General features: G+C 36.6%; 2 protein-coding genes across 2 annotated transcripts; both read right to left on the bottom strand.

Moving 5' to 3' along the window:
- Positions 1 to 42545: 42545 nt before the first annotated feature.
- On the bottom strand, positions 42546 to 61411 carry LOC149779419 (uncharacterized). Its single transcript, XM_089938430.1, has 5 exons — positions 61298 to 61411; positions 52171 to 52228; positions 50474 to 50561; positions 47190 to 47293; positions 42546 to 42613 (listed from the first exon to the last, which is right to left on the bottom strand). Exons 1-5 carry the CDS (start codon positions 61409 to 61411, stop codon positions 42546 to 42548), a joined length of 432 nt encoding a protein of 143 aa, XP_089794556.1.
- A 3995-nt stretch (positions 61412 to 65406) lies between these two features.
- LOC149779418 (general transcription factor II-I repeat domain-containing protein 2A-like) lies at positions 65407 to 65796 on the bottom strand. Its single transcript, XM_089938429.1, has one exon. It carries the CDS (start codon positions 65794 to 65796, stop codon positions 65407 to 65409), a length of 390 nt encoding a protein of 129 aa, XP_089794555.1.
- Positions 65797 to 72089: the final 6293 nt, after the last annotated feature.

The raw sequence follows: 72089 nt of genomic DNA, 5'->3' as shown, positions 1-72089 counted from the left end.
TTAGTGTGTTTCCATGATGTCCTGGTTCACTAGTAGTGAATTCCGACCAAACCGAATGACTGTCCCTGTCGTAAAATAGTCCATATTAAAATCTAGTGGTATACATTGGTAGCTTGACTGCAAGGACAGTACTTGCGGTATTAAACCGGTAAATTACACAAGGGCATAAATAAAAAGGGACTTGGCAGACACCGTTTATGTCGCCATGTGGGCGAATATGGTGCAGTTATATCGGCGAAATGTGCCTGGAAAGCATACATTGACTGGCCTAAGGTGGCGGAGATAAAATAGTTCCCATTGTTAGGGAGTACTCATATATGTTCTAAGGCGTGAACGGTTGGTAGTACGGAAACATAATGAAGCCAAAACACGCAGATGTACGGTTGATAGATAGTAGACAGTTTGGTTTATCTGTGGTCTTGCATTAATTAGAGGAAAATTTAGGTATAGAATGGACACGTCGGGCTTTCTAATTTACAACTGAGGTTGTATGGAAGTCTTTGGAAAGTCGGGGTAAACTTATGACTTCTAGCGAGAATCGCGCCAGGGTTTGACAACCGCTCGGTCAAGTAAATACCCGTGTGCGTGTAACAATATTAGGACATTATGAAGTCTATAATGACAACTCTTCTCAAGACATGAAATCAAAACATACCCAAACCAAAAGGGTACGTAGTATGTATATTACCCTCTTTTCCCCAAGACTTACATCTCTAATTTTTCTATGCCGATGCAGTCTCGGCAAGTCTAGACTTACGCTCCTCTTTACAGTTTTTACTCGTTCAGAATATATTACTACCATAAGACTATTTGAACCCTGCATCAGCTAAACCTTATTCCATCGTCTTCGCGCATTAATACATAAGCACATTGACTAGATACGAATTTCGTTCTCTACTCACAAGTTAAAATTTATTCTTTTAAGGGAAATGCTATCTTGTTTATACAAAATATAATCTTATTTAGCCGAATTATTATCTTGTTTAAATGTAACAACCAAAGGGGTTTCTTGACCGAACGATGTAAAAATCTGGCGCGAATCCCGCTAGAAGTCATAAGTTTCCCCTGATTCCAAAGGCTTCTATACAACTTAAGTTATATACTGGAAATTTCAATCTATAAATAATTTTACTCTAATTAATACGAGACCACAAATCTCGCAAATTTCCAGTTGTCTGGAAAACACACAACTGCATGGTTTCTCTTCATTAACTTTTCGTAACGTTTCGCCAGTATTTCACGCTGTGAAACTACAAAACTCGATCACGTAATACAGGGAACTATTTCTACTACACCACATTTAGCCAGTGAAATCGTAATTTTCAGCCACATTTCGCCAGTAATTTATACACCATATTTACCACCATAGCAACAATAAACGGCACCTGCTGATGACAGGACAGTCTCTTCTCGTTTATTCCATTGTATAATTTTCCAGTTTCTAATCATAAATATTGCACCTGGAGTCACTCGATCAATTCACACAATTAGATTTTAATAGGGACTATTGAACTCAGGGACACCCATGAGGCTTTGACATGAATTGACCAAAAGTAAACCATAGCATCATGGAAACTCACTACCACTTCACTCCGTGACGTTTGCCCCTAGTACTTGGCTAATTATATCGGTCTGATGAATATTTCCTCAGCACCAACTTCCCATAATCAAACAAGTACTCACAAAAATCTAAGAAATCCTTACAATTGAGAGCTATAAACAAATGCGAATACTCCAAATTTATTACAATACATGTAGGGCTTTTATCGTTAGTGTTTGCTCTAGGGGTTTTGTGAAATGTGATGTAACACGTAATTACCTAAAATTAAAGAGAAAGTTCGTGTCCATATATTGCTCAGTGAAGTGTTTTAATATCTGAATTTCTTTGGCTGCCTATCATTGTTTTCCTTGAAACCTAAACTTTGACTGCATCAACTGCTTGACAATTAGCATATTTGGTATAATATTGTGTGTACTGACCATAAATTTGAAGTAAATTGCAGATATATTATAATATGTTTGTTAAGAATGTTCTATGCCTGTTTGAAGTCTGATATAATTTTGAATATCAGAAAAAAAGTTGTACATAAATGCCGTCAGTGACAATGTAGGCAGTTGCATAAAAGCAACATATGTTTCCATAAATCAGCTGCTTGCAAACACTAAGGAACTATAGTTTTCTTTACTAGCATGAGTAACTGGTAGATTTAGATGAGAATCAAAACCTTCCTAGAAACTATTGACGTACAGCTAAGTATCATAATTACGTATATTATCCATTTAGTAACACACACGCTCTCCAAAACCACCATGATTCGATGGGAAATATTAGCCGTATAAACTGAACAGGAGGCGATAACACTATCTGTTTAAAATTAACATGTAGGTATTACTAGAGCCAGCTTCCATATATTTATTTGATGTTCATCTTAAGCATTTGGTTAGAAACAACATATATGAAAGACAGACAACAGGACATGGATAAATACTATGTTCCCTTTCCCAAAAGCAATAGGTAATGCAAAACACAACGGTCGTGTCATTTTCCCGATAAGATTTCGTTTGATGTCAGATTGTCGCGCGATCTATGACCTACTTGCCTTCATGCACATAACACTAGATATTAGCCACGAAAAATATCCATGATTTTTGTATCTAACTCCCCATTCCTCCCCTGCTGCCATCCCCACCACTAAAAGCCTTGGCCGTATTCAGCATCCAGGACATATTTTATCATACACTGATCTTCGTGAAATGTTATGCAAAATGCGATCACTTTCAGTCAGTCATTGTAGATAGAGTTCGGGTTACAAGGAAGAGTCCAAACCAAACCTCTCAGGTGGAGGATTTCGTAATCACAAACTTTGTTATCATCTACCCATCCTCCTCAAAAGATGTATGACTTCTATTCACTCTCCTTCAATCGATGTAGAAGGAAATTAGATTAGATGAGAAACAGTGACAGACGGACGGTCATGACCTATCACAATATATCCACTAAAGTACGGATACATAAACACCCAATATTGTTTGGATGGCAATTATTTTTTCTTGAAATCAATAGAGATCACGAACGGTGAAGCCCCATTTACATGTGTGTGTGTGTATATATATATATATATATATATATATATATATATATATATATATATATATATATATATATATATATGGTAATGTTCTGAATTTCTGCAATTCAAGACTTGTCAGTCTGGAGGTAATATTAAATTAGCAAAAGCCAGTGAATATAATAACTAATGATATATTGATCTTTTCTTTCAGCTGCATTCGAGGCTCTGTCCAGGTTGTAAGCACCGACCACTAGTGAAACTTCTCTTTTTCAAGACAAAAAAAAAAAAAAAAGAGAACACAAAACTACCGTCTGAAAAAGGATATCCATCAGGAACAAAAAGGAATGTATTTCATTTACATTTTGCACCATGATTTCGCCATGGCTGTTGGGAGCGGAATGTTAGAGAATGAAATGTCCTAAACTTGTATATTGATATACTTAGGATTTCATTATAGCAGAGATTCCTTAAATCATTTAGAAATTTTTCGTTATATGATAGCACAAAACACACCAACACTTTAGCACTGTGTACGTGTACATTGGTGTTGACCATTTCAGAAAGAGGCTTACTAATGCTGCTCGCCTTTACTGTTTACTGTTTCTTAGAAAAGTTCTTATCAGTGTGGTAGGCACATTAGTGTAATGTCGTACTATATCATCTAGAGGGTTATATTTTGAATTGTTCTTGTAATAATACATTTGCAATTACTTACATGTTTCCATTATACGTTTATTGTCATATAGTTCATTATCACTGAACTGACAAACATGTCTTTAATCTCATTTGAAAGGACAAAAATAAGATGATGTTTTCACAATGGATTAAATGTACAATGTCAATCAAATAAATATGTACTTTATCAAATGATACAACCAATTTGAACTTAAAAAATCTTCAAGTCTGATGATGTAAGGGAATGAATAGTCCCAGTATCTCATCTTGATATCAATATAAAAAACCCTGATCCCTAAACATAGAACAAACATACAGAAGAAACAATAAATTGCAAGATTTCACGTCAAAAATTCACAAAATGCAAGGTAATAGACACTGTTTTGAATTAAATATGATTGGAATATTTTTATCATTTATGTCGTCTAGTTTGTCTGTTCGCAATAAAATGACTCATAATTTTAGAATTTTTTTCTCAAACAAAAGATATCTACCTGCATTTTGAATAAAAAATAATCAAGACTAACTCTCAATTATTTACTTCATTCATTTTTAAAAAAGAAAGAATTGGTTACAATCAGAAATATATTTCTTATGTAGTGGAAAGTATACTTTTATTAATTACAATTTATAATTAATTATCTAACATGTTCAGATGGGAGTAATTCTATCAACATATTCTTCTTATGAAAATTAAGTCATCATCATTTCAAGTATAAGTGCGCTATCGAAGAAGTACGGGGATATCGATACACAGCATGTCCATCCGTCTATACATCCAAAAGTACCTGTGTGGCCGAGTGGTCTAAAGCGCTTTCCGTTACGGATCACTGCCATCTCACCTCGGTCTGCGTGGGTTCGAGTCTCGGATTCGGCCAATGTGGATATGTGAGAAAGCTTGCCAGTAGCTTCTCGAGGGTCGGTGGTTCTTTCCGGGGATTTCCCGGGTTCTTCCTCCACCATTAATACTGGCCGCCATGTATAGCCTATCGTGTGCTAAAAAATGGCGTTAAACCCTACAACAACAACAACAAGTACTCCTGTGAGCAACGTCACTGAACGCGCCCTATACTATTAAAGCTAGACACATAATGCTTGAATTAGCGATAGTCCTATGGCTACATAATTTGCCAACACTTCTGGAAGTTTGATCACAGCCTTGGATAGGGGGTGGAGCTGGTGGAGGAATGGTTATGTCCCACATGTCTGAGAACTGGCATATGTTAATAAGCACCAATGTATCAGCACATATCAGAATTGGAAACATGGGGTGATGCCCGGAGGTTTATCCTTACGTTGGGTTGTAACTGGAAACTATTGAAATCCCTCCCTTGTTACCAGTTTTACATACGTACTGAGCATAAAAAGAAAACTTTACATGCAACAGACTTTGACAAAGGGGTCTATTACTTTCCCCAGGAACTTAGCCCATTGGTCATCGATTGGAACCTACTGAGATCCCCACCTTATAACTATGTGTGCACTTACCGGGCATGAAAAGACAAACGTATGCATGTAATTGAAATTGACCCCAACATACATCTTTACTCGAATTGATTTGGACTCTGGGCCACAGTTTTAAATCCATTAAATACTCACCAATTATCAACACGTAGTGCATACTTGATGGGCATTAATAGACAAATGAGTATGTCTGAACAACTGTAATTCTATTCACATGTGAAACATATCTGTAGGAAAGCTTCAAGGCAATATCTTGAAACATATTGGTCAGAAGCTAAGTAGACTCAACAAACTGACAATCTTATATATTTATCCTCTCCAACTTCAGTGTCTGTCCCTTAGTTCGGCATTTCTGCATTGCATGAACACTAATTAAATTGAAAATGATACAAGAGCTTGCTCTGAGATTTGTGTATGATGACTACATAAGCATCTCTCTTAAACTCTTACTGATGGCATGAATTCCAACCCTCAAGATGTGTATACTTCAGGCTATGGGTCTAGAGACTTTCAAAATTCTGGATAAGCATACTTCCAAATATTTTGATGATTTAACATGTTTTAAACACAATAAAGATAATTTTAGATATGAAAATATTTTAGATGTCTTAAGAATTAAAACCTCAACTTTTGATTTTAAAAAATAATCTTTAAGATATGCAGTTACATTTCTACTGAATGAGCTATGAAATCACTTTAGAGAGCAATCAAATTTTAATTCATTTAGATCTTTATTTCTATCCTGGAATGGTAACAGACTGTAAAAGTTTTATATGTAGACAATACCCACTCCCAAAAATGCTGACGAAAGCTAATGTTTGTGTTATGGTTTGTTGTTTATCTGCCCTTGTCTTATGTACTCTTAAGTGCCCTTTTGTTAGCTCCTTTCTTTTTAACTAAGGTATAAGCTGCATAGCAGCCTGCTTTTTAGTCCTAATTTGGTGCATCTGCATTTAATTTAAATTAAAATATTTACCAAAAATTATTGTTTGGGGGTTGGGGTTGGTTGAAATTATCCTAAATTGTCATTTAATCTATCAATATACTAAATTCACTTCTAATAACTGCCTTTTAAAATACTTTGCTTGCTCATGTTTCAAGCTATGCACTGTGTTTTGTCGAATTGAATATCTGTATTATTATGTCTTGCAAATCATTCTTCTTGCAATGACTATTTTGTTTTATGTAATGTCGGTTAAAAGTTCATTAGAGCCTATGTTGAATTGTTGCTTTAAAGCATGCCGACGTTAAATAAATCTTGTACTATCTTAATAATGTTTTTAGACACGTGAAACTTGGGTCCATGACAGTCCCAATGGTGCAGATTGTGCGAGCGTGCTTGGAATTTCATTGCATTCATGGGTGTTTGGGCGACTTGACATAAATTTCAAATAACTCCTGATTTGTTTCATGCTTTTGGGATAGGGGTAGGGCTATGTCTCACACGTCTTTGAATTTGTATTTGTAATCAGTGACCAGTCAGACTGGATCACCTGGGTGATACCGTATAGTCTTTGGCTGTCCTCAGGAACATAGACCCAGGGTCATAGCTGTACCTACATACACCAATTTCCTGAGCATGAAAAGACTAATTATTGCACGCAAGTAACAATGACGTAAATGTCCAATCCTGTCATTAGGGTCTTAGCCCTTTGATCATAACTGAAACCGTTGGTTAGATACCAAGACCGACCCATAATAGTTCTCGGATTCACGTTTTTGTTCTATAAATTACCTTGGTGTAATCTTACTCCTCTTACTTCTCTTAAAGCTTCATTATTGTCTTTGTGTGAAAACATTTATGCTTACTTTTTATATTTGTACTTTTCATTTTTGCAGAATATACATATGTCAGAAATTTAATTTCTGAGTGATTAGACATGATGACTATAATGATGATGATAATGGTAATGCTGATTATTATTTAATATTTTGTTTGATCAGACACAAATGATAATGAAATACTCAGGATACAATCATCAAAACGCAATCAAACAACTTCATTAGATTTATATCTGTGCTACAAGAGAAAATGAATATTCGAGCTGCTTCTGCTTCCTCAAACGTAACAAACACAAGAAAAAAAAATTAAGTACTGATGTAAAAATGTACCATGGAATATTAGTAATGAGTTATTGAATATGACTTGGAAAGCGCCTAAGAACGGTTTACATATTAATGAGTGAAACATTGCTCATAGTTGGTTACAAAAACATGCGTCTGTTGTTTTGTGACTAAGAGCAAGTATCATTATTTTCTGATATTTAAATTCACTAGAATCTGCTAAAAATTAATGACTAAAGAAAAAGCAATGTATAATAAGTCTTTATCTATTTTGAATAAATAAAGATGCTGATTGGTGAATGAATACAATCATATAGGATGCATCAAGAAAGAAACTTTTAGAATAGATAAAGATACATATTGGTGAATAAATATAAATAAATGACTATACATGTTGCAGCAAAAAGGTGGCATACTTGTATATTCTTTTAAAGAATAATTAACTTTTAATAATTACATATGTTTTTTATTTGAATGTCATCACTCTTTAACTTTTGATGTTCGCAATAAAGTACTTTTTCTGAATGTGTCTGAGTTTTGTTTAAGTATGTGCATTTATATGTACATATGGGACTTTGTGGAGATGCACATGTAATTATTTTTTATTAGTTTTATTTCAACTCCAGAATTTCAATTTCTCTTACATAAGCACATAATTTTAAAAAAAATTGTTCTGGTCAATATTATCTGTACTTCTATGACTAAAATAAATCTAGCAGTCATGTACCAAGAGTTACGAAAAAGACATACATAATACCTCCCCATACCAAGAGCAAGAATATTTATATACTAAAATCTTTCTTTTACTTGTTAATCAAGTGTACATATGATAATAATAATAACATTTATATAGGAAGATGTCATTATGAATACAGAACATTTATACATATGAAAATGCATCTGCGGTCAGGTCATCTTTTTCTCTTGATTTGCCTAATGTTGATGTTGTATTCTTTACAACAGCAAATTGCATCTCAACAATCTCTGATTTTGTTGTTCGTTTTGTTGATGACAGTAAGGGTTTGTGATCACTGAATAATATAACTGGAGAAGGACCAGAACTAATATACACATCAAAGTGTTTTAAAGCCAAAATTCCTTCTCGATAGTGAAATAATTGCTCTGGTATTTATTTTATTTTTTTTAGCGAATAGCAATCTGGATGATCCATACCATTTTTTGTTTCCTTGAATTAATATGCCACCAACCCCAACATGACTTGCATCAGCATCCATTTTAAATGATTGTTTGAAATCCGAAGCTGAATGCTTCGTGATATTTGTTAGGCTAATAAAACTTGGTTTTCTTACTCAACACATTTGTCAGCGGTTCAGCAATTATGGGAAAAAAGTTTAGCTAATGGTCCCTTAAGATCAGTCATACCCCACGATTGCATCAGTTGCTTTCTAACGTTAAGCACTGAGAACACTGGACAACAAATTTTTACAAAAGTCATGTTACTGAAATAAAATTAGTCAATTCTTATCAATTTTTATGTGCTGAACACGAATATGACAGTCAAATTGCAAAATTGGCTCTAGTTTTTTTGTAATCTGCAAGAAATTAATGTTTACATAACAAAATGCATTCCAATAGTAAAAGGTCAACTGTAATAGCCTACCTATAAAAAATCAAGTCATTGACTACATCTTAGATTTCTTCGCCTGTCTCTTGTACAGCTGTTCGGGAGCATCTCTGAGGAGTGTCCAGCAGTAGTCAGCCAGCATTGTAGTGGACCATTTTCCCTGGTATCTTTGTTCCATTGTTGCGATATCTTGATGAAAACGTTCGCCGTGTTCATCACTAACAATACCACAGTTGCTAGGAAAGAAATCCAAATGGGAATGAAGGAAGTGAATCTTTAGAGACATATTGCAGCCAAGTTTCTTATACTTCATCAACATGTCTTCTACTAGTTCCTTATAGTTTTCTGCCCTAACATTTCCGAGGAAGTTTGTAGAAACTAGGCGAAAAGCATTCCATGCTTGTTTCGCGTCACCTTCCAGCAAGTTGTTGAACCGGTCATCTTTGAAAAGCTCTCGAATCTGAGGACCCACAAAAACTCCCTCTTTAATCTTTGCTTCGCTGAGTCGAGGGAATTTTTCATGCAGGTATCGGAATGCTGGCAAAGTCCGGTCAATGGCTTTCACGAAGTTCTTCATCAAACCTAGTTTGATGTGAAGGGGTGGTAGCAAGATTTTCTGAGCCTCAACCAGAGCTGGGTGTTGGATATTCTTCTCTCCAATGGCTACATTCTGCCTGTGAGTCCATTCCTTCCTCATGTAGTGCATTTCCCTTGCTCGGCTATCCCACTCGCATAAGAAACACATGTATTTTGTATATCCTTGCTGCAGTCCCATTAAAAGGGCAACTACCTTCAAATCACCACAGAGGTGCCAGCTGTACTTGTTATACTCAATGGAATTCAGTAGCTGCCTTAAGTTATCGTATGTCTCTTTCATGTGGACAGCATACGCTACTGGAATAGATGGAAGAATGTTTCCATTGTGCAAAAGCACAGCCTTGAGACTCAGTTTCGAAGAGTCCACAAATAGTCTCCATTCTTGTGGGTCATGAGTGATTTTTAAAGCATTCATCAGGCCCTCAATATCGGAACAGAATATCAGATTACTTTCCTTTCTGAAGAAAGGCTCCAATTGCTGGTGGCGCTTTCGATATGCAGTAATTGTGACATCTTCTTCTAGAAGATTCCATTGTTGGAGTCTTGATCCTAGCAATTCTGCCTTGTTCTTTGATAAGTCCAAATCACGAATCAGGTCATTTAGTTCTTCCTGTGTTATTCTGTGTGGGGTTGATGATGCACCACAGTGAAAATCTGGATCACTGCATGCTGATGGACCAGGAGAAGAACAGGTCGACTCACCTTTGTCTTCGTCAGATGAATCAAGAGAATATTCTGCTGGAGGTTCTGGAATAGGAAGTCCCTCACCATGTGGAACTGGTCTCAATGCAGACGGAATGTTTGGGTAGACTATTCTCGACTTCTTTCGCTTCGTTATTCCGCCGGAAAGAGGAGGAACCAAGCAGAAGTAACAGTCATTTAGGTGGTTGCTTGGCTCTCTCCACACCATTGGGACTGCAAACGGCATTGATGACCTTTTGCAATTCAACCACTGTGAAAGCTGTGTTGTACATGTAGCACAGCATATATGCGGAGCCCAAGGCTTGTCTTGGTCACCAACCTTGCATCCGAAGTAAAGATGATATGCCTTCTTCACTTGAGAATTGATACTTTTCTTCTAGTTGGCAAATGTCACTTCCCCACAAATATAGCAAAAATTGTCCGCGGTATTAACACACTTTCGAGGCATTACTGTTCTTTATTGTACGTAAATGGATAAAATAATAAGTTTTATGTAACAGTAGCTTGAACTGTCTCGCACAACGTCTAAAATATTTTAAATGCTGAACCTATCTGATTGGGCTTTATATAGTACACTGCTTACGTCAGCTTCAGCAGCCGCCTGGCATTAGTATAATAGGCCTACACATGTATAGTACACTGCTGACGTCAACTTACTTCAGCAGCCGCATGGCATTAGTATTGCATTGCATCAGAAAATGATGCAATCAACTGTGGATGATGTGAGCATGATGGTATTATGCAATGTTACATCATTATTCCGGATGTTGCTGCAGTCCTACTGGAGAAATTTACACAGTGAAACATAGAAAATGAGGTACATGAATATCTTCAAAACGAGAGCCAATACAAATTTTTCACGGTTATATTCGTGTTCGGCACACCAAAATACTACAGATTAGGGCCTTTTCAAGTCAGTAATGATTTCACTGTTGACCAGTGGAATTCAGAGATATCTTTAACGTTAACTTCTACAGGTTTAATATGACCGTACCCTAGCAAGTAAAACAAACTCGGTAAAACCACTTTTACTTAAATTAATTGTTACATTTGCCCATTCATTTGAACACAGATTTTATTAGATAATTTCCGTGATTTTCCATGTGTCGCTGTATATAGTGACGCACTTGGTGAACCCATCACATCCATCTATACCAGATGCTACCATGTTTATTTAACGCTGGAATGGTGATAGAAAATTCATACCAAATCGCATCATGTTACATTGGTACAGTCCATCTGGAGTAGCAAAGGCCATGATTTTTGTTTTCTTTATCCATCAGTGGAATCTGCTAGCATTTTAACAGGTCGAACCTGGTGACATATTTTGTATTTCCAATTGTGTCAATACAGTCATCAATTCTTGATATTTGAAATAAATCGGTTTTGGTGGCACTGTTTACTTTTTTATTGTCCCTGCACATATGGAAAGTATTATCTGGTTTTGCCATAGGAATACATGGTGAATTGGAGTTACTTTCGCTTGGGTCAGTAAAATAATTCTCCAACAAAGATTCAATTTCCTTTATCAAACATTCCTACTTGAGAGGGTTCACCCTGTAAGAATGCTGATTTACAGGTGTAGAATCTATGATTTCAACGTCATGGTAGATTTTTCGTGTTGGAACAAGTGTTCATATTTACATTTTTGCTGCTTTTATTCATTCTTTTCTTGTGGCTGTAGATGTGAACGTTTCTGGACCAGATTCACTCATATTTCTTAATTTTGAAGTCTGGTTAAACCAAAGACACTACAAGCTGGTTGCACGGCGTCATTTAAATCTTCACTGTGTGGTACAGGAATAGCTAAATTGACTGAGTGATCAACAGGGCTACCTCTATCAACATACGCCTTTAACATATTTATATGGCAGAGCCGTTTCTCTTTCCGACTCGCAAGAGTGTTAATGATATAATGTGTCACTTTCTTTTTAACTGAATATGAATCATAATATATAACCTGAAGAGGACTCTGAGGTATGGGTAAGAGAGCCAGAACATTTTCACTAGGCTGATAAACTCTTTCCTTTCTTCCTTCTTAATTTGAGTTTCTTTCTTCTTTCTCCTTTTGTATTTTCATTTCCATTTCTTTTTCTTCTTTTTCAAGCTGAAATGTTCTTAATTCTTCTCCCTTTCGTTTATTAATTTTAATTGTTTTAATTGGATTTCAGAGCTAGATAGAGTTTTACTAAATAATCCTAAAGTAGTTACATCAAAGCCTTCCCTTTTCAGCAAATACTTGACCAAAATATACCAAATTTCTTGATTTACCAATGACGGGTTTACACCTGAAAGAAAATAGTGGCTGTATAGCTCCAGCAACTAGTCTTTCTTTATACATTCCAACCCTTCCTTGGTTGGATTGGTAACGAAACTCTCCACCCTAGATGACATTTTAAAAGTTTGTTTCCACTGCTTAAAACCAAAGACGAGGGACAAAGAAAATTCCAAAAACAGATTAATTTATATTTTCAAATATTGTCTGAATATTTCCTAGATATTTCTAAAATTAATAGCCCAGACGAACCCCCAATTTCTGTTACGACTCTGTGGTCCTAAGAAAGTAACAGAAAGAAGCAAAACCAACAAGTTTTGTAAAACTTAAGAAATAATTTAATGTGAAATGACAATGTAAGAGGAACTTACAGAATTACAAATTGGATCCAAAACAATCCCTACCCCAAATAAATTATATTAAAGTCCAAAAGAAGAATCGAATGTTCCGAATGAATTTCAGACTCTTAAATGCACTGGTCTTCCAAAAATCCTGATGTAATAAAATGGCATTGTCCATAACTCCTTTGAATAATTAACAATAGTCCCACAATAATATTTTAGTCGAATGAACACTTTGTTATTTCAATGCATAATCTAAACACACGTTTCCTCTCAAATAATATCTAAAAACAACATTAAATAGTCTGAAGAATGCTGTTACAAGACACACGGAATATGAATGAGAAAATGTTCCAGTCTTAGCCATTTACATACAGGTGTAAGAGGTAAAACATGCATTTTGCACCTAATCGTACGTCACAAATTGCAAATATCCAACATCGTAAAATAACCCACATGACCTAACCCATCCAATAGGAAATAAGCAAATTCTTTTAAGAACCCACCTGATCGACCTGTCCAATGGGAAACAACCCCAAATTGGTCATCGTGTTTACTACTAATATTATTATTAGTAACCGTAAACGAGTATGTAAGCATCTATTTATAGATTTCATGCAGTCTTGCACTCTGAACATTTTATAATAGAACCTAAGTACGTACATGAAATTTAGCTGTAGACAATCACTATACTTGACGATCATAAATAAAAGTTACCGAAATTATAGATATATGTAACAAAATTACAAAATGAAAATTCAAGAACTTACAGTATTGTGAATTAAATTCTAAATGTTCTATCACCAGCCCAAGCGTATAGTGTTCCGAATGAATTTCAATATTGAATGTACTAATGAACCAATAGTCTTGTATAGGTTGCTGTACCTACAGTCTTGAATGTATCACTAAGATATAATCCAGAATGTCCTTGAATGAATTCATAATAGTTCCAAAATATTGTTTCAGTCCAAAATGTCAATGACCACTTTGAGATGCCAATGAATACTTTAAGTAAAAGATTCAAAATAAATTATATCTGAAAGTAACTAAAAATTCTGATCATAGATTCCTAAAGACTTATACGAAGCAGGAATAAATAATTTGTTTACCTCACTGTTATATCAAAACTGTCATCTGACCTAAGACGAAATAGTATTTTCTGGAAAGCTTCACTAACTTGTAAACAAGGTCAGGCTTATAGAACATCCCAAGTTCGTAAATAAGGATAGATCTTGAATTCCAGTACTAATAAACAACGTATTTATAACTTACAAACATGACAAAAATCAGGTACACTCAACACTGTACTCAATCTTGGAAAAAAGTCAGACACGCAATATAAATTAAACATATATAACAGTAAGATATACCAAGTTTCTTGAGTTAATTGAACATGATAACGCATGGGTATAAACAGAAAAGACACAACAGAACCATGGATCAATTACAGAGGAATGCTGCATAGCTCAGTCAAAATAGAGACAATACTTTCGACTACCTTAAAGATGACGTCAGACGAAATTAAACACATACCTGATTTCTTCAGATCTTATGATTAACTCATTCGCGAGCTGTACCGTACTCCTCACAACATCAGTTACGACAGCTTAGTGTGCGGAAACGGCGTTGTGGACAGTTTCTCAGTTCATGTAAGCAATGCGCGCGTAAGTTTGACATATCCTGCCTGACGACATTGTGAAGAAGTGAGGAAGAGTTACCTAGTTCGTCGACCTCACTCTGTCGCCCAAAACCATCTGAGTTCAGCAGCATAACGTAGTCAAGACAACCGGGGAGGGAGCTGAGTGAAGTGGATGACCAGAACGTACTACGTGTCTCGTCGAGCTCTTAGCGCTCCTCTTCGCTTTGCTGGGAATCGCCTTTATGCCCGTTGACCAACTGGTGGTCCCTCCGAGAAGGCAGTCGAATTCAGTCTTCACATGCTAGGTAGACAAAGCCTAACCGAGGGTTTAAGACCCGTCGGTTACCCTCAGCCTGGTTTAGCCGGCCAGTCGAGGCCGTTTACCGGGATGTGGCCGCTGGGCATGCCACAGCATCTTAGAGCCACAGGTGAGAGCTGAGTGCCAAGTGGGAACCATAGATGGGCAAGCTACCATTGAAGGAGTACGACTGCATCCCTTAACCAGTGGTGCAAAGCCGACTAGTCATAACTTGAACCTCTTAATGCTGAGCACCATGTGAGGTAGCTGCTGGTACCATTGTTATAATTATTTGGTACGACTTGGTCGGGGTTCGAACCGTGACCTACCGCATCCAAGACAAACATTCTAACCACTTAGGCCACCAGAACAGTATGTGACTCAAATAAAAGTAGTTCTTGCACAATAACTTTGGTTCTAGAACATTGGTTCCTGAGTAAACATGGCTTCCACTTTGGGCAATAAAGAGACCCGTACATTTTGGGGTCTAAAAGTCACAGGCCACAAGGCAGCATGATAAATCTTTAGAACAAAAATATGGTTTCTGCACAGTAAATTTAATTAAAGACCACATACTTTAACCAAAGGGTCACTGAAACCTCTTAATCTAGAATCTCTTGAGCCAGCTATGCCAGCTAGTAGCTACCTAGAGGTCTATTAAACACAGGTCAGACGAACAGTGTGCTGATAGCTTACTCTTGTTGGATTATGTACCAGCAAAGCAGGCAAGAACTCACATTCCAAAATAGATAGAGTAAACTAGCGAAAACGCCCAATTTGACACTGCTATGTTTCATGCTTAAAAACGTTACAGGTAAAATACTGTTCCAATCAACCGTTTTCACTTTTGGAACTTAAGGAAGCTTTGAAAAGGGCCGATAAAACATAGAATGGGCCTGACGAAATGCATTATTAATTTTTAAAACACCTACTGGAATCATCATTAACCTCTATTCTGGACATTTTCAATGATTTATGGTCCACCAGTAATAAACCAAACATTTTGAAAAAAGTTACGGTAATGCCTTTTCCAAACCGGGTAAAGATAGCACAGATCCTACATCTACCCTCCCATTGCTTTGACGAGCTGTGTGTAAAACGATGGAACAAATGATCAATTCAAGACTTGTTTGGCACTTGGAGATTAATAATTTAATATTTCCTTTCCAAATTGGCTTCTGATATCGCCTTAGTACCAAAAATAATCTGGTTATACTTGAAACGTTTACTCACGATACTTTTATCAAGAAAGAACATTTAGTAGCGCTTTTCTTCGAGTTAGCAGAGGCCTATGATACAATACAGAAGTACGGAATAATGAATGACCTGCACAATATGGGTCTAAAAGGTCGTTTGTAAGCGTTATATCGAACTTTCTATCAAAAGAGAATTCAAGGTACGAGTAGGCTCTACGAAATACATTACACTACTCTTTCTGGTATATGTGCCCCAGGGCAGTATTTTACCTGTAACGTTTTTCAGCATGAAACATATCTGTGTTAAATTGGGCGTTTTGGCTAGTTTACTCTATGCCCAGTGACTTGGCAAGCAAGAAAAATACAAAGCCCAACTCTTGGACGCTTAATCCACGAAAAGTGTAGATTTCAGTCAGGCCTGTATTACTGATTGTAATTGTACTGCACAGAGGATATTTATTGATTTTCTCTACACAGTGTGGTATAGTCTATAGCATGGATTTTGTACTAGCTGATATTTTTCTTTCACGTGAAAATTTTGCAATGGCAAACAAACATATAGCAGAGAATATATTAAAGAATTACTGTTGGCGCTAATATTATTTTGAGGGAATTTATTGAATTAAATCAGGCTTATGAAAGAAAAATAATTTGTATAATTTTGTGCAAGACAGAGTCTTTGACTAAATCGCGCACTAATTTTGACGCGTCTGAAACTTTTGATGATTTTAGCAGTAATGATGAAGACATCATAGAGCAGGCCAATTAAACAAATGTTTCTTGGGTAGTATACAGTAATGGAAACTGAACATTCCTGCAAAATGATATACCACGATGCAGAAGACAAACAGCAAACGAGGAAATTAGTAATGGCTATTGTAGAACATTAATAACCTAAACGTATTGATGAGATTTACAATACATTTGACATTATTGGGTACGTACATCAGCCTGACAATATGTTGGTATTGTTTCAGTGATGGGTCATTTGAGGTTATTGACGGAGTTCCTTTAACAAGATAGAACGCCGGCAAATGGAAGAAACAATGACATACACTCACCCTTTGCGCGGATTTTATGACCCCCTTTTTAAGTCCAGAGAAGCAAAATCTATATCTGAGACATACAAACGCTCCAACACGTTTAGAATCATAGGCTTTGATGCCCCAAACGGTAGTATGCGAGTTCGTGCAATATTCATTGATTGATAATTGAGCTTATTAGGGCTGATATGAATTTAAGATACATACTCCGTGATTTATTTGTTAAGCATTATTCAGATAACACTGTAGTATTTCAGATCAAGATCAATGAAGAGAAAATATGTTTTGAATGGGCAGTTTTGTCGGCGTTATATTCGACTACTGACAATAAAGACCTATCTCGAAAACACCTGCAGCACGTGGGTGAACTTAACTTTGGCAATATCGAAATTCCTCTGCTGGTTACTAGGGCCACGCTGAACAATTTGAAATGCTAAACACACTGTTAACATGTTTACTTACCATAACGGATTTTATCCACTGGCACTATCCCCACATGGACAACATAGGCGAACTCAGATTCACTTGTTGTTGCTGAGTGAAATGAAGTAATCTGAGTCTGTATAGCAATATGTATGGATAAAGAATCTTGGTCGGTTGCTTAACTGACACAGCAATCATCACGGTAAGAAATATATATGCAGACGTTGCATGCATATATTTAATGCCCAACAATTACTCACCAGCCATGACTTTCACTGAGTGGATTAGTGAAAAACCGCAAAAGAACATTCTCAAAAGCAATACGATGCAACGAAAGATGAAACTTGTATCATTTGAATGCCTCAACGTTCCAGTGGGAAGCTCTGCATCCAGCGACCATAAAACAACACTAGTTTCTTACCAACAACCATACAGATGGTGAGAACTTGGTTGAGGTGTTTCTTAAATCACTCCAAGTCACAATGAAATTGGTTCTACAACAGACCTATTCACCCGCTGACTTGATTATGACTCACGATAACAATCATGAGTTTTCCGCAGTTTCTCATTGTTGAATCAGTGAAGAAGCTTTTACTTTCATTGATGCTGAAGTCCGTGATTACTGCGACATCACTGGTGTGTACCAAGGAGTCGCACAGTACGCATGGAACATACTATTGAGAATTTACCCAAACAAACCAAACATTTATATGCTGTTTCATAATTTGCGTGGGCATGATAGCTATTATAATAATGCAAGCAGTAGCCATGGTGTCAAACTCACCGATTAGCGTGATCCCCAACAGCAAGAAAAATACATGGCGTTTAGGCTTGGACAATTACAGTTTCTCGATTCATTGCAGTGTATGAATTTGTTCTTGGACAAGTTAGCGAACACTCTAGCGGTGCAAAACGTCGCAATCGCTCATCGATACTATCCAACGAACACAGACCTGCTAGCGAGCAAAGGTTTGTATCAAGCGAGTACATGAGTGACTGGATCAAATCTGCCGAAACTCAGTTGCCACCGATCGATGAAATTTATGAGTCATTGAATTGAGATGGTATCTCAGAAACAGATACGAGCACGCAAGCAAGGTTTGGTCTGTATTTGATTGCAGAATCATGCGTGAATATTACTGTCTGTATCTGCGCACCAATCTGTTGTTGCTCGAAGTATCTGACAAATTTCTTGACACTGCCGTGCACGTGTACAAGCTCGACTCCGCCATTACTTCTCCTCACTGGGAATGGCTTGGGATGCGTTGTTGAACAAAACATAAACCTATTTGGAGTATTCGCCGATATTGACCTGCATCTGTTTATTGAGCGCTCACTTCTTTGCTGATATGTATGGCGAGTCATAGATATGCTCACTTCAAGAAACTACATATGGAAACGTATGACCCTGCTGCCCCTAACATTCACATCATATATCTAATGCTAGTAACCTTTATGAATGGGTGGGTTTCACTGGACTGACCCCACGGAAGCCTCTCTTCTCACACAAAGAAGCGATTACAACATCAACAGTGATCGCGAATACTTTTACATGATAAGCACGACGACTATCCGCTGACCCCAGAAGCGTTGTCGGTATCTCGTAAATGTTTGTCTCCGTATCATTACTCGATCATTGATTTGCCCGGACGTAAATACACTTAAAGTGCCAGACTAGTACCAAGTTTTAGGACCAAACTCAACCATGTATACATGTGTCAAGCCTCCAGCTGTATCTGCAATCGGGTATGTGTGCAATCAAGATTCATTGAGTGCATGAATTTCGCCAGCACGCGTAGAATTCACCGTGTATCCAGATGAATACAAATCTGAAAACTAAGGCTCATGAACAAGTTCATGAACAAGTATGCTTTCATAAACACCATGGATAATCTTCGCAAACGAATTTGAGTCGACCTTGTCCGTGAGAGTGAACAATACAAACTTCAATGGCTCATCGCTGTTCCGGCCTTGAGTCTCAGAAGATCTTTGATGTTTGACTTGTTGCCGTTCACAGTAACAAAAATCAAACCTCAAGCTGACAAAACCGATCTATGTTCGTTGGTCCATGTTGGACTTGCTGAACCTGCTCATGTACGAGTTTACTAGATGAAACCGTTCTACCACGATCGGGTCAAGATGCTTTATACCGGTACTGACTCGCTGCTGGTGCATATCACAACCTGATGTACCATATCACCCTGATGTACCACGATCAACTCTAGGTCAGCTTGGAATCACCGCACAGGACACGCTCAAATGTTGGATACATCACCTGGTACCAAATCACTGCGGGGTTGTTCCTAACACGGCGTAGTAGTATTCTTTTCTCCATCCACTACGTCTACCAATGAATATTTTGCACCAGCATCAACTCAACTGAAACAGAATAAATCGCGACTGTTATTCAACAATGATGCACTTTTTTGGGGTAACTGTTATTGGGCAAAGCTGATCGCTGGATGCAAAAGGTACAGGAGTAATCGGTGTGTTGTTAAACGAAAAGGGTTCAATACCACCAGAACGCACAATCACCGAGGAGGATGGTTTCTATTATTATATGACAGTTGTACAAGTAATAAAGTTAATTGGCTAGAAGTACCTGTGCGTGTTGAACCTGGACGTGATGAGTCCGGACTAGGTCTGCCTGTCGTGCAATTGTACTATGCTATTGTATTATTAATATAAGAATTATGATAGACCCTGAATGTTACCGACGTGAAAAAAAATAATTGAAGCGGAGCAACAGCCACGATATGAAATCAACAAGAGAATGGCATTGATTGTGAAATACAAACTCTCGTATTTGCTGTTAGAAGCGATTTGTGGTTTTGTCGCAGCAGCAAATGTTGCTTTTTGGCGTGGCTGGAATCGCATCAGCGACAACCATGCGCCAATAGGAATTATTGTCGGGAATATTTCGATAGTAGAGGGCGTCACTGGTGATGCTAGCAATTTAATTTCGATACGATTGCATTCACGTGTACGTGTTTATTCAGATCTGCTTGCAGCGGCGAAAAGCAATCTCAACACGATTAGTAAACTGTATTTGGTGGCAATCGAGGATACAATAATTAGTGTGGCCAAGTTCGAGATTGTGCTTGCAGAAATGGAAAGTCACAGACAACTCCGAGCACAAATAGGGAACCATACAATTCCTGATTTACAGACAATTAAAATCGAGTACTGGTAAGCATAGGTACTAATTGTAGGCCGATCGGATATTTCTAGCTCTTTCACTCGAAATATTCTGTTATTTTTCGATAATAGCAAAAGATGTTCTAACCTGGTGCAGGTTTAATCAAAATAGCTTATCTCCATCCGAATTTAAACGCACGCATGATCGACCGTTTTGACATAATCTGCCTCAGTTCTGGATGATATAATCACACGGCAAGCTTTATATAACCTGGGAAGTATTGAGCAATTCTGCACTGTTCGTTGCATAGACGCCGTATACAGCCTAAAGAACGCGTAATGGTTTTAACTATTGTCATGGATTAATAATTCACGTTTTGTACGCTTCTTGTATACCGCCTGCTTTCCATATCATGAGGTGGAGAGGCTGTTGCTTTGGGTCAAGAATCATAGGGGAAATAATCCAATACAAGCATATCGATACTACAAACTTAACAGCATTAACATGTTATAGCCCCTGATGTGGATTTCTCTTTTTCCATATTTTATCGATCGAAACACATGCATACAATTGAGAGACAACTGCAAGAAAATATAAACAAGATTCAAAATTGGGTTAATGTCAACAGTTTCAAATTTTCTAAATCAAAAACAGTATGCAAGCGTTCTGTCAACTACGAAGACATCACGACGATCCTAAACTCACGCAAGACGGAACAACTATTCCACACATAAAGAACTTGGAAGCTAAATGCTTGAAAACTCTCGATTTACTGAAAGTAGTGGCGGACACTGACTAGGGTGCTGATATAAATGTCCATCTCAGCATATATATATATATATATATATATATATATATATATATATATATATATATATATATATATATATATATATATATATATATATATATATATATATATATATATATATATAAAACTTGTTTTCGTACCAAACAGGACTATGGTTGTGTTGTGTATGGTTCAGCCAGAAAGATGCCTGACACAATTCACCAGGTAATACAAATCGCTCTGGCCGAAACGAATAAGCAGCCTCTATCACATTGTAGAGAAATACGATCTATACAATATAACCTCACATTAAGATCCAACCATATTCTAACCCAAATATGAAACTTTATTCCTTTGACATTAGAATATCGTCCAGGGTTGACAATACAAAAAGTGACCTTTCCAAATCCAAACTACTTCTATTTCCGAAATATCTCTCTGGCTACGTAAATAACCAAAGTAATTTTCTAAGCATCACGACAGAAAAAGCTTGAGACTAACCCCTTCCTTTTTCATAACTCTTATAACGAACACCTCAGCAAAATCAGAGCAATGTACCTTGTCTTGAAATACATTGAAAAGCAAGCATATTTTAAATATCTTCTCTTATTGACTATCAGTATTCAGTTAGTAAGCAATAGGAAGCTGGAAAACCCATAATTGACCAATGTTCTCATCAAATATACCAAGCTAAAGACTTATCAAATGTGTGAAATTAAAATCTTTACCATAGATAATGAAACTTCTGAAACAATGTCAATTTAAATTTTTAAGTCAGTTGTTAATATCTCATAAATGTTGATAATGGACAAACATGGAATTTCTGTTACGACTCTGGGTCTTTAAATATGTATAAAAAACGGAAGCAAAAGGAACAATATAAGTAAAATTAAACAAATGTTTTTCTCTATAATACAAAGTGAAAGTTCAAAAGAAACTTACAGTAGAGTGAATTGAATTTGAAACAATGTAGTAAACTTTGTTTCGAGTCCCACTCAGGGTGGGTTAGAATACAGAACAGGGGAGTTGCTTGAACTCTACACTTCAGTATAGGTATAACAGTGCTAATCATGATGTGGTTACGGAATATATCTTGAAGGGTTATAAGTTCGTACCTGAGGCATGTCGACAAAGGTTTATAAACCATGCAAGAGAATTTGCTACGGAAAAGAACAACTAGTTGAGAGGCGGTGCTCATGTAAGAAAGTTGATCAAGATCATGATAACTTCATAAGTTCATATTAATTGAAGAGTTCAAGAGGAGCATTCATAGTGATCTCAAGACCTAAACATTGGAAGACGCTTTTCGCACAGCTGATGATTCTTCCATGATAATTTCATTTGTTAATAAGTCTTCTTCTCAGCTGTTTGTTTAAAAAGAACATCTCAGTCTTATGCGATTACTTCCACGTCTCAATCTGTAACAACTGGTAGAAATCAAACATCTAATAAGACTATTCAGAACGCCTTATCTATTCCTACGTGGACTTGTATATAGAATGGAACATCATTTCTGATTACGACAGACTGACAAATAAGCAACAAAACAAAGACAGCTATTCCAAATGCTCTTATTTATACGAGGTCAAGAACACGATCTTATATTTTTTGGTCAAAAGAAACCCCAGTCAGATTTTATTTAGGTGACGTATTAACCATCCATATGCAACGTTTCAATGTCACGATTCTAGCAAGATAATGCTATTAAAATATTAATAAGCAATATTAGGAACTTGTCTTTATCTGAGAAGTCTTATTCTAGTGAACGTGTTTTTATTCAGGAAGTATAGTGAAATTTGGTTAATGCTTCTCTCCATTGTGTCAAATTCATTTTTATTCTCCTTCTGCAGTTAATATATCTATGGAAGAATGAGATCCTAAACACATATATTGGTCAGTCTTTGATGAGGCCACATTTTCTCCTAGTATTGATCAACCAATAGATATTGATCACAGTGATGTTCTTTTTATTAGTAATTCACTTTATTCTAATTAGGGTGACACAATACAATCTCTCGTTGGCGAACGGGAACAAGATCATGAGATCTCTTGATCGTTTCAATAAGCTATTTGTGAAACGGAAGCCACACAAATCCCAGTTTGCTACTTAATGAACAATGGTGTCGTTATGTGAAAATGAAGACCACCTGAAATACCGATGGTGATGAGTGGCTACAGAGCAATCCAATTATCGTTCTGAAATCATATCGACATGAAATTACTAATCGAGCCCAGGAAACTCTCTTGGCTGATCATTTACGAATGAAAAAAACTTATCACTAGATCTTTAACCATTTTTATTAGCCTAAAATTAAAGGTGATATTTCTAAATACTGTAAATATTGTCACACCAGTCAAAAGATAGGGAAACCCAATGAGCAGATACCTAAGGCTTCGATCTATTCATACATTTAATGAGCCATTGAGCAGAATAATGTAGACTGTCGCTTATCTAAGACCAAGCGAGGCATCTATTACTTGTTGACAATACTGTGCGAATCCACAAGATTTCCGGATGAAATTCCGTTTAGAAATATTAAATCTGAAACTATTGTAAAAGCCTTGATCAACGATATTGCAGTTGTTAGCCTTCCCAACCTGTCCAATCTGATCAAGGATCTGATTTTGTTTCTGGAAATGTCCATCATGTTATCAATGAGTTAGGTGTCCAGCATTTTAAATCTTCTGCCCCAAAAATCATGGGACTTTGAAGAACAAGATTTTGTCGTATTGGTTTGATATAGGGAAGGATTGGGATGAGGGTGTTTATTTACTCTTGGTTGATATTGTGTAATCAGTTAACGAACCGTTCTAGTTTAGTACTTTTGAACTAGTTTTTGGACAAACTATACGTTGAAAATAAAAGAGGAATTTCTTCTAATGGCAATACAAAGATTGATTGTTCAGACCATGTCTCTGATTTCAAATATACGTTCTCAAGGCTTGTGAAGCAATCTTCATTCAAATATGAAATCATGGTGTCACAGAAATAAACAAGAAAGGAGTTTTCAGCCTGTGCTTTCTTGGTCATACCTCAAGACCCTGTTCAGGGTACATTTTATGGTCCTTATACAACTGAAAAGAAAGTAAATTACATCATTATTAACAATTCTGAGTTTCGGGGACTTAAATAACTTGTCAAAAAATACGTTTAAGGAGGTTTTGGGAGATATAGCCTTTTTAATCATTCAGTCAATATTGTTGTACCTATTTCTAACAGTGAGCATGAAACGATGAATGCAATCTAACTCTGGTGACTTTAGATTAGCGAGTCTTCGGAATTCAGAAATATCTGGATCATAATAATTTTCACCTCTACAACCATGGGAAAAGAGTGAACTAAAACGACTAAAGTTTGATTATGAATAACTTTTTCTTGTCGTTATAACAAGAGCAAATATAATCTATCATAACATTGAGATTGTAGATCATATACCCGTAAAACAGAGGCATCATTGCAGAATGAATCCTCTCAAGCAGGAATGCTTTTAATTAACAAATTGTGTATTTACTGAAGACTGATTTGACTGAACTAAGTTGTATTAACTCGAGTTCACCAAGTATTATTATGCCTACACATGATATTCTATTTCACATGTGTACTGAGTATAGAAAAGTCAACATTGTCACCGAAACTGATTTATTTCCAGTGCCTAGAACAGAAGATTGCATCGACGAAATTGGAAACGTAAAACATTTCACCAAGTGTTACCTTTGGAAATGATTCTATCAAATTCCACTCACAGAAAGAGAAAGGAAATTACGGCATTCGCAACTCCATATGGGCTTTATCAGTGTACAGTAATGCCATTCGGTATGTAAAAGTGGTCCGTTAACATTCCATTTAATGAACATCTTAATATCAGTTCTAAATAAATGTGACGCGTGCATGGATGACGTCATGATCTACAATGATACCATGACTGATCACATGGAAATTGATCGGAAATAGTTTGATCAGCTCACTGACATATTTATGTAAAAGTGAGTTTTACCGTGCTTGTGTTACATTTTTAGGGTATATTGTTGAACAAAGTCAATCTAAACCTACAGAAGGTAAGGTCAATGATATCTATAGATCTATGGATTGAATTGCCTGTTAGTAAAAAGCAATTAATGTTAATTTTGGGTATGGCTGGATATTATCGATAATTTTGTTAAAATGTTTCCTTAAATGCTAAACTTCGAAAAATTTGTTCAGTAATAGATCCAAGATTCATTGGTTTGCCAAGTGTCAGAAATCGTTTGACAAATTAACGGGCATAGTTAATTTTGCACCATTTGTTTCAGACAGTTATTTAAAGTGACTCCTGATGTAAGTGGGTAAGGGTTGGCGGAGTATTATTCAAGAAGATAAAAATGGTGTGGATCATAAAGTGTTATTTTTTAAAAAACAGAATCATAGCACGCACCAAAGAAACTATTCCACAATCGAAAATGAATGTTTGACTTTAATACTGGCTCTGAAGCATTTTAAAGCGCATATTAGTTCAGATATAATTATTATATTATATTATATTCAGTGATCAAAATCACCTTACTTTCATTAAAAAAGATGACAACCAAATATCAGAGATTGCTGCAAGAATAGAATATTAGCATTAGACACATCTTAGGAAAAATATAATGCGATTGCAGATGCACTCGAACGTTTATAGGGATGTTTTATTTTACGCATCTTTTGTGTCATTAAAAAGACATCTTCCCATATATTTTTAATTATTATAGTATCACATGTATATTTGTATTACACGTGACAGATAGCTTGTATGTATAAATCTTTCTTTCTATTTGTCAAAGATGATGTTTCGTATTTTTAGTTTAGAGTAATCCTTCATTTTTGTCCGTGATAGGCACATGCGAATATCCTTTGGTAAGATCTAACTTCGAAATGTATTCGTGCCCAGCTAATTTTGAAGAAAAAAACATCCATGTTAGGCATCGGTTTCGCATCGAACGCGGTGATCTTGGTCAGTTGCCGAAAGTCAATGCAAAAACGGATTCTTCCGTCCTTCTTTCCGACTAATACTACGGCGGACGAAAACGGAGAACTGGAGGATTGAAAATGGAGTATTTGGGCCCCTGACCTTTTGTCATGGTTGTAAGTAGTAAACGAAATGATTATTAGAATTTAAGTTCAAGGATTAATTTTCCATTAGTTTTCCAGAAACTTCCATTGCGTTATAGGTCAAGTGAAATATGTTTGATAAATAAATTATTCACATCCGTCTTTTTCGTAATTTATGACCAGAATTTGCTGTTGTGTTCAGATATAATTTGGAAGAATTATTTATTTCAAATATTTACTGGAATTACAAAGTGCTTATTGATTGAATGGATTAACAAATTACTCATTCAAAGACATTCTGGATTACATCATTGGAACATCCAAATGTTCAAAACTATTGAAATTCTTGCAAACGATTCTATACTTTTGGACATAAGATATGACATTTAGGACTATTTGGAACTTAATTCAAAATACCGAAGGTGTCCTTTAAATTTTCACTTTATATTCTAAGGAAATAAATTTTTTGTTCAATTTTACTTAAGTAGCTGGTTTTATATATATTCTATATTTATATTTTCTGTAATCTCTGGTATCTGATTTTGTTCAATTTTCGTAACTTCTATTCATGGTCCTAAACTGTATAAAATATCTTTTCTAATAAATTGTGTAAGTAATTTGGGTCTTTTAAAAACGCATAGTACGTAGGATCTATAAACAAGATCTATAAACAGATGTTTACGAACGTGTTGACAATTAGTATTAATAATACTAATAATAATAATACTTTAAATATTACGTATTTTCTAAACGACAAATGAGATATCGATGTTTCAAGAATAATTCTGTGGATTCCCATTGATTGCATGAGGTCATGTAAATATAGTTAATTTATCGAAAATCATTAGTGTGTGTTATCACATGGTGTCTATTACGAACTAATGTCGCAATATATGGTGTATATAAAGAGAAATTTAATCATTCAATTTCATTTCGATTTTTGGAGTCATTCACACTTTTGTATTCCTGTACGTCTGCATATGTGTGGTGGGGGGAAGAAGTCGTACTCCCTTGGGGGTAGCTAGTTCACCTTTAGTCCCCACTTGGCGCTCAACTCTCACCTGTGGCTTCAAAAAGCTGTAGCGTGCGCAGTGGCCACACCACAGCCGACGGCTTCGACTGGCCAGCTGAACTGAGTTGAGGGTAACCGACGCGTCTCAAACCCTCGGTGAGTTAGGGATAGTCACTCATTGCATGTGAAGAATGGACACGGCGGACTGCGCGGAGTAACCACCATCTGGTCAACGGGCTAGAAGGCGGACCCAGCAAAACGTTGTGGAGCGCTAAGAGCACGGCAAGAAACGTAGGGAAGCCTTGGTCATCCACTGCATAAAGTCTCCATTCCAGCCATCTTGACTACGTCTTGCCACTGGAGAAAGTGGGGCCTGGACGAGAGAGTGAGGCTGACGCAGATCAGCTCTCCCTCACTTTCATCTTATTAACGTGCAGTTCATTCATGTCATCATCCGTGCCCAAGTCCTGCGGCGATGGGCGAGCTGCGACGCGGCATGTGTGGATGCACTGACGGCCATAGTGGCGGACCTGCATGCAGGCGGCGCAGGCCATAGGGTAGTCTTCCATTGACCTGAAGCAGAAATGGATCTTGGCAGCCGTCTGAGCGACTAAGCAGATCTCTTCAGGATAGCGCTGATTACGTCCGTAGCATGAGGAAGGGTTTGAAAAGGTACCCTAAAAAAGCCGGCTTCAACTACCCCGACCAGCTTACCTCGGCTGGAGGGAATACCAATGGTGATGAGTGGGAATCTTGCGGTTGAAACACAAAGAAAACCCGAAAGGTTCCACTCACTCTTGGTGCGTGAAACATACGCACTCTATTGAATCGTGCAGAGGCTGACTGACCGGAAAGAAGAACCGCCCTGATTGCAAGAGAACTTGTTCGCTACAAGATAAAGATAGCAGCCCTGAGTGAAACTCGATTGGCCGACGAGGGCTAGTTGACTGATGTTGGAGCTGGATACACCTTCTTCTGGAGTGGACGTTGCACCGATGGACGTCGAGATTCTAAAGTTGGTTTCGCCGTCGAGTTTGGTGAATAAGTTCTCCATCTTACCAAAGGGATTAAATGACCGGCTAATAAAGCTGATGCTACAATTACTTCAAAAGCAATGGACATCTGTTCTTGAGGATGTGCGCAACATACGTTCTCCCGATCAGAAACACCGTCTTCCGTCTGTCTAATCATAATAAAACAACTTGGAAGCACCTACAGTCTAAGCTTTGGCATCTGATCAACTACATCTTAGTCCGTAGGAATTATATGCAGGATATCCGTGTGACCAAGGCCATGTGTTGTGCTGATATGCTGGACATACCACAGGCTACTGATTTCTAAGATGAATCTTATAATTCAACCTCCCATACGTCCACAGGGAATTAAAGTCCTAAAGCGACATAGCATCTCCAGGCGGAAAGTCTCCAGCACTGAGCAAGCTCTGTCTGAAGAATTTATATTGTGTTCTTTGTGATGTTTATGGCCCGGTTTATGTTTATGGCCCAGTAACAGCTGGCACAGCCCCACTCTTGAGCACCGATGGCAGCACTCTCATAACCGAGAAGGTGAATATACTGGATTGCTGGGAGGAATATTTTGACGGTGTCCTCAACAGATTCTCTTCCATCAACGATGAAGCTATCAACCGTATACCCAGATGGCCCTCTAACCGTGCTGGAAATTCACAAGGCTATTGAGCTCCTGTCTAGTGGGAAAGATCTAGGGGCAGACTCCATCACAGGTGAGATCTACAAGTCTGGTGGGACTAAACTAGTGGAAAGACTAACAGAGATGTTCTGTGGAATGTGGAAGGAGAAACGCATACTCCAGGAATTGAAAGATACATTCATCATCCACATTTATAAACGCAAAAGCTATCGCCAATCCTGGGATAACCACAGAGGAATCGCTCTACTCTGCATCGCAGGCAAGTTCCTCGCCAAGCTACTGATGAGCAGACTCAAAGAGCTCCTTGATCATGGACTACTGCCAGAAAGTCAGTGTGGCTTCAGAAAGGAGAGAGGCACCATCGACATGATCTTTGCTGCCAGGCAGATGCAAGAAAAGTGTCTTGAACAAAATGTCCAGCTATACACCAACTTCGTGGACCTGACTAGGGCATTCTACACTGTCAGCCGGGAAGGCCTTTGGAAGATCATGGCCAAATTTGGATGTCCAGAAGTCTCCATTGAAATGGTGAGGTATTTTCATGACGGCATGCTTGCCAGAGTCCAGGACTAGGGTAACTATTCTGATCCCTTTGCAGTTACGAATGGTGTGAAACAAGGATGCGTCTTAGCCCCCACTCTCTTCAGCCTCATGTTCTCCACAGTGTTGATGGATGCTTTCAAGGACAGTGATGTGGGAGTAGGTCTCCGATACCATGTGGATGGGAAGTTGTTCAACCTGAGGAGGCTTTAAACCAAATCCAATATCCAAGTTGAGAATATTTGCGATCTCCTGTTTGCAGCTGACTGTGCCCTCACCTTCAGCATGGAGGCAGGCATGCAACAGAGCATGGACCTTTTTTCCACAGCGTGAACCAACTTCGGACTCACCATCTTTACCAGTAAGACGGAAGTTCTGCATCAGCCAGCCCCTGGAGAAGATTACATGGAACCATTTATCACTGTCAATGGCCAAAAGCTTCAAAATGTAGATAGGTTCACTAACCTCTGCAGCACCGTCTCACAAGCAGTCCACATAGAGATCTACACCAGGATTGCCAAAGCCAGCGTAGCATTTGACAGACTCCGCTCGAATGTCTGGGATAGGAGAGGCATCAAGCTTGCCACCAAACTTAAAGTCCACGCAGCGGTTGTTCTCCCCACACTCTTCTATGCTTGCGATACCTGAACCACTTCCATATGAGCTCCGTTGAGAGTCTACAGAAAATCGGATGGCAAGACAAGGTGCCGAACACAGAGGTGCTCACTCAGGCTGGCATGACAAGAAGCATCCACATCATGCTGTGCAAAGCACAACTCCGATGGGCTGCCATGTTGTCCGCATGCCGGTAGAATGCCTACCAAAAGTCAAGGTCGCAAGTCCTATACTGAAAAATAGCCCCTTATATTTAAATTCTAAATGTTTGATTGCAAATTATATGTGTCATGTTGGATTTACAACGCTTTACCTGGATTAGTTTGGAACTAGAGTCCTTACATTCATCCTTCAATATTTCATGATTAAAATATATTCGTTTAGGAAAGGCATTATTTTCAAAAATACACCCAAAACAGTGACGAATTTTATATTACACTCCTCCCCAACTAGAGACCACGTTGCCAGCCTGGCCCGTGTGTATCATTTTCCCCCCTTCGATATTCTACCAATTTCTTAAGACAGTGACATAATTTCAAGGTCCTCTGGTCATATAAACTCCACTTTCTTGGAGATAATAAGATTATATTTTCATCTGCATTTATTTATTTTATCTTATCTTCGTTTTCATCTGGAACGGTGTTAGCAACTAGGATAGAAAATTTAATATGAACATTGCTGAAGACAGTAATTTTAGACAGCAAAGTAGATCAATGCATGACATTTAAAACAAGTTTGGTCTGTGGAACTTAGAACATTTGGTCCTGAGGCAGTGAATCAAGACAGCTCAGGGTGACGTCTAGGCAAAATACATTATTCCTGTTCAAATGTAAATAAATATGTGTTTATAAAGAAACAATTACAGGAGCTTAGTTACAGATGTATTGTCTTAGGGGTCAGGTCTCACCAAGCTATTATGATAATAGCACGCTTAAATTACATACATGGATACAATCAGTACTAATTTTGCAAGCAAACATGCAAAGCAGTTCAATGTCAGTCAACCATAAATGGTGGCATTATAAAACTAAATCTCATTGGAGGCTCTAACTAGATGAGCTGTTGTGATGATCTCTCTTATACAGATAATCTCTTTGAGGTACCATAGCATCGTCCTGTGGTATAAGTTTATTGTCGCTAAATGAGGCATTAACGCTACGACATGAGAGTCAGAGACCCTTCTACCTAACCAAAACCTTCTTCCTTGTTCAAAATAACAGGCCAGATCCAAACAAAATCCACATAAACGATTACCTAATCTTACGCTGTATGTAAATGAACTCAACGTCTGTTATAGAAAAGAACCATTCAGTTTGACTAAAAAATCTGAAATGTGAAAAAGTGAATATGTTTTAAAGCGACAAATCATCACCAAACTCAAAACAGATTCGAGAAGTCTTAGGATGTTCGGCCATTACCATGCAAAATAACGAGGAACATGAGGTGTGATAAAGTTTAAGGCCGGGGTGGCGATGGATGAGAGGTTAGTAATTTCCACAAGAACTAGTACATACGCTTATTCACGGATGTTTATTGTCAAAATGCTAAAATGAAATTCATTAACGTATATAAAGTATTTGGATGAAAATAATTTTGTGGATATTTTAGGTGCATATCCAACACAAACGTGTAAACAAGGTTGACAGTTTTTTATGTGAAACATGTAAACATATGCATATTAACATAACTTGTATAAAATTAATTCCAATGAACGTTGTGAAAATGTGTCAGTGAACAGTTATTAAATAGAATAATTCACTAAAATCGCACGCTGTCAATGGAAATTAATAATACAAATTAATGCATTTTACGTCAAAGTTACTTGAGTTTGCTGTTTTGTCTACATGTGAGTAAATAAGGCCAGACAAAGTATATTTTATCCTTTTTATATAAATTTCATTTCACATTTCTCATTCGCCGACGGTTTAATATGGCTTTAGTAGGCAAACTGTGCTATAGAGTCTTTATATCCATACTGTCACTATGTACTATGTAAAAGAAATTCTAAACAATCGATGTATGCTATATGAGTAGGTATGTATTGCTAACATATCACCAAATAATAAGCAAATACATTACTACTTTCGTTAATTATAAACAGCATAAATGACCTGAAGGCACTATATCAACTAGAGTGATGTCTTAACGTGTTTTCAAAAATGCTCCATTTGTGACTTTTAAGTTAGGTAACAATGAAAACGAGGCTGGGAAACATTAGTAGAAATACCAAATAGTTTCACCTTATTTGGTACTGATACAAATTAACTGATAGAAAGCTTTCTATAGTTTAAAGTTGAAAATATTTCATTTTTGAAATTAAATTTATAATATTCAAAATATATCACAATAAAAGTTTTGAAAATATAACATTTTAAAGTTTTGAGGATTTTTCAAGTTTGTGGCTTCAATGTCGTAAAAATAGAAAAGGACTAAAGGCAAGAATAACCACCAAACATGAGGTGACAAATACTCAGAAAGTAGAAAGGGGCTCTATTCATGGGTTCTAACAAGCAGGTAATAATTCTGATCTTGAGTACAATCCTCTAAGGTGGACAATCGTAAAGAATTAAAGAATAATGGACTTTGTCTTTAAGGATATTATATCGAATGAAAGTGTGTAATGTATATTTAAATTATATTGTGTGATTGACTACTGTCATGCTTTAATAGCATGTTTACTTGCGTTGGAGGTCTAGATACAGCCTTGATTTTGAACTTAGAAGATTCTAGAAGGGAACTGAGATGACTTTTTCCGGTAATTTTCCATTAAGATGAAGTTGCTTTAGAAGAGGTCATTGTGACATAAGTCAAGTGGTGATATGTATACAAGTCTATATACCAGAATTATTTATTCTTATTCCATTCTGGGGAATCGGGCTTTTAGTTCAATTCAGTTAAAGTTTGAGACGATTTATTTATTTAAATTATTCATTGGAATAACAAAAGTACTTACTGACTTTTCGAATAAAATGTTCTTTTGCGATAAGTGTGAATACGTCTAAGGAAATTTTGGATTATATCATTGTAATAGATCAAGACTGTTCAAATGTTATCACTTGAACACATTTAATGATACTGGCACATCACCACATTAAAGATTGGAATTTATTCGGAGCACCATTATAATTTATTCCGAACACTATACTTTTGGACTTTATATACTCTTTGGGATTTTCTTCACAACACTATATGTTTTCCTGATAAATTTTGACTTTGTGTTCTCAGGAAATAAGTACTTTATTTGAATTCGATTAAAGGTGCTGGTTTTCGCACTTTTCTTTTAGTAGAATCGTAACATAAAGAGACTGTAGCAAATGTCTACCGGAATTTGTTATATATATTAAATTTACATTGTTTGCTAGTTTTAAAAGACTTTTTCTTTCATTATATTCTATGGATAATTGTATTTAATACCCGACCGTGTCCAAAATCAAATTCATTTTCTACCTGACCTGAATAATTGATTTTGCTTTTGTAAATAACATTTTTATCTGAATCCGAGTCCTGAACATTGGAAATTCCCTATGAAATCCAGAGTCTACCTGTTGTTTATCATATTTTATGTTATAATTTTAGTAACACATTTCCTAATTATAATTAAGATCTTATATTGTGAACATTCAGTACCTTCCCGAATGAAATTTTTCATTATGTAATGGATTGTTTAGAAAATGCTAATTTTGACTCGAGGTCAGTTATAGCACTATATAATTTTGTTTATCTAAAAGGTATGTATTCGTGCTGTAAGACTGAAGTACAATCAATTGTATTATTTTTTGTGTATTGTATTTCATTGGGCTGGAATTTAATTATTCAAATTATTCTTCTCTGGAATTACGAAGTGCTCTTCGTCTAAAATTATGTTCTTGGAAACAGAGACTTGGATTTATAATGAAATTCAAACGAAGATATATTCTTGGTTCCACAAAATACTGTTGGCATATGACTACGACACATGCCATTTCAGGCACATCAATTCTTGCAACATTTGAAATCATTTGGAATATCACTGAACTTTATTCAGAACTTTATTCATTAGGACTTGTTTCAGGAATTCTATGATTATTTGGGATTAAATTCGCAATACCGTAAGTTCTTTTAACTTTTTTCACTTTGTATTCTAGGGAAATACTTTTTTGTTGAATTTTACAAAGCTTGATGCTTCTCATTCTTTTCTATTCTTATTGTAAGACCATAGAGTCGTAACAAATTAAGGAGGATTAATACCGGTATCAAAAGTGAAACATTGTCCATTAAAGTGTAAGTACTGTACCAAAAATACTTCGGTAAGAAAATGATTAAATTAAACATTTATTTTGTTCCTGACAGTGAAACAATATGAGAGAAACAATCTTTGATGGAGTTAAATGAAGACGACAAATCGCATCAATTCTTATTATTAAACAGTCTCGTCTCGAAGATCCTGAGATCGTTTCAGAATAGTGTGGCATAATATATTACTAATTTACAAATAACATATGCGAAAGGAAAATAATATAAATATGCATTATTATAGTTCTGTAAATGGTGAGCAATATTCATAGAAAATATGGAAAAGAATAGGCAGTGCCTCCTGATGACGAGGAACCAGAAAGCATCCATTAATTGAACAGCTACTCACGACAACACTTGACTACAGATCCAAATTTTCAGCAAAACTGATTACGCTAGTTTATTCCGATACCCCATTTTAGACATGTGGAGCACCCGGGCCAATACATTAATTTGATAAATATTAAAGACATCACTCCACTAATTAACCCAATAGGGTGCTTTTGCATTCTATTATAATCCCGAAGAAAATCAATAGTATTTTGTCTCTGAATTTTCTTCGAAAATTAACATCCAGGGAAGAATGTTACCTACAGTCAAGAAAAAGCAGCATTTGAACCGAAACAGAAAATAAAATGTTTATTGCGTTATGCCTGTTGGGTTTTAAATAGGATGAAATAGCAAACATATGTGGTTCAGCAGGTTCTGAAAATGTCATTTGTCATTTCTTAGAAATTTAAGTAATTCCAGAAAATGCAACAACATTACCCATACTAATTTCCTAATATGCAGTTTAAAAGTTGTGAACCATGTTTGGAGTTTATCGACTCATCTACTAGGAATGTTGTAGATTCGACATATACTGTAGTTGCATGTCCAAGCTAAATGACTGAAAGACTTAGACAAATATAATTCACAACTGATAAAGTTCGAAAACTATCACATAATTGCCAACCAATGCACAAACCTCTTCAACTATCAGTAGCACTTGTAAGGTTCCTTTTCGTCACTCAAGCTTACATTCCACAGTTTGTGGCAGAACAAAAATGGAGAGAGAGACTAGTTACATAAACAAAGAAAAGGTAAACTGACTTTAATAAGATAATGAAACTTAATAAAATAAATGATAATATTCAGTTATTTCACTTTATTCGAATTAAATGTATTAAGTACCTGGACCGATTCAGTGTGGCAATGTCAGTAACATGACTACATAAATTTCTTTGTGACAACGATTAAACCTTACGTCCTTTCATTTCTTATAATAATCTAATCACAATGACAACATTGACCTGTACGCCTTTTTTATTTTTTTTCTCTGTGCTTTAAGCTTATTTGTTTGTTTGATTTTCAAACTGGTATTTTGAGTGCCTAATATATTTCTGTATGTATATTTTAAAATCAGTTTATTTATAGCACCTTTCAATAATATATATATATATAAGAAACAATTCTACATATGGCATAGCACATTGTTGGGATCATATCTGGGACACCAATTCTTGGTTTGTGCATCGCCGCTACATCTCAGCGCACGTTCAAACAGTTGGATATCCTCTTTTCTAAATTTGAAATTCATGTCCAATTCACACATTTCGTCATTCCCAGCTGGTCTGCAAATAAACAGTAACAATTACAAGGGAGAACAAACTCAGTAAAAAGTAGCATTGAATCAGTAATTAAATAAGGTTAGAATGTCTGGATGCTCAAATAGCAATATTAAAGAATACAGTGCAAAATAAATTGAAACACTTTAAAAATGTTTTCATTTTGGAGTAAATGAAGTTGCAGGAGCCGGTTTCAAATTTAAGAAATGAAATAAATCGTTCGAAACAAGGTAAAATAGTAAAACATTCAGTTACCTGTTCAGCCATTGCTAAGTATCGCTTTTGTTAGAACTATTGTTAATGGTACTAATTTTCCATTACTTTGCATTTGTTGCAGTGAATATATTGCACAGCATGGTGTTAGTTCTTTACAGATTCAAGCATGCTGTATGTTTGTTTCTCTTTTGATCATGTTGATTTTGTGCACAAGCACGAAACATTTGGATGGAACCAATCTGCATAGAAATGCAAGACATGTTGAATTATGTCAATCGTGTAATACAGTTATAAACACTAACTTCATCTATGTTCGGGTTCGCTGATCTACATTGTTGGTTGCAATAAAACGAGATGTAAGATAATAGGACCTCCAAACATAAAAGATGAAGTATCACACGTGTGTATGGAAGTACACAATTATTCTTTAAACCAAGTCGTTGCAATAGGCTAAAATTTGTTTATTTCTTAACATCAACCCGTTTAAAATATCAGAATTACACCCACCCACTAAACCCACTTTGATATTATTTGATGCATGCATAAAAAAATAATGAACTTAATTATAAGGACGTTTCTAACGGATATTATTAAGTGCTTCATTTTTTCAGTGGCTGATTAAAACGTCTGGTCAAAAACAGCTCTTAAAGTTTATAAGCTGATTTAAATCCAGAGACCTCGCCTTGGGCTAAATATATTTCTTTGTAATCGTTAAATATATTTCCTGTAAAAGGGGAAAAATACTCCAACAACAACCAAACACCTGAATATCATAAACAATATGTACATTCAGCCCGTAACTCGCATATAACGTGGTCATATCATTTTAAAATCAGATATATATTCTGATGAATATTATGTTTTATGAACATTTTCTTTATTTTCATTCCTACTCACCCGAAGATGACTTTGTGGTGATCGCTGTTGTCATATGTACATCGTGCCGCCTTAAAAATGTAAGTTTTGCGTAAGAATGAAGCCATTTTGACAAACTGTATTTCCAACATTATACTGACGATTCTCATTTCATTTAATCCAGTATTGAGGTTCTAAGACTATGAAAAACGTTCTTACTTTCTTTCATTTAAGTTTGTATTTGTTTGGTTCCAACCAATGGTTACCCTCTGAGGCTGTGTACTCGGAAAGTATTCTGCCATTTTATTTTACTTGTATTAAGAAACCGAAAGACAGATATACTGCAAGATAAATTAATTAATGTTTATTTTATATACCTTATGCCTTCCTGAACTGCATTGGTGCGAATAAAAAAGAACCTTATATTAAATAACGTTCATAAATCAGATATATTGCATATGTTTAAAATAACAAACGAGATACTTTGTCTTGTCATAATAATGCAGTAAAGTTACTAAAAAAATTTAATTATGACAATTACTATTCCTTATACATTTGGAACAGCTAATATTGCATTTACCGACTTTAAAATTCAGGCAGGGAAATCATTATTACATTATCATAATATTTGTGTCAGCAACATGCCTGTTATTTAAGGAAGGAAGGTTTTAAGATATCAGTAGTCTTACCAAAATATCTCCCGGAAGTAGCATTAGTGGCCCACCAGCAGTCTTTGAAATTACCTGCATAATAATAATGGTGTCGTTTTAATTCCCAGCAATACATTATACTATGTTTCTCAATAATATCATCAGATATGACATAAACATTGCATACTTAGTTCAGAATGTATCTCTTTATCGTATTGCTTTATTACATTGCTGTAGAGTGAGAAAGTGTCAGCTCCTTGGTGGGTGCTTAATGTTACTGAATGAAGCTTGTTCAAAGCTATTAATTAAATGTTATCAGTTTACTGCAGTTGTTAATATGATGTGCGTTTTTTATTGTTGTTTTATTTTTGTGTCGTGCGCACAAATTTGGAGAGTAATACACATATGAACTATATATGTACTTTAGCATTCCTCCAACGTTCCCTTCACATTAAGCTTTCATTTAGAGCGATTGAACTTGCATTTTGGTATAATTGTAAATGTAACAATCTTTTTTTCATGAAAAAGTGATGATATCATATGTGTACTTACATGTCTCTTTTTCTGTGGGTCTGCATTCGCTATCACCGTGACTTTATTGTTTCTTATTATATATCCTTCAACCCAGATCCCTAAAATATGTTTCAGATGTTTAGCAAGTTTTGTTTACATTCGAAGGAAATCAAACAATATAGATTATGGTAACGCTTGAAATTATGTCGATATTTAGAATGGTTATGAAATTTATTTACAGAAGAGTTATTTTTTAACAGATTCAAGAAGCTTTAACTTCAACTTTTTATTGCATGTCATGAAAGCATTCACTGACACCAGTTTGTAATGCAAATTATAGGTAAATAATATTTACCTTGAAGAAATCAAATGCTGACATTTATAATAACTCTGGAAATAATTTCCACACATCCTATATCTACAGAACGATTACACCTTCTTCCATTTTTATTGCACAATGATAATCCCAAATTTTAATTGTTTTGCACAAAGATATATGTCCTTTGTCGATCCAGCTATCTGAGTCAGTTCTATAGAAGATGGAAACGTTGTCGCAACCATTTACACTATGGTAATTCAAGTACAAGTTTGAGCATTCCGTGGCATGAAAATAACCGCTAACAATACACATGTTACCATGGTGAGAAATATCGAAAAAGATCGATTGAATATTATAAAATATAAAATAAATATACCTTTAAAGTGGGTGTGAATAGAATACTCATACAGGTACGCAGGTGGCCTAGACCAAATGCATGCCACATCGGCCTTGAATCCTTCAAACAAGTAAAACAAGGGATTGCAATATTTTAGTCTAAACGATTTGCATTCAGCATAACAGAATAAAATTAGTTACTTGCCTTCAAATAAGCTGCGATCGCCGAGCGCAATAAGCCTTCAGGTTGTATTGCATATGTTTTTGAACACCTTGGGAAGGAAGGGTTGTTGTCCTTTTGTTTAATAACTACGAATACCAAGTTAATCATCATCATTCTGTTATTATTATTTTTATTATTATTATTATTATTATTATTATTATTACTATTATTATTATTATTGATGTAGTAGTAGTTGTAGTAGTAGTGTGACATTTTAAAATTAATCTTTCTTGTAAGTTCAGAGTAAGAAGGCAAAAGGTTGAAAGGAATCAACAAAAGTATTTGAAGCTGGCCGTAAATTCTGCATAAGAAAAAATCCGATTTGTGTTCAATTTTACATGATAATATTACTGTTTCTCTATTTTGCGAATGAAACATTAGAGAATTCAGATTTATGTTTTGTAAACTGCCTGAAAGAAAAAGAAATTGTTTTACAGATTCTATTGTATGGTATATGCCTATAAAAGATGTCTTTGAAAAGTGTGTTTTTGGTACTTGAAGACATCTTATTGCCCAGGAAAAACACCTTACTGCAGTTAGATTTTAATTTTTGAAGCAGATTCCACGCTAAAACGTAATTTCAAAAAATTAAAAAATAATGTCATGGTGTTTTTGTATCATTACCTTTGTCTTTCGGGGGAATGTACCCGGTAGAAAACAATGTTATGTCTTGAAACGAGTTTTTGCGTCTGAAATCACAAAGTAAAAATGGGTTAACAAGACACACACACACACACACAAGCACACACATAGAATACGGGTACTGAAAAGAATTGAATGCCCCAATCTAAATTGTAGGGACACGAATCTTTTACTTGGAAACACTTTCGGTCCATTATCAGCACAGACCTCTAGCGCAGAACCGATCTTAGTACTGAATTGTTCCTCTAAATATGCTTTTGCGGTAGAGCCAGCATTTCTTACCGTTGGTTTTTATCTAACTTCAAATTTATACTTCAGAGGAGATGGTGATTACAGTTTTAATATTACAAATGATATAGAACTTATATGTCTAAAAGGTACGAGAAAGAAATTTTATCAGGAAGTGTTCTATTCAAGACAGGTTTATGCATACGTAGCTCCGATTTGCACCAACGGCATCGTCACAGATCATGCAATATGTCAGCTATGAAAACTGATGGCATCAACCATGTGTCAAAAGCATTCACCGTGAGAAAAACGAAACAAATTACTTTTCGTAATACTTAACCTTAATGGTGTTTTACGTTGTAACTTTTATTGATGAAAGGTAACTTTTGATTAACGTCAAAATTATAAGTCTTAAAAACAATCGATATTTACACTGTAACATCAAACATAACCTTCTTATCGATGATGTTGACATGACTCGCCTAGAATGTCTTTTTCGATAAATAAAACATTATAATGAAAGATTTGTAAATGGCCGCCTAAAACAGGTCAGTATTATGTATAACTACCACAAAAACCAACAAATTTGCATACATTGCAATAGGAAAATAATCTAATACTTTATTCACGTGACAAATGGGATATGGTAAAGTACTGCTATAAAATCTATGTTCATATTTACAATTGGTTCATCAATCTATCTTTAGATGAAATAAACGATGGTGAGATTATATTACGTCTCTTTGTGTCTGGTTTAAACATTTCAAAATGTTTTCAAATTGTCCTTGTTCTCATCATCTAATTTTAAGTACTTTTTCAGGAAACAATAGGCCTATCCGATGCGATGTTATCACTATTTCTGGTAATATCTAGTTAATTAATCTACCTTTAAATAAAATATTTGGCAGGTGCATAAACGTTCAATATATTATAATTTTAAAAGGTTATAAGATGGCAAAGTGAAATCGATCATAATGCAACACATTTTTCTCAAAGGGATGGGAAATTGAAATCTGAATTTTTCAGTTTTCATCAGTTTGCATCTCTGTCATGTGAATACACTGAAGTCTCTTTAAAGTAACTATTTACTCAGTCTCGAAGTTAAGATTCATCCTGACTGTTAGATCCTAAATAAATACATATATATGTTAAACTCTTCTCCTGAAGGAAAAATACGAAGAAACCGAAATACACCTGCATGATTTATTTCTTATCGTTAAACGTTCAGATTGCCATTTATGTTTCCGTTTTGCATCTAATTTGATGCACTATTTTCAGGAAACAATAGGCCTATCTGATCGTAGAAAATTCATGGAATAATTGTATCCCTAGTTACAAAATGAAAAAATTGTTACCCTTCATATGTAGTATACAGCGTCAAATTGACCGGGTTAGATTGCATGGTACTGGGATCTTTAAAAGCAAAACAAAATACTCGTTTATTTCAATAAATCACAACTATCCCTAGTAGCTGAGAGGTACCAGAGCAATAATGTCTAATTGTTTGAAGTTCTAACAATTAAGCAATGCATAAATTTAAAGCAATAACTAAAATATACATTCTACTAATTAAGATATTTTACTAAAATAATTATCGTGTGTCGTAAATCACAGTGCTTTATTTCGATTTTGTTCAGTATTCATTCCGGAGTATTTTAATTGTAAGACGTAATACAGTATAGTGTGTTTTGCATTATATTCTCTCTGTTTTGGAAATGTATAAAGTATTTATATGTTCAAAATAGTAAAAATAATGTAATGGTTATTATTCACACTTATAACAATACTGGTAGTATCTACCTAGTATTTCATCTTTGAAATGTATCTGCACAATGAGAGAATTCAATTTGTTAGCTTTTCCAAGAGGCACGGAAACATCTGAAATTAAAACAAAATGTATTATTACAGTTATAGTCATGAACATACCTTATTCATTATAACTTCTCTATTTTCTTCAACTTCATACTTTAGATTATTTTATTTGGAAGAAACTATTTTGAGAACCTCAAAATATATTACCAAAGAGAATTTGCCACTTATTTACTGAATACAAAATATTGAGATATGGGAAGCTAATAAATAATTGTGCTAATGCCTGGTTTTACATGACACAGTTTATTTTGTCAGCTCTAACGGTCTTACAACATGTATGTTATAATGCTGGACTTTTTCAAACAATCTATCTGCATTTTTTTTAAACATATGTCATTGCAAATATAATCACAAACATGGATACAAGACAATCAGATTGTAAACGAATTGTTCAACTTTTAAGTTCCTCTCCATTACAAACATAGTCAATTAAGTAACTACCATGCAGGTACAAGTTTAGCAAAAAGTAAAGACAGGTGACGTAAAAGTATACAATGATATGAGAAAAACGAAAGAAGGATAAGAGCAGATGGCTTGTGTTTTGATGTGGTTCGGTTAGCAATATTTCAACTGAAGTGAAATAGAACAAAACTTAATCATTTGTTTGTTAATCTTTCTGTGTTAATAAATGCCTGCATTTCTTTTTGTAGCGGTATGTTTGCTCCTGATGATAATCTGCAATAATAGTCATTTCTTGCTTTATTAAATAAACTTCATTAAACCATGAAATTGATGGTCGCATTCTATTAGAAATTCACAACAGCTGGAGGGATTGGCGATACGTTTACATCTAAATCAATCATAATTCAGCGACCTGCAGTTGAGTTTTAACTGGCTTTAAGAGTACAGACACCTGACTATTACCAAATGCTAAATAACGTTCTTGGATCAGAAATTATGCGTTTGCTAAATTTGTTTTTAAGGGTAGTATAGATGAACAATTTTGTGTGGATTGTGGCACATCTTGTTGTTGGCATCCGTTAGTCTCGAGAGACGATGGAACTGCGCCCATGAGAGATGTCCCGGTTGGTGGTTGTGGCTAAGTAGTCTAATGCGGGAGTGACAGTCCCTGCTGCACTTGCTGCACTTGAAGGTTGTGTCGGGTGTTGGTTGGAGCTGCTTCTTCTTCCTCTGCGATCGTCTTTCATCAGCTAGCAAGCGTTGCTTGTCCTGTCTGGCTTTCAGACCAGTGATCAGAGCATGTCGCCAGCTTGATCTGTCTAGAGCGAGCTCTTCCCAGGTGTTGACATCGATATCAAGGGCTTTCATGTCATGTTTACAGACATCCTTGAAGCGGAGATGTGGCCGTCCAATCGACCTTTTGCCAGAGGCGAGTTCCGAATAAAGAATGTCTTTGGGGATCCGTCCGTCAACCATCCGACGTACATGGCCCAGCCATCTCATGCGACGTTGGCGGAGGAGTGTGATCATGCTGGGAAACTTGGCACACTCGAGCACCTCGTTGTTTGTTACTCGATCGCTCCAGGTGATCCCGAGTATGAGTCGGAGGCATCGCATGTGAAAGGCGCTCAGTCTTTTCTCTTGTGAGGCGTACGGAGTCCAGGTTTCACTGGCATACATGAGAGTGCTTAGCACGCATGCACGGTACACGGTGATCTTAGTGTTCATGGTCAACATGCTGTTGTTCCACACTCTCTGCGACAACCTGGAGAGAGTTGTTGATGCCTTTCCGATCAGCTTGTTGAGCTCAGCATCGTGCGAGAGGTTGTTGGTGATGGTAGAGCCGAGGTACAAGAAGTGACTCACCACCTCAAGTTCGTAGTTGTTGATGATGATGCTTGGGGGATCCGCGTACTGAACCATCACGTTTGTTTTCTTTAGGCTTATGGTTAACCCAAGCTCATCGTATGTTTTAGCAAAGCGGGCCATCAGGCGCTAAAGCTCAGCTTCTGTGTGGATGGCTAGAGCAGCATCGTCTTCGAAGAGCATGTCCCTGATGGTTACTACACGCACTTTGCTCTTTGCCTTCAGTCGTGCCAGGTTGAACAGTCTGCCGTCTGATCGTGTGTGCAGGTAAATCCCTTCTGTGGACGTCCCAAAGACGTGCTTGGGCAGGACTGCGAAGAAGATGCCGAAGAGCGTGGGGGCAAGGACACAGCCCTGTTTAACTCCACTGCGGATGTCAAAGGGGTCGGATGTTGAGTCATCGTACTGTACCGTGCCTTTCATGTCATCGTGGAAGGACTGGATCATGCTTAGCAGCTTTGGAGGGCAACCAATTTTCGCCAGGATTGTGAAGAGTCTGTCTCTGCTGACCAGATCGAATGCCTTGGTGAGGTCTATAAAGGTCAGGAAGAGGGGTATGTGTTGTTCTCTGCATTTTTCCTGCAGTTGCCTGACAGAGAAGATCATGCCGATTGTGGACCTCTCTGCGCGGAACTCGCACTGCGACTCTGGGTAAACTCTGTCAGCAAGCGTCTGCAGTCTGTTCAGGATGACGCGTGCGAACACTTTCCCCACGATGCTAAGAAGTGATATGCCCCTGTAATTGTTGCAGTCGCTTCTGTCGCCCTTGTTCTTGTACAGGGTTATGATGTTAGCATCTCTCATGTCCTGAGGCACTGCACCCTCGTCCCGGCACTGGCAGAGGAGGTCGTGCAGGTGTGTGAGCAGCACGCTACATCCACACTTGATGAGTTCTGCTGTGATGCCATCCTTCCCTGGGGCTTTACCTAGGGACAGTTTCTCTAAGGCCTTCTTTAGTTCGTCTAAAGTAGGTTTCTCATCCAGTTCGGCCATGAGAGGGAGGTTTTCAATGGCGTTGAGGGCATCATTGGTCACGTGGTTCTCTTTGGAGTACAGTTCGGAGTAGTATTCCATCCAACGCTCCATCTGCTTGCCCTTGAGTTAGCCTCAAACCAGTCATTGTTCTTTGATTGCTTCTTACCAAAGATCCGTGTGGCTGTGTTGTATACAGTCTCTCTGATGTGATCCCATCTTTCTTTGGCACAGCCGTTGAGGGGTTCTGAGTCAAACGTCTAGGAAAGAGCATAGGTGAATTCCTCAGCCTTGTCTGGTTATGATGTCTTGCTCACATCAATGTGTGGTTGACCCTCTTGCCTAGAAAGGTGGATCTTCTTTGGCTGAAGCTTCATTTTGCAGCACACCAGCGAGTGGTCTGTGTCGCAGTCAGCACTGTGGAAGGTACGGGTAAGAAGCACACCCTTCATGGCTGACCGTCTTGTAATGATCAAGTCCAGCTGGTGCCAGTTTTTAGACCGGGGATGCCTCCAAGACACTTTGTGCTGTGGCTTTGTCTGAAAGAATGAATTGGTGATGCTGAGTTCATGGTACAAGCACATCTCTAGAAGGTGCTGCCCATTCTCATTCATCTTCCCAACGCCAAACTTGCTAAGACAGGAGGGCCAAGAGTCATGATTGGCACCCACCCTAGCATTGAAGTCGCCCATTAAAATCAAGTTCTCCTCCTTGGGAATTTTGTTGATGAGCGAGTTTAACTCATCATAAAACTCATTGTTGGTATCTGTGGAGGATCTTAGTGTGGGAGCGTAAACGCTGATCAGGTTGACAGGCCCGTTTGAGGTGTGGAGGCGGAGGGATAGCAGTCTTCCATTTCCTTGTTGGCAGGGTTCTATCATCCCCAGCAGAGTGTTCCTGACAGCGAATCCAACACCAAACTCTCTGGCTTCATCTGCACTCTTTCCTTGCCAGAAGAATGTGTAGTTCTTTTCTCTGAGGGACCCAGAATCTGGTAGTCGTGTCTCCTGCAGTGAGGCGATGTCGACCTGGAGCCTTGCAAGTTCGTCATTGATGACTGAAGTCTTACGAACATCACTGAGTGTCTGGAGATCATCTGAAAGCCCAGTCAGCATGGTCCGGACATTCCAGGTACCTAGCCTGAGGATTGAAGTCTTCTTTTTAATTTTTATTTTGTTATTTCTTGGTGCTGTACTTGGAGTCCGCTTGTCAGGAACTCGCGTACCTTAAGCCTTACGCACCCAGCAAGGCAGGTGAACTGTGGCGGACCGGCACCTTATTGGCTGGGGGCTGCCCAGTTTGAGGCGGGCGGTAGCTGTCCAGTGAAACGTGTTGGTCTCTACCACCGTCACAAGCATCCCCTGGCGTCTGGCGCTACGCCAATCGAGCGGTGATTTATAACCGGTAAACTGCTGCTTCCCGTGTTGTGTCGATGCTATGGAGCGAAGTTGGAGTGTCCTCTCCAGGGCGCAAGCGTGGGCAGGGTGATATGGAGAATCAGCTGTTGCCCATGCAGTTGATCCCCCCTCTCCACGCAGCTGATGGATCCAAAGGAAAGAACAAGCCGATACGTCATAGCACCAGCTGCGCCGCAGGAGTTGCCGAGATGACACTGAAATCAATGCCAAGTCGCCTTAGGGACTCCGTCTCCGGATTTTCTGTTGGGTTTTACTCCCTTAGCCTTTCCCACCAGAGGGTATAGTCGCAAGGCAGCGAAGGTTTGAAATCGGAGTTTACCTTCTCCTAGATGGGCGACCACACAAGGTTAACGAGCCCCATCTGCCCGAAGCATCTGGTTTTGAGGCGCCAGAAGCTCGCCTGTCATCCCTTCTCCAGTCAGTTTAAACAGGTTCCGCCACTCGTGAAGGCCTGGAGCTGGATTTGGTTTTCAGAGGCTCTATCAGACGCAAGCCATTGGGAGATTTCCAAGGGAAGTGGGTGCTTATCTCCCACATCCGCCCCCGGCGATGACAACCCTTGAGAGGTGTATGTGTACTGAAAAGCACTTGCTATAAAGAAATCACTTCATGGACATCCTCCACAACGTTGAATTCCTTGTATGGTATAAAAATAAAGTGAAAAAGAGCTACAGTTACTAAGGCAGACTTTTATACACAGCTTTGTATGGGATGTTAAACAGCGCCTGTTTGGATCCACCTAAATTCTGTTGTATACATGGCATTATATGGGACAATATACATTGCCTATGTGGTCTACGTAATATTTATTTTACGTATGGCTTGATAGGGTACTTTTTTACAGTATGGCACACCGTTCCGTGAGTAAATAGGTGTTGGTTTATACGTCTTTTTTAACAACGAGGTTCTACATTGACAATGAATGTTCGAGTTTTTCAAATTAACAGGCATTGTGTCTAGTGTTCAATGAATGAATACATAATCGCATGACTAAATAAATGGAATTCCCTCTTATCAGGGTTTAATTCAGATCTAAAATGATGAAATGAGATATGTTCAGACTATATTTTTCAAAGACATACGCGTGTACATACCTTCAGGGAAATTTATTCTTCCATGATGTTGAGACCATCTATCAAAATCTCCAAATGGGATACTCTTTCCGTGACAAAGATGCCCTTGTTCCTTCTTGCAATCCCTTTTGTGAAAATTAATAATGTTAATAATTGTTATCAGAAACGTATCACATCATCTTAAGAAGTAACGATTTTTTCATGTAAACATTCAATCGTTATTATTTCTTAACATTTTTACTTACAAAATGAAACCATAATATTTGACAGTTAAAATATTAAAAGCATGTATGTTAGGTATTTTAGGTTAGAACGTATATAGAATAGCATACTCTCACAAATAATTTATGCACAAACCACACGCAAAACAGTCCTCACATGCAGCATTTTACTAACGGATCCAAGTCTGGCCATACTTCAAATCCATTTATCTTTACTTGTTTTCTGCTGCAGTGCAAGAAAGACGTAGACGTCTTGACCTAATTTCCTAAATGCAATGAAGTTTTGATCCGATACTAAAGTTGACTTTTTTTCTCTGGAATTTGCAAAATATATTTTTCTATGAGATGCTGAAACCAAATATGCATATGGTTTAGATTACGATATAACTTGCAAAATACTCTTTAGGATTTAATGGTATATCAGTAATGCGTTGAATTAATATCATATTAAAACATTCAGATAAAATAGTATGTATCACTCTTGAGTGTAATAAAGTGTCATATGGTTCTTATGCGTTTCAATATAAAAGCATTTATAGTCATGACCATGACGATACTGAAATGACCTTCAAGTCGTATACATTCTAATTTGAAGTGGGATTGGCTTATAAAATATTTCCCAGTTTGCTGCAGTTATATTTCAAATATAATTAAAGAAATATGGCCGTTTTTCCTTGTAACTTCTAAAACTTTTTTGCTATTTTATCAAGAAGGTGAGAATAACAGTTTTTAAACTTTTATACATGCCTATAATAGAAGCTGAACGTTTACATTTCACAGCTTCTAAGGCTATATAATTTTCCAGGATGGCACCTTTCCAAAGGCATTGTAATAATGTTATTATTCTATAGAATTCGTGCAATGACCAAAGTGTGAACATTAGCTTCAATTGATTTAGCACCGACATATTTCGTATTCATCGTACTTGTTAAGGGTTTACAACATAGTAACAACAATCGCAAATTCTAGACTAAGTACGACTCGGAGCTTTCTGAGCTTACGCTTAGAACATATATTATTGGACGAAGCTATTTACCAACCTTGAGAAAAGAGACGCAGAGGTAGTATGATTTAATGATCTTTAAATGATAATTTGTTATCATAAGGCGGTTGATGAAATTATTTTCCTGCAAAAAGGACTATTGGTCTCGGATGGTATTTATAAAATCAATGTGTATGAAATAACAAAGTTTGTTTCCAGTAAATGTAGCATGTTTCATACTTGAAATGGCTTCAAGCAAAATAAAAGAACATTCTTCTATTAATTTTGATATTTTCTCACCTACTACCTTGGGAACTTCGGGAAACAACGCTTTGAGTCTGAAATCTTCGCAAATTTGTGCCAATCATCGTCACCAGATCCCAATGAACCATCCTCACAAACCGCACAAAGTCCGATTGAGTTTTGTCGAGTTAATTAAAGAAGCTGCCTCGAAAATCACATATCCAAACATTTTTGTTTTGAAATTTACAATGCATCAGCCGTAAATACAGTGATTTTGATCTCTGTCTTCTATACTTCTTCCCTTATGCAGACCCTCCCCTTCCCGCTCCTGATGATGAATCTCCATCATTTGTTGTGGTCTAATGATGGCACACTTTGTTTATTAAGAGTTGCTAAATAGTCAATGAAGATCTCCAGTCTTGTTTCAATATTTTTGACCGGTTTTTCTACTTCATGTATATTGGATTCGAGTGAGTCAATTTCTGAAATGAAGCTTTTAAGCAGTTTCTCGAAACGATTGGCGATATCTGCAAACCTTTCACATCATACATGATAATTGCTTTTCCGATGCATTCATGTATTTATATGCCCTCTTGTCTTAAAAATATCAGGTACGAAAATTGTAAGATAAGAATTTTTTTCATTTAAACTTATTCTCAGCCGGCACATATTCATTTATATTTACAATTTTTGTATCGTAAAGGCAGAAGAACATTATGCGTCATTGGCTTAACTTCCAATCCTTTACCTTCAATATTGTACCTCTTGTACAAACTTACAGTTACAAACTTATGAAATAAATATTTAAAACTAAATTAAATATCCTGTACGAACGCAATGTATGCCATAAATATTGAGTGAAAAACATTCACCCATGCGAAATTATCACTTAATTCCACTGGCTCGAAAATTAGCACTCTTGCATTCAAAATCCCTATTACATCCTCATGCATATTCGACCGGTTGTGCTTTCTAAAAAATGTCATCCGAAACCTAGGGCGAATACGTTTAGTAAAGAGTAAAGCCAATGCAACACTTATTATTCTATGTTTAATCATTGCAAAATAGGAGTAAAATAAAAATGCATGTACAATTGTGACTGACAGTTACGTACACACGCAGACACACGCATGGGTTGATCAAAACGTTCCAATAAAATATATATGGAAATAAACCAAGCTGACTGTTTTCTAAACATTTGTGTCATTTTCAAAACATTGTGTCTAGTTAGTGAATCTTGGGCCTGTGAGAATATCTGGAGCAGCTTATATAAGTAGTGCCACATAACGTCTTGCAATGAAACTCTACAACTTTCCTTATTTATTGTTGTAGATGTTATAATTTGTATTTACTCCTTGAAGGGTGACGTTACTTCACCACATCTAAGATCCAAATCTTCATAAATTTATACGTGTAGTATCCCAAGGCTCATCGTGCAATTTGACGCCACTAACACAAAGTTTATGTTTAACTGTGCTTTCACTTGAATATCTACTCATTCATAAATAAGTGACAATTTCTTTTGCGAAAATCGCCTATGCCGTTTGCATTTTGAGTTAACATAACACTTGTTTATTTAGGCTACGAGTGTTACTGTAAAATATATTTGTTGATTTCTTCAAAATGAGTAACTATTATTTTATAGGTGTTTTTCATTCACCACAAGTATAGATCAACATCATCTGCTTTAACGGCAACTATAGTTCAAGGAGTCGTGCAACCAGTATTTGATATCATTTAAAGGTACATAAATAATGGAAAAAAGCATGGTCTGAACCGCAATGGGCAAGACCTTCCTGATTTTAAGCTATTTAATATAGAAATTCTCATCATGAAAATTATATCCTGCCATTACTAACCAGACTCTCTGTGTGGGAACGTCATCTTCACACGCCGCAAAGGTGACGTGGTGTGCCACATCTTGAAATACATCAACATCAAATCCAACTAGCAATATGAAAGAAGAAATGAAATACAATAATGCGAGTAAGGTGAAACAATATTACAAAGTACACACTGAAGCTATAAAATGAAACGTTATGTCTCTGGTAATAGGTTGCAAAGAAAGTAATACCTATCACTGACCAACATACTATATAACTTTGTGAAGGAGTAAGATAATTATCGATGGCTCTCGTCACTGTGTAGAACTTAGAAGATATGCATCAACGATTTATTCAGTTCAAATTTCATGTCTATCTAAAATCGCGCGTCAACAAAATATGCCTGTGTTTTTTCCCGATGTGGTACCGATATATATATTGATTTAGTAGGAATTCGAAGCACTCTATATTCACACCACCTCGAGTCCTTAAAATCGTTACAGGCAAATTATTATATATAAATAACATGTTGCCGTGTAGGGTTCTATTGAATAAGATCAATCATGCGTTAAAAGGTATGTTTTCCCTGTAAAAATATTTCATATATATCGTTTTATTACAAGTACAGTAACATTAACAATTCTATAATATAATCCCTTTCTTCAATAAAGACGTCTTGGATAGCTACTAAATTCAATTTTATTTTTTTCCATATATTTTCACATATGGCATTTTTTATTTGTTCAATGTTGATTTCATTACTTTCTCAGCTTGTATGTGTATGTTTCACATTATTATTTTATGCTCTGAATTGGTTCGTCAAAGCTCCCGAATGCGAATTGATACAAGGATAGAATTTAGTCTACAAAATGAATTAAAAGTGATAGTTAAAATGACAGTGGTAAGGAAAAGATACACTATATTAATACTTCAATCATCATTCCATGTTTTTAGAACACGTTAGTAAACAAGCGCATGCCTATGACGTCATATCTAATCGTTTTTAAAAACCAATTGCAATTTTCAGTTTATCAAATGTTAATACATTTTTGCAATGATATTATCAGATCAACAACGTTTTTGAAAAATGTCTGAATTTTGGGGTCAAAAAGAGGCATTATAGTACATACCACATTTCATTTAATTCACCATTACTGATCTGAACCATATGTATGTGATTAGAAGTGGTAATGAAAGTATATTGCTCGCAAAACGTCAGATGCACAGCTTAGCATGTTTTACTTTTTGATATCAGCTGTGTAAGGTGTCTGACCTAGTATCCTTCTTTGTCTTCAGAGTGCGAAATCACCAAACATTTTCCCATAACGCACCGCGCCTATTAGTCTAGTTTCCAGCTTCGTATGATACTGCTACGTACTCCATACGCACCTTACTAATCTAGAGATATATATTTCTAGTTACCGGCCTATGATATTGGCTTGGTAATTTTGGACTGACAACAGCAAATACTATGCTATGAAACTGGCTTACGAATTAAAACCTGTTTCCAGCGAAGCTATATCAGCCCTGCCCGTCTCTACTGTAGAAGTGTAGAAGAGTGAATATTTTGTACAGGATGAAATTCTGCGGAGGGCGGAGCCTGGGGACTCGTCAATTACCCCAATTGAAATAAAGTGACGCAACAGTACAAGAGCTGATTTCATTTTAGGCAACAAAATATAGAAAAAGCACATGCATAAATACTAGATAGTAAGCAGATAGTAAGTAGCTACCTAAGTATGTATCTGAAATGTTCTGCAGAGAGGCCGCCATGCAAATGTACGAATCTTTCTGAAAATAAATAAAAGAATACAAAATAAAAAGGAATTACTAGATGACATATGACCTCACACGCATTATTGGGCTATACTGCCCTTTCCAGTCATTTGATTTAGATCATGCAATCAACATAATCGATCTGTATCTTCCATTCAGTGTTGCTCAGATGCAGAAAATATCTCAGCGGCGTGATGTTCATAGAAGTTCTTTTCCTTTTTTTACCTTGTTTTTTTTTAGGGAATGAAATTGTTTGTTAAATTTTACAAAGCTTGTTTTCACGTTTTCCTTGTTACTGTTTAAACGAGCCTAAACGTAACAATTGTCATGTATACATATGCAACAGTTGTTTCTGTATGTATAACGTAGATCGAATAATAGTTTATGCTGAAATTAAAGTAACATATCATTTTGAAAGTAGTTATGGGATATAGTTAGATTGCATTCTACTATTAATGCTGTATAATATTTAGGAAAGAATACAATAAACAAGTGATAGATAGGTAAAGCAAACCTCTTCCACTTTAATTCGAGGAATCTGGAACACTGTGGGTTTCTCGTGTACATAATCTGGTGACTTGTATGCAGAAAGACCCTTCACAACGGCAATTAGGACCAGTAATAGAATATACATGATACTTTCTAAAGTATCCACGACTACAATTGATATCTTATGAATGTCTGCATGGCTTTTATCCAGGTGATTACAGGGAGGCCTTGTTGATTACGCAGTCGGTAGGACCTTTGACCTCATCCATCTGGACAAAACCTAGAATTTCTCATGTTATACAGCGTTCATCTTGAACATAAAAAGGCAGGTACTATAGGCCTCCTTTTGGCACAAAAATTAATAAATTTTCAAAACAGTGGTTGATCTGATAATGCCATATAAAAACATTTATCAATAACAAGTTTGACATATGTCACTCTAAAATATATACATATGGTATAGTGAAACACAGATGGTGTGGAGGTAAAGTCCATGACAGCTTCCAAACACCACTAAATAGTAATCAACAGTTAGAGCCTTATAAGAAGCGTAATTTGTTTTATTTTATTTATATGTATAAATTAATTTTCATTTTCATTATTGTTTTCTTCAGTGATTTAAGTTTCTTCATCGTTTCACTATTTCTTTATTTCTGTCCTCGTGTGATCTTATCTATCCAAAGATTTGAATTAGCTATAAAAAAAAACTGCAGCAATTTTTAAAAATACTTTTGTTTCAACTGGTTACTTACATTTGTCATTATGTAGTTCCATTGTTGCTTATAGTTACACTGATTTCTGAAGCGAGTTAGTGCAGAGAGAGAGAGAATATATACGTATGTTCCAGTGACTTCATCTTGCGTCCGAAACATTCGTTGTAGTGATCCCCTTCTACCCCTAATCTCTCTGACTACCTACCTAGATCTCGACGCAGATGAATATTTCAGGCTGAAAGGAGAACCGACCGAGGGACCAACAGATGGACGCACAGGCAAACGGAGAACCGCTAGCCAGCTGCATCATTTATAACGAAAATAATTACTAAAGCAAACCAAGCATGGTCACCATGACACTTTCTTTTTGAATCTGATTGTTGTTCTGCGAAACGAAATGCAGTTAACTCACTTGCAAGTATTTCATGACCTTCTTCACCAGGTGAGAGAGAGAGAGAGAGAGAGAGAGAGAGAGAGATGTGGCCCAGGGGCTATCATGCCGGTCTCGCGACCGAAATAATGCTGCTTCGAATCCTACCATCGGATCAGCCTGGGTGGGCTACCGTGGTGTCCTTGAGCAAAGTACGTTGCACCAAATATCTTGACACTACAAAACCTATATGTGTTGCGTGCCGTAAGATACCAAACCATCCTAGTCGTCACCAGGACAGCCTACTGTAAAAGACCGGGTGCAATTATAACCAGGGATGGGAAGAAACAAAATCAAGGTTCTCGTGTTTATTGTGTTTTTCTGTTATTTGTTTTTGTCTGTCACAATGATTGATTTCAAATAAATTGCATAGAAAATGCAGGTCATAAACGAACAGTTTCTGGTAAATGTTCTGAATCAGAGTTAAAAGAATGTAAGATTGACATAGATCTTCGTGTTGCTGTTCTCTCGGTTTTGCATTGAAACACATTTCTTAGTTGTGTCATTGGCTTCAGAAAGGCGGACACTTTAATTTAAAGATATAATTTCCCAAGCACTTTTGCCACATTAGAAGCGATAAAGTGTTCAAATCGGTATAATAATTTTCATGCAATCACCTTTCGTGCTATCGCAAACAACTCTATTCAGGTTTGCATTTTTGTTGACCCTCACAAAAATATATGAACAGATATAACATATAACACCTTTGCATGAACGAAACGATTTTGTAGTTTGATGAATATCGTCATGAACTAGTTAAACTGCCCCATTGAAATAAATCTTTATGTACAACTAGAAATAATTTTGAGTGGTAAAATAACATAGCTCATCATCGTCTACTCTTTAAAATAAAAATATGTATGATATGCATTCCGATTTAAGATGACATGATATATAGAACCCATCTACTTGCTAAATGAATAGATAAATAAATAAATTAATGAAGTTTTTGATGGTTTTAATCGTTGACAATATCATAGCGAGGAAATGGGAGCTAAATTCCTTTCCAATGGAAACACCGAGGTAACTGATCCGATAAAGTGAGGTACATTCTAGAATCATTCGCATCCAAATTGAGTATAGGTAACTATTTCGTTTCTGAAGGAAGAAAGGTTGAAAATTAGTCCCGGAGTGATAAAATATGAAATACGTTTAAGAGAGATACGAAAAGACCGGCATCCAATAGTCGCTGTTCTCAATTCTTGACCAGGATGACACACGACTTAATTCTCAAGGAAGATTGGTTGCAAATTAGCTGCAGACAGATAAGACATAAGATAGTTTCGGTCAGGATAACAGACGACTTTATTCTCAAGGAAACAAAGCCAAAATTTAAATCACGTCACATTAGCCCTTTACTATATAAGCTATGTTTAAAAACCGCAACAAACAACCACAAAGATCCTGAATATCAAAAGTCACCGACAAGACGTACAGTAACTTGAGGTAAGTTGACTCACTTTGATGAAAGAACAATGGTTAACATTCGAAGAAATATCAGGCGAGTGAGAGAAATGAAGGAAATGATCGCAATTAATACAAATGTCAAACTATTAAACATGAGACAGGTACGCAACTTTATTATCTTTACCTGTTTAACACACCTCAGTAAGAAAACAGGTTTCATACTGTATGATCCAGATGTGATAATTTCTATACATGTAGAAATTTGAGAACCTGCAATATCTTTTTAAACCAGTTTTCTATGAAGATATTCTGTCGGTACAGTAAGAGAGAAAGAAAATTAATAATAACAATAATAGTAATATTGTGAACTTAGTACAGAGCCTAATCATTTGAAGTTTTAAGCGTTTTACAATATTAGATTAACACATAAAAACACAAAACGACAAGATTACAAACACAAACACCATGAAATTACAAAGCAAAAACGAAATGTTAGGTTTGCTTGGATGTCATGCATTATTTGGGTACTTTTTATCGTACGGAGGTTTCTTTTACTAGCAGATATGGAGAGTTTGGGGTCTGATACGTTGAAATAATATATGATGTCGAGGGGATCTGATACAAGTTTGTGGAGCACTAATGAAGACTGAAAAAGTTCCATAATGCAACATTATTGTCAGTTTCGTGGCCATACATGAAACGATACATTTGAAGAATAGAACAATTAGTCAACAGTAGTTAAAGTAAAACTTTTATACATGACTTTCGTAACAACTATTTTATAATGTATGCTTAAAATTGACTCGCGTGTCTGATGCAATAGACCATATATTTAGAGAGTGAATCACAGTAAAATGGAGTAGCAGGTTATTGATTTACACACTTTGAACCACTGTGGCGATACTAATTCACAAATTGAGAACTATGACAACTGAGTGTTACAAAAAGTTATTTTGTCGCTCTGAACGACACACGGGTACTTCAGTATCTAAACTTTATCTTAATAATATATCTGGCCCCGACGTTGGCCAACTGCTGGTAGAATAACTCGCTTTAAAGGTATTTAGTCATATGATTGTCCAGCTTATAAAGTGTAACTAATGTGGGGACTTTTCTACGCTGCTTTTACAGGAAGCCAGCAGCAAAATCTAAGTAAAAAAAATTCATTGTTAACACTTCTGGCAAGTCCTCTTAAATTCTTGCTGCTTCTTTTTGTATATTTTCCAGTCGATTAGAAACGGTTTCCCTAAACACATTCCATGGTAGGTGATTCGTTGAAGCACTTTGTTAATAATGTGGCATATGGCTTTCACGGATTTATAGACAAGCCATTGTTTTCTCCATCTATTTCTGGTCATTGGTGCTCTAAAGTATTGATATTTGCTGAAGAGTAAGACAAATGGTCTTGTTATATTAGATAAACCAGCTACAAATCATTTATATAAATTTTTAAAAAGCAGGGGATCAAGGATGCATCCTTGTGGGACGCCTGCTCTAATGTATTTCATGAAAGAAAGCATCTGCATTTAAAAGAATCATTTGCAGTCTGAATGATTAATTGGCATAGAACAAGACTAGCATATTTCCTCTTACACCATTTTCACAACTTTAGAGTAGCAATCCATTGTGACAAACACGATAAAATGCTTCGGATATGTAGTAACTAATATAACAAATATAAGTTTGTGTTTCTTGTGTGAATGACAGCTATTTATGGCATGTATAATGATGATAACAACATATATTTTAGTTGCGTTGCGAAGCCCAGCTAGCGTAGGCTTAGTCGAACGTAGAAACACTTTTCCTTATATACAATTAACTTTTCAAGCGCAATTTGATTTAGGAGTGAATATTATATGATAGTATAAATTGCCATGGCAGTGTCCTATAAAATAAATACCAAATTTTAGATTTTAGTTTTGTTTTATAATTTTCATAATAGCTGGTTTTATAAATTAGTAGATGACTATGATGGCCTAGAAAGTTTTTTAGTTTGTTAGAACTTAACCCCCGCCACCTCCAAGCACTTACACTAAGTAATACCATAACACAAGAAAAACCTAAAAGCAAAAGATGACCCAGAGATAGAATTGGTTGTCCGTGATTCATGCTGAGATGCAGAATAATTGTATACTTTTGGAAGTCTTACAAGCTTTTGTGGTGACGTTGAAAACACAACTTACGTACTACTGTCTTGTTTGGAATCTGGGTTCGGTGATTTTGCTTCACGTGCCCTAAATACTTCAACTCCCTGCAAAGCATAGATTATCGACAACTCACCGCCATCGTATACAGTTTTGAGAATCATGCTCCATTTATTTGCAGGCATATCCAATAAAGTTTACTTCAGCGTCTACTCTAGGTTTTAGTGGACCTTCCACTTTCGTTTTGCTTTGATGGTTCCAATTCATGTCCTGCATTGTGATAGATAGATAGATAGATAGATAGATAGATAGATAGATAGATAGATGGATAGATAGATAGATAGATAATCAAGTCTAATCCAATATAGTATTTTTGGTATTATATTTTATTCATCCATTTTTGTCCATTTTATTTTAGTCTGCTCTTTATAACACTTCTTTACTAATGGTTTGACACCACCGTGTTCTCAAAATTATTTTGAGACACTCTTTGACTTAACTTGGATTTTCTCATTTATTATATTTGCTGTTCTCAATATTTCAGTTCCATGTAAAGGCATAGATTTCACTTTTGCATCAAAAGTTTGAGATTTTTCGCTATGATTTTATGACTGTTTTAGTTCTCGGAATGCTGGGTTTTCTCTCATAATCTTAGTTTGTAAATCTCCCAATCCTCCCTCTCTCTATATGTACGTCGTTGCCTATGATATTCCTAAGGTAGCTAAACATGACAATTGATGCCGATAACTTACGGTGTACTCTTGTTGATATTAAAATCTACCTAAACTGAAGCCTTATATTCCCAGTAACATTCATTTGCTCTTTATGGCTTTGTAAGTTTCCAACATAAAGACCGGCCGATGGTCAGGTCTAAGAGTTTATTGACAGGGTCGATCTCTTGTGTCAGTTCGGTCTGTTTAATAGTTCTTTGAAATTGTCAGCCGAAGAGATAATCTTCGTGCTTTTATTCCCAGTTTTGTCTTTCACAGACGTTTCTACAGCCTTCTACATTCACGAACGTTTCTTGTAATCTCATGCTTTCTTTTATAGTGTATCTATCCTTCATCGTTTCTATTCGTTTGGCAAGTTTTTCTGTGTACATGATATTGTCTCTCCTGATACTTACTAGTTTGTGTGCCTAAGAATAAAGTTTTCGTGCATCTGCTTTGTTGGTTAGAACATATACCTTTTCATTTCTTGGTAGTGAGTCCTGTGTGATCCACATTATATGTTGTGTTTTTCTTACTTTCGATAGTTTCTCCACAAGTTTCTGTTTAAACACATTTTCTATCTTTCCAATTAATTTTATTCATATCTTTACCTATCAGTAGCTGATCGTTACAAGCGGCCATTGTACTTCTTTCCACCCTAATATCAAGTAAGGATATTTAAATTTTCTGATAGATATGGTCAGTTTGAATTTAGATCATTAGATCTAGTCATACTCATGTAACTTTATGCATACCTTTGTGCGGGAGGATACTTCCTCCAACGGCCAGGTTATTGAAATCACATATTTCGCTAAGATTCTCTTGATTATCGTTTCTGTCACATAGCTGTATAGCGCTTTTACTCTTTCAAAACACTTGCTATCCTGTCTAACTTTTCAATTAAAATCTAGTAATCAAAGAATGAAGTCCTCTTACCTATCGTGTGCTACAAATGTGTTATAAAATGAGCGTTTTACTCTTGTTTAGCCTCAGTTGCTGGCGCATCTCATTGCACTGAAGTTATATTTTATATCCTGATGTAAAACATGGCAGTAACATTTGTAGGGCCGACAACCTCCAAATTTTTGTTGCATCTTTGGAAAACATGACTCCTACTTCTTCTTTATTTGGAGCATGTTCTTTCATCGTGTGATCTGATTATGTTACAATTCCAGTCTTGAAAGAGTTGTCTGGCCACTTTGTTTCATCTTAAATCGTTTAACCGTGGGCGTGTGAAATTATATTTCGCCTTTTGTAATAGGTCCTCGGCAGCTTTACCATCTTACTACATTGCGTTGATATTCCGTGTTCGAATAATGTACTATCATTGGGTTGATGTAAATGTTTATATAATCTCTGTTAACGGCTGAATGGGAATAGCCCATTTCGTTTTTCCAGAGCCCCCTTAGCCATAGAGCTCACTGTGGAGACACAAACGCCCTTCATGACACCTGTAGCGCCTGGGAAAGAATAATTACCAGCCTTACTTCAGTATACTTGACAATCTAACAAGATTCCACATTGCGACCTTTTGTGACAGGGGTTCGTTGAATAATAAGCATGAAATCTCTTATATTTCAGCCTTGAGACTTAGAACATTTATGCTGGGAAACGTACGGCTACTGTCATCTAATAATTTATACTATACCATACCTGAAAGGAAAACATAAAAACATGGTGCCACGGTGCTATCAGTAGTTGTAATCGTATATAATGTCCTGGCATTGAAGAAATATCGATAGTCGAGCATAAAGCACAAAATACGAATTCAGACAGAAATATTATCTCTGTTAAAGATGGAAATCAGTAAAAATAATAGAATATGCAAACATTGGAGAATTATAACTAAACAGAGAGACAGAGTGAGAATGCGATGGTAATGCAAGTGGATCCTCGATTTCTTTACTATTTGTTATACTTGTGCAAACATATATGACCGTTCCTGTGGCCTAGAGGTTAGAGCGTCCGCCTCGGACGCGGGAGGTCGCGGGTTTAAACCCCGGCCGAGTCATACCAAAGATGAACTAACAGTACATCATTAGGACTGGTCGGCATAGTGTCAGGATAATGCGAGTGAGTGGGACATGATGCTACATGTATGTGCTAGGCATCAATATAAATTGCCACACTGCAGACATCGAGGTGATATGACTGAAAAATTGTTACGTTAAATATCCAAATTACACACACACACACATATTCTCGTTTGCAGGGAAGTCAATCTCAGCGTTTTAAATGGATGATAATGGAATGAAAAATAATATGGCTCTATTATATATATATATATATATATATATATATATATATATATATATATATATATATATATATATATATATATATATATAAGGCATCCTATTTTCAAAGATGTTGCAGTTGAAACCAATTCTCACAGTGGCTTTTGTAACCTGAGCAAATAAAGCCATTTGGGAAAGTTAGGATTCTAGAATGAGAAAGGGATATGAATGATAGTGTTTTCAAACCAAAGCATTTTGTATCTCATTGAGAGAATGTTTCATAAGAACATAATCATAACATCTAGATTTTACCTATTGGAACTGGCTCTTTAAATATATCGTCATTCTTTTATTTATACATTTAAAGCATGTTTTTGAATTACTTATAATTTATACTTAACACGATGATTCTTTACAAGAGAATTCTCCATTACCATTTTTAAATGTTATTTATTATTCTTTTATTTCCTTGATATTGTTCTCTTTCGTGGTTTGGGGGATGAGGTTACGTCATAGATATAATGAAAGATTAGATTTCTCTAATATATAAATAATTTTAAGTCTGTATTTAAAACTCCACGGATAAGGTTTGAAAATGAACATAATTCATATTGAATACAAGAAGAGAAATTTTAAAATAAAATATTACGCTATACTATTTAAATTATAAAAGGATTTAATGATATAGAAGATAGTTCGAAAATAGTATACATGAATACATTTTATTGACGTAAGGCTATAATTGTGGGTACGGTACATATTCCTCTAATAGTAAAGTAACACCATACACTAACCTGTTTATGAAAATAAGTTATCTATGTTTATTTGAATTTGAAAGTAGACAACGTACGTTCTACCCTTCCCAAGAATATGGTATCTTCAAAATGTGTCCCTATTTTTGAGCTCTACTGCAATATAGAGAAATGTTGATATATGAGTAACATATTCAAGTACCTGATGATAGTTCATTTCTTTTTGTTTCTTTTTGCAGATTACCATCAGAATGCAGATCACATTCTTTATACTACATTTTGCATTTATCCTCACAACTGCATACGATGCAGCCATGTATATGCCGGTCATTAAAGAAATGACACAGTCTGACTCACTCACCGGTCTTCAGGATGAGAAAAGAGGAGCTGATGGAGGTGTCATCAAACTGCTGACACAGGCGGACTCACTCACTGGTCTTAATGATGAGAAAAGAGGAGCTGATGGAGGTGTCATCAAACTGCTGACACAGGCTGATGGAAGTGTCATCAAACTGCTGACTCAGGCAGACTCACTCACCGGTCTTAATAATGAGAAAAGAGAAGCTGATGGAAGTGTCATCAAACTGCTGACTCAGGCAGACTCACTCACCGGTCTTAATGATGAGAAAAGAGGAGTTGATGGAAGTGTCATCAAACTGCTGACTCAGGCAGACTCACTCACCGGTCTTAATAATGAGAAAAGAGAAGCTGATGGAGGTGTCATCAAACTGCTGACACAGGCGGACTCACTCACTGGTCTTAATGATGAGAAAAGAGGAGCTGATGGAGGTATCATCAAACTGCTGACACAGGCGGACTCACTCACCGGTCTTAATAATGAGAAAAGAGAAGCTGATGGAAGTGTCATCAAACTGCTGACTCAGGCAGACTCACTCACCGGTCTTAATAATGAGAAAAGAGAAGCTGATGGAAGTGTCATCAAACTGCTGACTCAGGCAGACTCACTCACCGGTCTTAATGATGAGAAAAGAGGAGTTGATGGAGGTGTCATCAAACTGCTGACACAGGCGGACTCACTCACCGGTCTTAATGATGAGAAAAGAGGAGCTGATGAAGGTGTCATCAAACTGCTGACACAGGCGGACTCACTCACTGGTCTTAATGATGAGAAAAGAGGAGCTGATGGAGGTATCATCAAACAGCTGACACAGGCGGACTCACTCACTGGTCTTAATGATGAGAAAAGAGGAGCTGATGGAGGTATCATCAAACTGCTGACTCAGGCAGACTCACTCACCGGTCTTAATAATGAGAAAAGAGGAGCTGATGGAAGTGTCATCAAACTGCTGACTCAGGCAGACTCACTCACCGGTCTTAATGATGAGAAAAGAGGAGCTGATGGAAGTGTCATCAAACTGCTGACTCAGGCAGACTCACTCACCGGTCTTAATGATGAGAAAAGAGGAGCTGATGGAGGTGTCATCAAACTGCTGACACAGGCGGACTCACTCACTGGTCTTAATGATGAGAAAAGAGGAGCTGGTGGAGGTATCATCAAACTGCTGACACAGGCGGACTCACTCACTGGTCTTAATGATGAGAAAAGAGGAGCTGATGGAGGTATCATCAAACTGCTGACTCAGGCAGACTCACTCACCGGTCTTAATAATGAGAAAAGAGAAGCTGATGGAAGTGTCATCAAACTGCTGACTCAGGCAGACTCACTCACCGGTCTTAATAATGAGAAAAGAGAAGCTGATGGAAGTGTCATCAAACTGCTGACTCAGGCAGACTCACTCACCGGTCTTAATGATGAGAAAAGAGGAGTTGATGGAGGTGTCATCAAACTGCTGACACAGGCGGACTCACTCACCGGTCTTAATGATGAGAAAAGAGGAGCTGATGAAGGTGTCATCAAACTGCTGACACAGGCGGACTCACTCACTGGTCTTAATGATGAGAAAAGAGGAGCTGATGGAGGTATCATCAAACAGCTGACACAGGCGGACTCACTCACTGGTCTTAATGATGAGAAAAGAGGAGCTGATGGAGGTATCATCAAACTGCTGACTCAGGCAGACTCACTCACCGGTCTTAATAATGAGAAAAGAGGAGCTGATGGAAGTGTCATCAAACTGCTGACTCAGGCAGACTCACTCACCGGTCTTAATGATGAGAAAAGAGGAGCTGATGGAAGTGTCATCAAACTGCTGACTCAGGCAGACTCACTCACCGGTCTTAATGATGAGAAAAGAGGAGCTGATGGAGGTGTCATCAAACTGCTGACACAGGCGGACTCACTCACTGGTCTTAATGATGAGAAAAGAGGAGCTGGTGGAGGTATCATCAAACTGCTGACACAGGCGGACTCACTCACTGGTCTTAATGATGAGAAAAGAGGAGCTGATGGAGGTATCATCAAACTGCTGACTCAGGCAGACTCACTCACCGGTCTTAATAATGAGAAAAGAGGAGCTGATGGAAGTGTCATCAAACTGCTGACTCAGGCAGACTCACTCACCGGTCTTAATGATGAGAAAAGAGGAGCTGATGGAGGTGTCATCAAATTGCTGACTCAGGCAGACTCACTCACTGGTCTTAATGATGAGAAAAGAGGAGCTGATGAAGGTGTCATCAAACTGCTGACACAGGCGGACTCACTCACTGGTCTTAATGATGAGAAATGACGAGTCAGTTCTGAACCTTCCATTGCTTTTATTTAGAGATTTGTAATTGAAAGGAATCTAAACTTATGCCACATATTTAGAAATAAACCATGTAAACTGATATTTAATTTTTTTGAAAAATCAATTTATGAAAATTTGTCGAGTTTACCACAGTTCGGTTGTGCGCGTGTTTGAACAAAAGAAGTTGAGAAAATAAGCAGATTTGAAATTCAGAAAATAAAGTAATAAAAGTTGGTAAATAGCTTATAAGGCATAAAATGTGAATAATGTTTATCATTCACAAAAAAAAGATGTTATGAAAACATTGAATTTATTTCAGGTCTGATACTTTGTCCCGATTTGTTTTTCTTTCTTTGTCGTTGCAAGATAACCGAACGTGGAATTAACTTCCTTAACAATAATAAGAAAGGAGAATGATCACGTCTTATTATATTTTGCCATATGTCTTTGTCTTAACACTACATTAATTATTTTTCATATCCAAATTTCCTCACGACCGTTTATTTCAGTCTTTCTTGAACAGTGGGTTCAAGGATGTGTTTTATAAAGTTGACCGTTTGGTTGATGAACAAACGAGAAAAAAGTCCTAGCATAATTGCTACAAATGCTAAAACTATTACAAATCCTGAATCAAAGAATGGTTCCATTACAGAAACAAAACATCAGAACATTGTGGGTAAATTTACAAAATAGCATACAATGATCTTAACAGGATAGAGGCTAGCATGGCAACTGATTCAGGAGAATAGATGATAATAAACAAAGCATATATATGTATATATATATATATATATATATATATATATATATATATATATATATATATATATATATATATATATATATATTTTAAAAACACAACTATAACATTCCTATCAGTCTAAGTAACCATTACACAATGTAGATAATCAACCAAAACTCCACTGTTTGATTTCAATAGCCCGAGTTTTATAGAGTCATGTGTTGAATTAGATACAGTCCATGGCTTTTGAAACTTAAAACATGTATTTATTGTACTCGAACAGATTATTGACATAAACAAATACTCTAATGGTTCTTGTTTGCGTTTCTTAGAGTCCTTGCCTGTTAGAACTTGTCTTTTTCACGTAAGGTAAAGAAGGATGGAATAGACATGTTTAAGATGCCTCAGTCATTGTAGTTCCAAATATGAAGAGGAAAGTGAAACAAAATTTGAGGAGAAAGCACTAGATAGTTCTATAAACAAGGACTTACACCTGAATAATCACTATATTACAAATTTAGCTGATCCTGTAATATCAACAGATGCAGTCATTAGATATTTTGTACCAAAATCATGTTAATATTCCAATACGTAGGGTATGACATTCGATTATAATAATTTGATACATTAAAACAGGGGTCTCCAAACTTTTCAGCCCGAGGGCCGCATTAACTATCAAACAGCAGTTCGGGGGCCGACTACACACTCGAGGTCCAAATAAAAAAGAATCAAAACATGGATGTTGTTTTTAATTATTTATTTAATATTATTTTATTCAGTTATTATTTAATAACACATTGATACACTACACATGAACACCTGTATTAGTGGGAATGGTGAACTTGTTTCCTGGCTGCCAAAATAGCAGACATTTCTGGCTTTAGATTTGATGTCCCTAACATCAACAGTGACCTGAGATTATCATCGGACAAGTTTTGTTCTCAAATTGTTCTTCACGTATTTCATTCTTGAAAATGTTTGTTCACACAGGTATGTTGTTCCAAAGATTGAAAGGTGCCTTGATGCAAAAGTTTTGACATTAGGAAAGTCTTCCTTGGGCAAAAACTGGTAAAAACTCACCAGTCCTTCTTTGAACTTGTCCCTAAGGAGGTCATTTGCTTGCACCTCAATGACCTCCAGCTGCAGTTCATTTGGGCAACTGGCCACATCTGCTTCAAATGGGTTTTGAAACAGTCTCACTTCTTCTGCCTTTGAATCCAAGTCAGAAAACCGCTGCTGAAACTGCAGCTGGAGGTCTTTGATGATCTCGCATGCAAATGACGTGGGGAACTCAGCTGTTGCTTCAGCCATGAAGACCTTGCACTGCTGAAAGTGCGTCAAGTTGTTGGCCTGTACTTGTTCCAAAAACAAGACAAGTTTAGATCGGAAGGCCTTTAGGTGGGTGTATAGATCAGAAACTAGATTTTCCTCTCCTTGTAGTTTTAGGTTCAGAAAATTTAAATGACTAGTTATGTCTGCAGCAAAGGCCTAATAATGGATCAATCGACAGTAGGTGTGTTCCCACGCCTTGCCCATGAAATACTTGGCAGGACCTCAAACAGTCTGACTAACTTGTGTTGGGTCACAAGCGTACGGAGGTGATGTATATTCAGGGGGCCTATCTCTTGTAAATCATTAGCTGGGTTAATGGAAAACCACCTTATTTGATGTCTCATCAGTATGAAGGAGCATACTCTCTTTTATATCTTTTGTAGTGTACCAATGTTTGTGGATTTTACAGTTACCACAAAGGATTAATTTAAAGATACAAAGAACAATAGAATCCATTTCTCTATCCAGGTTTTTTTTGCACGAACAAAAACTTAACTTCACAAACCCAGGAAAATTTATACTCTTATATATATATATATATATATATATATATATATATATATATATATATATATATATATATATATATATACCAACATTCCTTAATTCGAATTATGTTGCAAACACCAAACTTAGGAGTACAGGCAATCTGGTGCCTTACTCTTCTTCCTGATAGCATGGAATGCTGGAAATTTCATTTATTCAAGGTCTCATTCATAAATAATGCATGCTAATTATGATTGAAACCCAACAATGACTGACAACATAATTATGCATGTTAAATTTGGTCCAGATTCAACATTTCTTGTTACATTTATTCTACCGAAGCATACATAACTCAAACGATCAAATTGTTATCAAGATGTGTCTGCTTGCCAAATATGGATAAAATCCAAAAGTCCTTAGCATAACAAAACTGTAGAAACAAAGGCAATAGACAGTTTTTTTGTGGGGGAATAACACTTGCCGCATTGAAGGTCTAGCTTTATAACACTGCCTTCCAAGTTTGGTTCAAATTCAACGAACCTTTGTTAAATTTAAGCTGCAGGAAACAACAACTGTAAATTCGGCTGGAAAGGGATATAACTATTGTCTCTGATCAGATGCTGTGCTGGAACTCGGAACTCATCGAGATAATAATGCATGTTAAATTTGGTTGAAATCAAATACTCCTTGCTAAATATGTGCTTAGGAAACCAAAGTTAGGAAAAGAGACAATCAAGAGCCCCAATAATAAAACAAACATCTATAAATAGAGCACTGCACTTTATTGGCCTCATGAATATAAAGGCACTTGACACATAATGGTAAAAATCCAATATTCTGGTACAGGTATTGTGTAAAAGTCAATTATTGCTTGATGGACAGATAGATGTAATTAGTATAGGGAATTACTGGCTTTGTTACGTGAGGCCGCTAACTAGGGCATCTATACAATTTCAGGACTGGACTATAAAACATCAGTCAGCAGAATTGAGTGCCTTTCGCTTGCACATGTTAGGTACAAACTTAAGATATTTTGTAATAGTCAAAAAATGTTTCAGTTGAATACAGAAAATATGACTTTCAAAGACGTTCAAACTGTTACTAAAGACAGTAATACTTTAAGACAACTTAATTGCAGATTCTTGTTATCTAAGGATTTATACAACAAAATATAATTATATCACCTGCAGATATGCCTGCTATTATGAAACTTCCAGACAAAAGTAATCTTAATGTTGCCGATATTTCATTTCCACCAACAGTATAGAAAATTTAAGTGATACATGTGCCTTGTATGCCTGACATACATGTAATAAATACTTAAACATGTTTGAAAGCTTACTACAAATCAACCATATTAACATATACGTCTGTGAAATTAGTTACTTAAATGCCCGTACAAAATCATTCATAGAACCTAAAATGATACCAAACAATTGATTCGACAAATTATTTAAGGGAGCAATATACACATTTTTAAATGGAATGAAAAGTTATCGAAAGACCTTAACACTGTCAAGGTAATAATCAATAACAGACAAAAAATGAGAAACTTGAGTTTGTAAACAAAATAAGTTATCTAAATTACACCACTTGAACTGTATTTCCGTTTTACATGTAAGTTCAGAAAAAGATTTAATATGCATACACCTCAACCAAATTGACTGAATGTGAAGAATGAGATCTTAAAATGCATATAAACTTTTGCAATTTATGCACGAGAAGTGCAATCTGTGAAAATCTAAATTTTAGACAAATTAATGTAAGATTTTATAGGTAACATATTTCTCCCTATTTAGCAGCCACATATATTATATGATGTTAACGCGCAAAATTCACTAAGTTAAATTTAAATTATTTTCTAAGCACTATTCTCTAGCAAGTCAGTAGGGGCTCATCGTGTTTAGCATGGCATGGCATTGTCACTGAAATGAATTGGATGCCAGCCCATCACTTCTTAAGCTCTTAATAGATGATGATATACATATAGGTTGACTGGTCAAGCACGCTCAAAGGACAGCGTAGCATTTTTCAAAGAGTGTACAGATAATGTGCTCACAGAGTAATACTGACTATGGAAGTTTAACGAAAAGCATATGTTCCTACAAGTTACCCGTGCTGTGCAGAAAAGCACGCTGCTATATTTAAATTGATGCATTTGTGGAAACTAAAGTAGTCAGAGTTACAGGGCTAGTTAGAGACAGAAGGTCAGCAAATACACAAATCAGAATTCGCCGAGCGTTCTGGTCGGTGTAGGTGAAAGCTTAAAATGTGAGCAATGAAAGCAATGTTATGATGTTGAATTATGGATCACGAAAATAGTAATGAATTGTGACCACGTATAAAAGATAATTCGTGCTGAATACGTATATATTACAGTGACTTATGGATGATAAACTGCAAAATGTAGGCACAAATCTGATGTGTGATATACGGATCAAGATACACGTGGGACACTGACATTGGTGAGTTCCACTTACATTGTGATAACAGAAATGAACAATAGAAAAGAGAGATAAATAAAAGGACTGAAGATAGTCTTTTATTAACCTTATCATGTCGTTAATCGTTTACTATCATCACGCGAGGTAGCGGGAATGTGTGAATGTATGTAGTACTAGTGTTATATGTTAATACAAGTTATATTGTTTTTGCAGTTTGCATTGTTCGTCTTATTTTAGTCTTCATTCCTTGAGTGATTATCGTCCGTCCTAAGCGTTCAAACTTCGCGATCTCAAGTAACTGTCAGAGTGTAGGGGCAATAACCCTGCAAGTATACCAATGCAAGTACCTAAAACGATCCTTTTCTCGTGTGCAATGTGGAAATACATACTTAGCTCCGAGATTAGACACCATATCAAAGGAGTCGGGCAAAACAGGTACCTAGTAGAATTAATGGAAACAATAATTTGAATTAAACCTCACCAGGAGCTATGTATCCAACATAGATCGAACCATATTCTCTGTGTCTTTATATCTTTTGCTGAGTAAGTACTGAATTAGTAGATTCCCCTGCTGTTGAATATCATTTAATATGTTGGAAGTTTCACCAACTTTGCTTTTTAGACCTTTATTTCATTGTCTTCGAGTCAATATTGGCAAACCTGGGTGTTAACAACTTTTGCTTTCCTTTTGACGCGTGGCAAGATTATATTTGAATGGTAATGCCATTTTCAGGCAGATATTGGTCGACAAGCGGCACAAATCGCCATCGATATAGCATCCACTATCTGCCGATTAACCAACTAATCTACAAATTCTGCAACATCGACGTCGTTTGCTGTCCATCACGTATATGGAATGATACATGCTCCGCACAAACGCGAAAGAAGGCTAAGCTCTAGTCCGGAATGATGCCGTGTCCTTCGAACCGAATTTCATCCCTTGCGATAATGATGTTAATACTGCATATGTTAAAAATTTATATGAATTACCCAATTGTTTGATATCATGTATCAAAATTAACATGCTATTCTACCCAAGTTTAGTTAAGAGAAGCCAGTACGATTGGCCTCGCACACATTTAAGATGTGAGGCTTAGGTCGATAAAAACCATTCTAAGACGATAGGAAACGAGTCTACCGTTTAATATGCCACTAGGTCTCTCCTCTGATTTGAGGGTTATTATTCATTTAACTTGGCCCCATACATTATTACGCATATTAGTGGTGGGCCCCTAGGCAACCTTAACACTCACTTATTGTTTTGTTTCAGCATATGCAACATTGATATAAATTCTGATAAATTCCACTGACAAAACAAAGTAGCTGATTCCCTCTTTTTCATTGACCTCATCAATAATTTTTGCAATCGCGTATCTCGGCATCAAAGCAACGTTGTTGATGTTCACTTTGAAACTTTGCAGTATTTTCAGTTATGTAAATAATCGACAACACTTTACTTGGGTCCCTTTGGAAATGATTGACGGGTTTTTTGTTCGCGAAAAAATAAAATTTGGTCAATAAACACACTGTGGCCGTCAAAGGGGAGGCCACAAACAAAGCCTTTTTCAGCTCTGATGTCAGAATTACGAAAAGCTCTACTACACCCTACACGTCCCGTGACTGTATCTTTCAGAGCAATCCCGAATGCACTTCCGAATGCATGGGGCAGCTGCTTTTGCTACCGCAGAGCTTCACCCGGCCACAGCGCTGGAATATTCTCGAAAAATGGAAATGTTTCGCTGATCTTTCGTATTTGCACCACCTCCGACTTTAATAACTTAAATGTTTTGTTTCGCCTCCTTGACATGGCTGAATTGCGTGCGACTTAGACACAAGCAGGATAGTTCCGGTTCACTTGGAAGGAGAAAAGACATCATTTTGAGCCCTCGGTCATTTTTATCACGCTCTTTATTTGTGCATGCTGGTTTTTGCTAAGAACGTAACATTTGTGATTTGCCATTATTTTTAATTGTGCTGCTTAATTATAAATTTGGGACAATAACTGTGTCAATAACCTTCATATAGACACATGTGCCCTCAAACAACAGAAGCTTATCAGAAACATCAAAGGATCTGTAACAGACATCAGTCGCATATACAAATACATTGATGAGTACGTTTTCACAGACTGATTGAGCTGCACCAGAAGTACCAGTGAAAAATATTATATTGGGTACAACATGGTTCATATACGCCCACAGCTTGTAATATGCACGAGCTACTTGATTGTCAAACAAAATTTCTTCTGAGGGTTCATGATGGCCGTTTAACCACAGACTCTCATAGCTGGTCAAATATCATTACACTACTAGCTTGCGTGTCAGTTAATCACATCACATTTTAAAACGCAAGAAAGACGTGTTTTGATGACCTGATGTATTGTTGGGTAATTATTTGCCACATAAACTGCCCCGGAGTTGCGTTTTATAAGGAGTCGGTGGTGCACGCGATAAATTACAACGTTAATAGGCCACCAGGCCCAATAAACAGTAGAACCAAACGCGTTTTAGTTTTCAGTGATGGAGGTTTCTCAGGCATCAGCAAATATTACTTTCGACAATAGAATTTCACCAGCACCAAAGCATGAATATGTGACTCACAGGAATCTTATAGGGAAGCAGCAATGATTTTCCACAAAGATGTGATTGACGCAGCGAGATTTCACCGTTGAAACTGCAGCTTTGGTAGGCATACCAGCATGCTGCGGTCCGCAAAGTAGAGTATATAAGTAGACTTTGGATATATATTATACATGACCGCATTATCTACTGAAACGTCAATAATACATCATAACAGAGTCAAATGATCTCGCATAATCGTCGTTGTATTTGGCGATTCCGATAATCATTGTGGCATTATCAACGTTGTCCCACATGCTGCGAGTTCCTTTCCGTCGATGAGATATAGTGCGGTAATGAACAACATCATAATACCATTGTTGACAAATATAACCCGGTTACCACCGGCTTGGTCTCTATCATCGGCTTATGCAAGGTTTCCATCGATTTTCAAGAAGAACTCATACAGGAGAAAATATCTAGAAGCATCTTACATTTGTAATTGAATTCGTCCACGTTCGTCGGCGACCCTAGGTCGGTATTAATACTATTGAAAATCTCGCGCCCTTCGATCTAGCAACACAGTCGTGACCATGTCATAAATGGTATCGGATATATCGTTTAATTCTGCCATGATGAAACTTAAGAGTCCACTTATAGTTTTGGTGTTGCTCTAATATATTTTGCGTATCGACCACAACCGCGATTCGCTTTCCATTGCCAGATTTGCAATCATCAAATTGATATTTGCTTATTCCAGACATGTTGAGCGGCTTTATTGATG

The sequence above is a fragment of the Sinohyriopsis cumingii genome, chromosome 17 (genome assembly GCF_028554795.1).
Source record: "Sinohyriopsis cumingii isolate HCF-2022 chromosome 17, ASM2855479v2, whole genome shotgun sequence".
Taxonomy (NCBI): Eukaryota; Metazoa; Mollusca; class Bivalvia; order Unionida; family Unionidae; genus Sinohyriopsis; species Sinohyriopsis cumingii.
The sequence above is the reverse complement of the archived record's forward strand: the minus strand, read 5'-3'. Positions and strand labels throughout refer to the sequence as shown.

Excerpts from the sequence above, each read along its gene's own strand:
- LOC149779418 (XM_089938429.1), bottom strand. The coding sequence starts at position 65,796 with ATGGCTGAAGCAACAGCTGAGTTCCCCACGTCATTTGCATGCGAGATC.
- LOC149779419 (XM_089938430.1), bottom strand. The coding sequence starts at position 61,411 with ATGGCTGCATCGTATGCAGTTGTGAGGATAAATGCAAAATGTAGTATA. Across the intron at positions 50,562-52,170 it reads CATTTCAGATACATACTTAG|TTGGATTTGATGTTGATGTA; the intron begins GTAGCTACTTAC and ends TCATATTGCTAG. Across the intron at positions 42,614-47,189 it reads AAGAATAAATTTCCCTGAAG|ATTATCATCAGGAGCAAACA; the intron begins GTATGTACACGC and ends CTATTATTGCAG.